Source organism: Humulus lupulus, chromosome 5, assembly GCF_963169125.1.
Source record: "Humulus lupulus chromosome 5, drHumLupu1.1, whole genome shotgun sequence".
NCBI classification, from domain to species: domain Eukaryota; kingdom Viridiplantae; phylum Streptophyta; class Magnoliopsida; order Rosales; family Cannabaceae; genus Humulus; species Humulus lupulus.
In genome coordinates this window covers 150,837,480-150,909,568 of record NC_084797.1, presented here as the reverse complement: position 1 = coordinate 150,909,568, position 72,089 = coordinate 150,837,480, and the positions used below count along the sequence as shown (strand labels likewise).

General features: G+C 35.3%; 2 protein-coding genes across 7 annotated transcripts; one reads left to right on the top strand and one right to left on the bottom strand.

The window, feature by feature from the left end:
• Positions 1-12,613: 12,613 nt before the first annotated feature.
• LOC133777748 (uncharacterized) lies at positions 12,614-62,583 on the bottom strand. Of its 6 annotated transcripts, none has more exons than XR_009868793.1 (5): positions 62,019-62,583; positions 61,876-61,924; positions 61,426-61,556; positions 49,972-55,543; positions 12,614-13,070 (listed from the first exon to the last, which is right to left on the bottom strand). XR_009868793.1 is itself a non-coding variant. In XM_062217488.1 (5 exons), the coding sequence occupies exons 4-5, from the start codon at positions 33,223-33,225 to the stop codon at positions 22,229-22,231; spliced, it is 873 nt and encodes a 290-aa protein (XP_062073472.1). In that variant the 5' UTR covers positions 33,226-34,408; positions 61,426-61,556; positions 61,876-61,924; positions 62,019-62,583; the 3' UTR covers positions 22,008-22,228. The 6 variants fall into 6 exon arrangements, 2 of the variants coding, with proteins under 2 accessions (XP_062073472.1, XP_062073473.1); XR_009868795.1 differs by lacking the exons at positions 12,614-13,070; positions 49,972-55,543 and adding exons at positions 22,008-22,260; positions 25,205-25,277 and having other exon boundaries at positions 62,019-62,570; XM_062217488.1 differs by lacking the exons at positions 12,614-13,070; positions 49,972-55,543 and adding exons at positions 22,008-22,260; positions 32,385-34,408.
• A 3,232-nt stretch (positions 62,584-65,815) lies between these two features.
• On the top strand, positions 65,816-68,655 carry LOC133779583 (uncharacterized). Its single transcript, XM_062219530.1, has 5 exons — positions 65,816-66,267; positions 66,478-67,224; positions 67,311-67,569; positions 67,672-67,797; positions 67,882-68,655. The coding sequence occupies exons 1-5, from the start codon at positions 65,816-65,818 to the stop codon at positions 68,653-68,655; spliced, it is 2,358 nt and encodes a 785-aa protein (XP_062075514.1).
• Positions 68,656-72,089: the final 3,434 nt, after the last annotated feature.

Here is a 72,089-nt window from a genome sequence, read left to right as displayed (position 1 = left end):
ACACTTAGAACACGTTTTTAACCAAAGGACTCAGGTAGCGGGTCAAATTTCCGGTTCACTGATCACCGTAACTATTCTGGGGTAACCAGGGCGTTACAAAACTCAAGTTGGCTTAATCCTCAACAGTCTTTCTCCAGCTTTCCTTCCATTCACCACCAAATATGTGTTGAATAAACTCAACTATGGTCTGACGCAGCTCATGAATGAGATTCAGACTTTTGAGTCTGTCATGGGTGGACCTAGTAAGGGAGGAGAAAAGAAGACAACTACTACTACTGCTGCTGATCCAGCTAAGGCTGAAGCTAAACAAGCTTTGTCTTCAAAAGCTGGAAACAAGAAGAAAGGTGGGCAAAACAACAACCCCAAGCCTGCAAAGGCTGCAAAGGCGAGTGCACAATTAAGTGCACAGACGCCTAAGGGGAAAAACAAGAAAAACAAGAAAGGTAAAGGTAAATGTTTTCACTACAAAGAGAAAGGGCATTGGAAATAAGATTGCCCCAAGTTTCTAGCAGATAAAAACAAAGGTAATGATTATAGTTCATTTATCTTGGAAACATGTGTTTTAGAGAATGATAACTCTGTTTGGATTATTGATTCTGGATCTACTAACCATGTTTGTAACTCTTTACAACTTCTTGAATTGTTGGAGGAAGTGAACGAAGGCGGCTTAAAGCTTAGAGTTGGGAACGGAGCGTTCGTTGCGATCCAAGCTAGAGGAAGAGCTCGTCTAAAGTTCGGAAACAAATTTTTAATTTTAAAAGATGTATTTTTTATTCCGGATTTTAGTAGAAATTTAATTTCAGTTTCCATGTTGCAATTAGAACGATTTGTTATGACTTTCACAAGTTTTAATATATCTATTTCTTTCAATGGATCACAATTGTGTATTGCATGTTTGGAAAATGGGCTTTATATTTTGCGACCTAACGAACCCCTCACTCTTAATAATGATTTATTCAAAGTAGCTAAACCTAGGACCAATAAACGTCAAAAGACTGATAACAATAATATGACGTATTTATGGCACTTGAGACTAGGTCACATTGGCTATGATAGGATTCAAAGACTTACAAAGGATGGACCTTTGAGGGAACTCACCTTAGGTGAATTACCTGTCTGTGAATCTTGTCTAGAAGGCAAACTGACCAAGCGTCCATTCTCTGCAAAGGGTGATAGGGCCAAAGAACCACTTGGTCTTGTGCATTCAGATGTTTGTGGACCTTTGAATGTACAAGCCAGGGGTGGTTTTGAGTATTTCGTCACTTTCATTGATGATTACTCTAGATACTCTTGTCTTTACCTAATGCATAGGAAATCAGAAACATTTTCAAAGTTTTAGGAATTCCTAGCAATGGCTCAGAACCAATTATGTAAAATGTTAAAGATCTTGCGATCTGATAGGGGTGGAGAATATTTGGATATGCAGTTCCAAGATCATTTAACTGAACTTGAGATTTTATCACAACTTACTGCCCCAGGTACTCCGCAACAAAATGGTGTAGCAGAACGCCGAAACAGAACTTTATTGGAAATGGTTAGATGCATGCTTAGTTACTCAACTCTACCAACTTCGTTCTGGGGACATGAAATTGAAACCGCGAATGACATTCTCAATGTCGTGCCGTCAAAATCAATCCCCAAAACACCTTTAGAACGCTGGAATGGTCATGAACCTAGTTTACGTCATTATAGAATCTGGGGGTGTCCCGCTCACGTCCTGAGGAAAAAGAAGGGAAAGCTAGAACCGTGAACTGAAGTTTGCATGTTTGTTGGCTATCCTAAAGGTACTCGGGGTGGACTTTTCTATAGTCATTAAGAAAAGAAAGTGTTTACTTCTACAAATGCTACTTTTTTGGAAAATGACTATGTCCAGAATTTGAAACCTCGCAGCAAAGTAGTTTTAGAGGAGATGGTTGAAAAATTGACTTCAACCAATGTTCCATCGTCATCAACGCGAGTTGATGATGAAATTCCCACTCTTCACGTCCAACCGACGCAAGTCGATTTAAATGAAGAAAGTACCATTGTTCCTGAGCAAACAGTCACGGAGCCTCATCGTAGTGGGAGGGTTTCTAGGAACCCAGTTCGCTATGGTTTGGATGGTGAAACCAATATGGTTGTTGGTTACACTAATGATGATGATTCGTTGTCTTTCAAACAGGCAATGGCTAGCCCTGAAAATGAACTATGGCTTGAAGCCATGAAACAGGAAATGAAGTCCATGTACTCAAATTCCGTCTGGGATCTTGTGGAAGCACCTAGTGACTTTAGGGCCATTGGGTGCAAGTGGATCTACAAGAAGAAATGAGGTGTTGGTGGAAATATCAAGATTTATAAAGCTCGATTAGTGGCAAAGGGTTATACCCAAAGAGAAGGCGTGGACTATGAGGAAACTTTTAGTCCGGTAGCCATGCTCAAATCCATTCGCATCCTCCTATCCATAGCAGCCGCTCTCGACTATGAGATCTGGAAAATGGACGTCAAGACAACTTTTCTTAATGGAAAGCTTGACGAAGTCATTTATATGGATCAGCCGGAAGGATTTAAAGTATCTGGACAAGAAGGAAAAGTTTGCAAGTTGAATAGGTCCATCTATGGACTTAAGCAAGCTTCTTGTTCCTGGAATCTTAGGTTTGATGAAATAATCAAAAACTATGGCTTTGAACAAAATATTGAGGAGCCCTGTGTTTACCAACTAAAGGCAAATCAAATAGCGGTATTCCTGGTTCTTTATGTAGATAATATCTTACTCATTGGAAATAATGCTAAGAAATTATCAGATGTGAAGAATTGGCTGAGCACTCAATTCCAGATGAAGGATTTGGGTGAAGCAAGTTATGTTCTAGGTATCCAGATTATCAGGGATAGAAAGAATAGACTCTTAGCTCTATCTCAAGCAGTTTACATAGATAAAGTGCTTGAACGTTTCTCAATGACAAATTCCAAGAAAGGGCGTCTACCGTCCCGCCATGGAATTCATCTTTCAAAGAAGCAGTCTCCCCAGACTCCTGAAGAGGAAGATGCAATGAGAAAAGATCCTTATGCATCTGCAGTTGGAAGTCTGACGTATGCCATGTTGTGTACTAGACCAGATATCTGCTATGCAGTGGGAGTAGTGAGCAGGTATCAGTCAAACCCAGGACTGGAACATTGGATAGCAGTTAAGCATATCCTGAAGTATATGAGACAGACTAGGGATTATATGTTAGTCTACAAGGGTGGTGTTCTGAACCCTGTAGGCTACACCGTTTCAGATTTTCAGACTGATGTCGATGACAGAAAGTCTACTTCTGGAATGGTGTTTACTCTTGGGGGTGGAGCTGTGATTTGGAGAAGTGTAAAGCAGTCTGCAATCTCAGATTCCACCATGGAGGCTGAGTACATAGCCGCGTCAGAAGCAGCTAAGGAAATAGTCTGGCTAAAGAAGTTATATTCAGATCTTGGTGTTATTCCAGAAATGGATAAATCGCTTGTGCTGCTTTGTGACAATACAGGAGCGATAGCCAACTCGAAAGAACCTCGAAGTCACAAGAGGAGTAAGCATATAGAAAGGAAGTATCACATTATTTGAGAATATGTGGCCAGGGGAGATGTGAAGGTTATGAAGATTGCAACTGAAGACAATCTTGCGGATCCGTTTATAAAGACACTACCAGAAGCTACATTTGATAAGCATATCAAGGAAATGAGATTAGTAGAATTAAGACATTAGTTTCAATTAGTGCAAGTGGGAGTTTTTTGGGGTTTTATGCCCTAATTAAAATTAGGGGTGCACATCGGGCGGGTTTGTCGGGTTTCAGGTGGAAGCATTTAATACCGAACCCACCCGAAAATAGGGTCGGGTTATGCGGGTTCGGATTCGGTCGAGTAGGGACTTTTCAGGTTCGGATGGGGTCGGGTTCGGGTGTGCAAAAAGTGAAACCGAACCCGTCCGAAAGGGGGGTCGGATTGGTCGGGTTCGGGTTACTCAAAAGACAACCCTACTAAAAACTCATATTATAGATTTGAATTTGATGATGTTCAACAAGTTTACTCAAAATTAGAATGAGCAACTACTTTTGCATTGCATTGTCTTACTTTAAAATTTAAATCCTTAAGCATGGACTAAAGGGGTTTTAAATTAATATCTAGAGAATTTCATTAATTTCTTCCCTTAGTTGTGTGGTTGGGATTAGTTGAAAAACACATATGTTTTGTTTTCTTCAATAGAAAAAAGAGTGAAAAAAGAAAAAGAGAATTTAAATTAATGAGTAGCTTATACGAAACATCCAAGTTTTAACCATAATTAGCCATAAATTCAAAAGTCCATAATTAAAATTTAAATGTCCATACCAAATTACCAATGCCATAGTCCAAATCCAAAAGTCAAAATTAAAATTTCAAAGTCCTTAACAAAAAGTTACTAAACTACTAAAACTTAAAAAGTCCACAAAATAACCAAAGTCTAAAGATGAGGTTCCCGTCTTCATTCAATCAGTTCCTTGTGCCGCTGATGAGGCTGTAGATGGAGTATTAATAGAACCAGAAGCTGAAATATTTTCACTACCACTAGCTCCAGCAGTTGTATCACTATCACCTGTGATCTCTACAATATTATACATTTCCATAAATATTATTTAATTTCAAACAATATTTAATTCCATAAATAAAATTCTAAATAAAAGTTTGTTTAACAACTTACTAGACTCCAGAATCTCTGATGTCTCTAGAACTTCATTTTCATCCATGTACTCTCGAACAATGATTGGTTGATGTGAACTGCTCCACCAATTTTTGAGACATATTAAACATTCAACCATTTTAGGACTTAGTCAGCTCCAAAAGGGATCTAAAATTCTACCACCAGTCGAAAAGGCAGCCTCAGAAGCAACTGTTGTAACTGGTATGACTAACACATCACGAGCAACGGATGACAAGATCTTGTACTTGGATGCATTTCCGGCCCACCATTTCAAAATGTCGAAGTTGACACCCTCAATCATAGGTTCAGCATCCTCAGTTAGATACCTATCAACCTCATTCTTTGTCTTACCACCATCTTCCTCTTTCCTTTGTTGTACAAACTCATCATGCAACGAAGCATACTTATTCAAACTAGAAGTAGTAGTGAATGAGGAAGAGGAAGATCCACTACACTGAGGCAGATAGTGAGACAGAGACTAGGTCATAGATGGTTGAAGTAATGTAGAGCCCCCACCATACAAATCAAACATTGATCGTAATGTTTGTTCTACCTCGTTAACCATCTGAGCGCATGTCAGCGGACCATAAAAAGCTTTGAAGCAATGGGTGAGATACTTGAGCTTGTATCTTGGGTCAAGAACCAAGGCAATTATAAGGGCCTCATTACATTCCTCAATCTTTCCCCAATATTTGTCATATTTCACCATCATGCTCTGTGCCATACTCGCTAACAACGGGTCATCCTCCTTAACTGCCATTCTATACAAAGTGCACTGCATATTACATATTTCAATAAAGTACTTGTCTACTGTAACATAGGTTGATCCACTAAACCTTAATGTAATCTCGTAGAAAGTCTCCAAAAACTTCACAAATACAGTTGCATTCTCCCAGTCCATTTTAGTAGGCGGCCCCTCCTTTTTCTTTCCATCTTTATCAACCTCCTCAAAATACTTCACAAAATTTGCATCTGACAGTAAACTTTCAAAAGCCTTTTGGAATCTTAATGCACAATTAAGCATAAGATATGTAGAGTTCCACCTCGTTTGGACATCTAAAGAGAGAAGTCCTTTGCATTCAATTTTTTCTTCTACAACAACTTCTTTAAACCTTTTGAGCCTAGCGGGAGAAGACCTAACATATCTGACAACATGTCTAATGCTAGCAATCGAATCATGCTTCTCTTTTAATCCTTCAGTGACAATCAAGTTTACAATATGAGCACAACATCTCATATGTAAAAACTTCCCATCTAAAATGAGACCATTTTCCTTTTCTCTAAACCGTCTCTTCAAAAACCGAATAGCAACATCATTTGAAGAAGCATTGTCCACCGTAACGGCAAACAATTTCATAATGCTCCAATTATCTAATCAAATCTCAATCTCTTTGCCAATAGTCTCCCCCTTGTGATCTACCACTTGACAAAAATTTATGATTCTTTTCTGATAGTTGAAATCAGAGTCAACCCAATGCGCTGTGATGACCATATAGTTCAAATTCTGAATAGAAGTCCATGTATCAGTGGTGATGGATACCCTCTCATGCTTTAAAATATTTTTTAATTTCTTTTTCTCTTCAGCATACAATTTCAACACATCCCGAGCAACAGTCATCCTGGAAGGGATATCAAACCTAGGCTGTATGGTTCTAACAAATTGTCGGAAACCCTCCCCCTCAACATGTCTAAAAGGTAACTCATCCAACACAATGTACTTTGATAATGCAAGCCTACATGCCTCTTTGTTATAAGCCATCGGAACTAAAGTTTTTCCCCCTCCTTCCCTCCTATCACTGACTCAAAACTTAAAATCTTTTGCTTTTTCTCATCAATCTTATATGGACTAAACTCACAAACATTCCTAAAGTGATTCCACAGATGACTAGTCCCATTCTTTCTACTATCACAGAAGAACTCACTCCCATAATAACAACGAATACATTTGGGTATCTCTTCTTTGTCGTTAGGATCAACTGGGGGAAATTTTTCAAAATGCTCCCAAATATTTGACCCTTTTGTTTTTTTTTGGACCCAAAGGAGGTTTCTCTCTTTTTTTACCCCTTCTTTTAGGTATACCCTGTGCTTGATCTGTAGGAGTTTCATCATTGGTAGGTGGAGATGGTGGTGGAGCTTCATCTACTTGATCTTGATCAAGATCCATAATCTATAGAGCACAAAGACATATATAATATAATGATTAACAACCGAGCATACTTAAAATCCACTAATCCCGTCCAATCCACTACAACTAAAATCCAACATTACAAACACCAAACCAAACCACATATACAAATTAACAAATACAATGAAGCAAAACAATCCAACATTCAAAATATCAAATATACATTAAACTAATAATTATAAAAATTTTAATTTTATATATACAATCAAGCAATTGAAAATTCTAAATATCCAATTCCAGATAACAATTTTAATTTTATCTTACTACAATTTTAAGTTTAGAACTTTATAATAAATCAAAACTCAAAATCCTATATCAAAATCAAAAATATAAATTCATCAAATGCAAACCAAACAAACATTACCATTATATTATATTCATCTAAATCAACTAATCATCACATATACATACTACATATATATAATTATATTATATAATCATATCATATCTCACAGACAATACAAAAATATAATATAAATTGTTATCCAAAAAACTGGCGTAGATGACGTGGCGAGTGATTCCTGGACACGTGGTTGACACTTGGAGGAACTCTGCTAGGATATCGACCAGAAGACAAATTATAAGCAGTAGGCGGCCTAGTCTTACCTGCGACCAGTCTGGTCGCGGGTTCCGCATACAACATGATGTTTCTATAAAGATCTTTGTAAATCCCGAAATTGACTCCCACAATCTCCTGAGTATTCGATTATTTAGGAGATTATATCTGTAACAAATTCATGTAACCCCCCCTTGAGCCTATAAATAGAAAAAGATAGCTCAAGGAAGGGACTTTTAGCTTTCGAATTATTTGAGACTAGAGTAATTCTATCTGAGATATTGTATTGTTCTTCAGAGGTTAGTGAAACTCATTGAACCCTAGTTCTTTGATCACTCCTTTGATTCTCACATCAATAACAATCTAAGTGGACGTAGGTTATTACCAGATCTTGGGGCCGAACCATTATAAAATCTTGTGTTCTTATTATTTTCGTCATCACATTCTTTTCAACGTATTCATCCACGTCAAGCGTATTTTGACTCCGTGTCAGTTGCCCAAAATCTGGGTCAACATAAATATATAATTAAATTTATATATATATTATATATATAACCTTACCTTGCCTTGGCTTTGCAGGGAAGAAGACTGAACCCAACCCAACCCACGGACGAAGAGTACAAACCGCGCCGCCGCCGAGCCTAGCTGCCGACCGAACCCACGGAGGAGACGAAAGGGGGAGGAGGGAGTGACGACTCTGGTCTGGCGTCAGCGTTTCACGTTTGAGGCTTGCTGCTGGTGGTGAGGCCCCGCCGAAGGGAAGGTTGCTTGCTTTGCTGCTGCTGGGTTGAGATGAGGGGGTCGGACTCAGGGGGGACTCAGGGGTCAAGGCTTGTTGCTGGTTTGGCTGGGGTTTGGCTTTTTTAGTTTAGGTTAGTTTTAGGTTATTTGATAAAACTAAAAAAAAAGGAAAATGAATATTACGGGCAGGTTCGGGTTTAACCCGAACCCGATATTTGCCTAAGTATCAAACCCGAAATCGACCCGATGAAGCTCGGGTTGAGCCCGAACCCGACCCGAAATGTGCGGGTTTTACGTTTCTCTCGGGTGCGGGTCGGGTCGGGTGGTTGGGTTTTCGGGTCAAAATGTGCACCCCTAATTAAAACCCAAATTCTTTGTAATCTCATTTTATTATCAATACAAATATAGAAATCATTTTTTGACTTGGTTAATCACTTTGCTCACATGTTTTATTTTCATGATTATTTGTTTAATATAAACTTCTATTAAATCCTGAGCATATATCTAATCTTATTTATAGTGACGTAATCACAGTGGAATATAAATATGATTATATGTTCAAAATAAGTTAGTCCTAAGATTAGTCAGTGCACAGGATTTACACTGACTTGCCAATCTACGATATGATCTACTTACACATTACAATGTTATGTTCTTTCCAGAAAATTAGCAAAGTATATAAGATTGGATGTATTTGTTACATCGGACAGGACCGATATTGATAGTTGATAAGATAAGTAAACATACCGTTATTATCTATTCTAGTCATATCATATAGTTGACCATAGGTCAATTCAATCTCAATTCTGAGTGGTTAGTATTCTAACTGATTGTATTATTTGAGTTATTTGACTTGTTCGTTACCAGCTTACCCTACGGACTAGCCCATACTTACATCTTGGGAACTCGATAGTATAATTGAGTGGGAGTGTTAATCATAGATATGAACATCTATAGCTTGTGATGAGCAAGTGAAAAGATGGTTTCCTTTTAGTTTGGTTCAAGGTGTTAAATGATAGAGATCTCATTTCAGTAATTAAATTAGTTTACTGAAATATCATTTACAAGGAACTAAGTGTTTTAAGGATAAAATACAAAGAGGGGTAAAACAATATTTTAGTCCTATCTCATTGTAGACCGTCTATAGAGGATTGAGTAACAATTATGGATGTAACAATTGATAATTAATAGCGTATCTATATTTGTTATAGAGCATTCTATGAATTCAAGAGTGCAATTCCAAGTCTATAGTGGAGTCACGAGGAATTAATAAGTTAGTAAATTTATTTGTTAGATTTATGATAACTTATTGGAGCTTGATTTCATAGGCCCATGGTCCCCATTGTACCTTGGATAAAATCATCTAGATAGTCTCAATTAATTGATTTAATTATCAATTAGAATTATCAAAGTTGACGAGGTCAATTTTGGATAGTTTCACAGAGTTGTGTAATTTTGAGAAGAAAAGAGAAATTATGGCAGATTTATTAATTAAGATAAATTGGTATCTAAATTAATAAATAAGTTTAAATCAAGGTTCAAATTATAAATAATTAATTTGATAAAGGATTTAAATAATTATTTAATTAATTAAATCAATAGAAAATAATACATGCCTTGATTTTAAGTCCAATGGGCTTATAATCAAATGAGAAATTTCACAGGCCTAAAGCCCATGATAATTTCAACCTAGGGCTTCAAAATGGCTATTATTTTATTAATTTTTCAATTAAATTAAATAGCCTAATTGAGTCTATAAAAGGAGTGCTTAGAGAGAAGTCAAAACATAAGTTTAATCACTGGTTTTCTCATAGTTTTAGATTCTCTCTAAACACAAGTCTTTCTAAGCCTCTTTGTTATTTTCTCTTCTTCTCTCTATATCTATCTCATGTGTTGAGAGTTTCCCACACTAGTCTAGGTGGTTCTAAGGATACATTGGAAGATTGTGAAGAAAATAGAAGACCGGTTTAGTTTCTTGATAATACTCTGCGACAGAGAGGATACAAGAGTTAGAGAAACTGAAGGAAGGAATCTTTAATTCCGTTGCGTATACTGTAAGTATTTTATTATTTGTTTCTCTTTGAATTCAATTTTAGAAACATGTTTTAGGCTATCTCGTATTAATTTGTTTAATATTAGATATACATGAAAATAAATAAAAATTATGTATAATTTTTCCTAACAGTTACAACTTTATAACAAAAGATACATATAAATATGGAAAATGGTAGAAGACGATAGTAATGAAAATACAACTCTATGACAAAATGATACAAATAAACTAAAAGTAGTAGGATGAAAGATATAGATGACATTACAACTCTAAAACAAAAGATACAAGTAGAAGAGTAAATAGAGAATATGAGAAGAAGATGAAAGCAATAGTAAAAGAAGAAAAGAACAAGAACAATGAACAAAGAACTCACTCTCACAACCAAAGTGAAGAGTGTTGGGGATCACCAAATTGAGGTTTGAAACCTTTGTCCAAAAGCTTATTTCCCCCTAACTCAAGCACTAAGGGAGCTCTCACAATTTTGGAAATAACTTTCTGGAATTATCAAGCCTCTAGGTATTTTCTAATCAAGTGCTATAATGGATAGAAAAAATTGTGTCTTACAAGTGAGCAATAGGCTCCTGTTTATAGAGTTTAGAGACACCCTTTGAATTTCAAATTCCATCAACCCCCATGGCTGTTATCAATGATTAATTACCAATGCTCCTGGCCACGACCACTAGCCAATTTCAGCACACAATTTTGTGTTTTTTTTTTTCCAAACGGTTCAAAATCATTCTCACTTGATTTTGTAACCACCAAACACATTATTGTGGTTAAAACCAAGTCTCCAACAACCATTTGACTTATGACTTTAAGAAATTCAACTCAAAATTGTGTAACAAATCTACACAATAATGGGCAATATTTGGGAGTTAGAAATTTGTAACACCAAATATGTTACATATTTGAATATTCACATATATCCAAATATTGTAACTCTCTTTTATATGTTACAATATATGACACTCTTTATCACATTTATTTAATCTAAAATATTATATTATAAAATAATATAACATATAAAGCTTTGAAGAGGTGATGTAGCATTCTATAATTTTTTAGAGCTATTTTATCTATTTTATTATAATTTAGGTGAATTTGAGTTTTATTTACATATGTTAAGTAATGATTTTCTTTGTCAAATTTCCACATGGTTTACAATGCTATAGTTGTAGGCTATAAATAAAATATTTTTTCATTCAATTTGATTTATTCAACAATTAGTTTTTTTATGGGTGATTGATTGATAAAATCTTGTCCAATTAATTAGAAAAAGTATTAGCATATTAAAAAATAATTGATTTATAGGACAATTTTAAGTGGTATTCTCATACATGTGAGTTTGTATATAAATATATATAAGGTGAATTATACAAAGATAGCATTAAAGAAAATCTATGTATATATATATATATAAGTCTAATCTATGAAGAGATGATGTTGTTAGAGGTCTTTTATCTATTTTTATATGATTTTTTTGGTAAATATGAGTTTTTTTTTTATGTATTTATTTGCATATGTTAATGTTATGAAAAATTGATAACACAAGTATATGTATTGCTACAAGTAATACAATGCATAAACACAAGTATCATCCCACGAAGATTGAATTAGTAAGTACCAATATTTAATTCCTAATCTCTATTTGGCTAACAAAAATTTGTTGAAAAGAGAAAACTAAAACATGAACATAAAAACTATGAAATTAAAACAATTAAAACTATAAACTCTAAAACAAATAACGATGAAAATAATTAATTAATGGATGAAAATGAGGGAATTTAATTTCATTATCTTTCCACTCTCTATTTCCTTAATGCAGTATTATCATAAGATTTTCTTCTAATTGAGATAGAAAGTTACAAAGTATTCTATATTCATGTTAAGATATATAAAACTCGACATATGTATGAATTTTCTATATTTCTATGATAAACTCAGCATATAGGAAACATTAGGCATAAGAATTTAGGGGGTGTTTGGTATGAGGTTTGGGTTTGGGGGAGTAGAGTTAGAGGGGGTTTAGATGAAGGGAATGTGAAACTCAAGTGTTTAAAGGAGTTAAGATTACCCTCAAATCAAGCTAAAAAATGGGACTCACTTGGAAGCACAAGCCCCCAAGCCATTAAAAATAAATTTACCAAATATGGGTTAGATTTGACATTTCCATTTCCATTCCCATTCCCACCAAACCAAACCCCCATACCAAACACCCCCTTATAAGCTACATAAACCATATTGATACTTTGGTTCGGTATTGAAATCTATGTCTAATCAATTATAGCATGTTTGAATCTCACCTTTCAGATTTTGAAATAAATTCATATATACCATGTAATAAATGGCCAATAAATCACAAGCATTAAGCATAAATTGAAAAGATCTCAAATAAGAAGAACAAAACATAAAATTTCATTAATTCATAGAAGAGTTTCAAGAGACTCAATTAAAAACCCTAAAACTAGATTTAGTTCATATTCATACTATTCAAATCCATAAAACTAACAATCAACATAAACTAAAGATGAAAAGAAAAATAAAGAAAAGAAAAACTTTAATTGGTCCAATGTTTCTCCAAAAGTCTCCAGCTATCTTCTCCTAGTTCCAATTAGGCATAATTAGGGTTTTACGTTGAAAATTGCATTAAAATACAAAACCCTACGATCTCCCCAGGTGAAATGACCAAATTGCCCTTCATTAAAAATATGCAGAAGTCCTCGCTTTCCAAACACCTAGCGCAGTCGGGGCACTGTGTAGCGCGATCGCGCTACTTGCTTCTAATCACCATTTTCGCCAGATTTTCGTCTTTTTATCGATTTTGACATCTTTTCGTTCCAAAGTGTCTCGAGTCCTTCAAAACATAAAAACAAACCATAACAAGCGTAAAATAGAACAAAATAAACCTAATTGACTAAAACACTACCTAAAAAGATACACTAAAATGAGTCTAAAACACATTTATCAGTTAAGTAATGATTTATTGTAAAAATCTCACATGGTTTACAAACATTGTAGGCATTATACTTGTAGTTTATAAATAAGGTATTCTTTTATTTACTTTTGATTTGTATAAAAATTAATATTTTTTTTTCTTATATAGGTGATTGATTAATCCAATATTGCTTAATTAGTTATAATTTTTGCCTTCATCAAATTTATATCAATATTTAATATATTATTTATATTTATAATATTTTTGTAATATATATTTTTAAAGTACTTAAATTAGCAAATTCTATATTGTATATTGAAAAAAAAAGTTATAATATATAATGTAACAAGAATGTATATATATATATTGTATCACCTAATTTTTAAAAAGTCATGTCACAATCTTTGAAGAAGCATATAAAAAATCATATAGATGCTTTATCATGTTAATAAATTTAAGATAATCAAGAAAATTAAGACACTATAATATAAATTTATTTTTGTTATGTTATCATTTATCTTTTCTACTAATCCTATAAGATAAAAGAGAAAAAAAGTGATATTATGTATAGTTCCTCATATGTTTTGTATAAGAATTAGAAAAAGTATTAGCAAATTGAAGGAAAGAAATGATTTTTGAGATAATTTTAAGTAATGAGTTAATATATATGTGTATGTATATATATAATTTTAGGTGAATTACACAAACATAGCATTAAAAATTTGAGAAATTACAAAATGTATATAAAAGTTATAACTTTTTATTATTAAAAAAATTATAATTTCTTCAATCATATTATATTCTTTTTCTAAAAAATTATAATTAACCAGATAAATATAAAAGTTCTTTAAATATATGTAGTTTTTTGTTATTATAAAATCGCAAGAAGCGCGACTGATGGATCCAACATGAGTATGTTTTAAATATTTATAACTCGCAACCGCACGAATCGTATATGAAATATAGTATTCGTATAAGCACGAGGTCGAACCCAAAAGAGTTGTCTAAAATAAAAAAGAAAACTATTTTAAAACAAAATTAATAAATTCTAACATAGCTCCAAAGATTGATGAGATTTAGTGTCATGAACATAAAATAAAAGATTTAAAGTAAAGCTATTTAAGAGGATAAAAATAAACCAATTATGATTTGAAAATACGTTGTAAAAGAAAGATTATTAAGATACTAGAATCCACAAAATGTAAGTTTAATAATACTTATTAGTATATTGATTCCCAAGTTTTAGTGATAGTTAAAATAAGTCAAACTATCATTTTTCAAATAGATTTATAATTTTAAGCACAAATTATTTCTAAAAAGATAGGATTTTTCTTCACTTTTCAAAAAAATATAATTTCAAAGTATTTAATGCGAATCAACCTAATGAAACAAAAAAAAAATCAAATAACATTATTTATAAGGCAAAACATAATATTTTTGTTCTAAGCATTGGATGTGTATAATTTAATGACACATCTTACATAAAGAATATTATGTTTTGCAAAATGAAGAACAAAGTGTAATATTATCTAACAATCCAAAATATGAGATATTAAAGATGAAAGACAAATATGAAGAAGAAAAATCCATAAACTTTGTTGCATTACAAGGGAAATCAACATACAACATAAATATTACCTAGTTACAAGTTGCTTCATCATGATCTTAATAATCTTATGAAAAAGATTAGAAGCACATAACTAGAATATAAATTACAAACAAAAAATTACAAACATAAATAGGAAAATTTGGAGGAGGAACCCCCAAAATTTTCCTCTAAAAACTCATAGAAAAAAATGATCAAAAAGAAGAAAAGATAAAGAGAATTGAGTTGTCTTGAAAGTGTAGAAATTTTGTAGTGTCAACCTCCTCTTAAAAAATGGTCTTCAAATTCCTTATTTATAGCAAAAAAAAGTGCTTAAAATAATCAATTTAAATTGATTAAATTAAATTTTAAATGAAGAATAATATGACATGTAAGGGTAAATTTTAGAGTGTAATGATGAATTTTGTAATAAAATGTGTAGAAAAGTTAGGTAAAAAAAGTGGCATTTTTGGACATAAGGGGACAATAAAACATTTGTTGAGCTCAAGAGAGCCAAAACAAGTGGTTGGTGGCTTTTGAGCCTGGTACTGTAGCATGAATAGTACCTGCGGTACTGTAGCTTGGGCTAGGCTGAAGCTTTTGTTTTTAGATTTGCCAGTTTTTCTTTCTTTTTCTTGAAAATGACACTTCTTTCTTCATTTTTCTTGCTTTTCAAGAGCAAAAATGCAACAAATTATCAACAAAATAAACATAAATTAAATTATAATTAAATATTTTCGATTATAAAATAAATCATATTAATTATTTGAAAATACTAATTAAAACTCAATTTAATTTCACATTTAAGATCAATAAAAATGCATTTTTTTACTTCTAACTTAACAACAATAAATGAAATAATTGAACTACAACAAAATAACTATAAAAACACACAAAAATATATAAAATCATGATAAGACTAAAAATTCAAAATTACTTAAAAATTTAATAAATTAATAAAAAACTTAAGAACTTAACACTAATTAGCTTATAAATAGTGGTAAAAGAACTCTATTTTGTAGAGTTATCACACCCCCATACTTAAAGTTTTGCTAGTCCTCAAGCAAAAGAAAATTAAAACATACAAATTTTCTTTTTGGACCCTCCATTTGGTCAACTGACATGGAGTCAAATGCTTGATGTGAATAAATATATTGAAATAGATCTAATGGAAAAAACAGTAAAGGACACAACAAATTATAGTGGTTCAGCCCCACGAAAGGGTAATGACCTACATCCACTTAAGCTATTATTGATATTAGCTCTCAAAGGAGTGATCAAAGAACTAGGGTTCTCTGAGTTTCACAGGCCTGAGAGAGATGAATAATACAATCATAAGATAATAGCTCTAATTATCTTGTAAGTATAAACTTAAATCAGCCAAAAGTCCATTCCTTGAGCTATTTCTCTCTATTTATAGGCTCAAGGAGGATTACACGAATTTGTTACAGATATTATTTCCTAAATAATCGGATACTCAGGAACTGTGGGAGATAATCTCAGATATCGTTATAATTGCATAAGATCTTCTCAAATCATACGGAGTATACGACCAAGCTGGTCGTATATAAGACCCAGATGCTACGTCAGGGGAACATCACTGGTCGACGGTCGAACAGAACTTCTGCCAGGTGTCAGGCACGTGTTAAAAATGTCTGCAATGTCATCCACGCCTATTCTTTGGATAACACTTTTATTGGTGACATCATAAGTATTTCCTCAAGAATTGCAAAAAGAAAATAGTTCTAAATTTTTTTGTGAATATAGATTAAGCTTATCAAATGATCAATCTTGATTTCTAAGAAGAATTGAGCAATATTATTTTTCATATAAACTTATAAGAAATAGAAGTGTTCTATTATGAAAAATATATATAAAAATAAAAAACTTAGAAAACTTGACCCAATAATTAAAAACAAACCTTAAAAACTATTCATATTCTTAAAGAACTACAATTAAACTTAGTTAAGGTTTTTAGTTGGACATGAAAACTATCACCAATTTTTTTTTTGACATTTTACAACAAACGAAAAACATGCATAAACACTAAGAAAAATACATAAACACAAAGAAAAAAAAACACATACACACTACCCCCAAACTTAAATGAAACATTGTCCTCAATGTTTAATAAATGGAAAAAATTAAGAATTACTCCCTTTGATGTATGCTTCCTTGATTTGACTATTTTGTCTTCTTCTCTTCTTTTCTTTTTGAGCAAGAAGTTTTCTTCAAACTTTTGAAAAAACATGAAACAAAACACACACAACAAAAGTGAAATATAAAATGAAACATTAAAGTATGGGTTGCCTCCCACAAATCGCTTTAGTTTATAGTCTTTAGCTCGACTATAAATATATTTCTTTTATCCTACACCCAATCGATGATGTAGAATTTCATTTGTAGGGTGAGTTATGACTTTGATGCAAATGCCATAAATAATAATTGATAACATCACACCTACAAGAAAATTATAAATATACAATTTTGATGGAATATCAATGAAATACGAAAATTGCATATCTAGATTAGACTCCTTTTTATTTTGAGTAAATATACACATTTGTTCAATTATGGGCTCTTGATATATAATTATATATTTTTCATTTTCCTCATGAGCCTCGAAAATTATTTCATCAAACTCTTTTGTTTCATTAGGAGGTTGAATGTATATTACAAGTTTTCAACAACTTCATTCTCTTTTTCACTTTCGATTTGACTATTTGGATTGTGAATGGGTTGGTTGGGTTAAACTTGTTTTTCCAACTCTATAACAATTGCAAGTTGTCCTACTATTGTCTCAATTTTTGAGATTGACTGAGACTGAGCTTGTAAGATTTGGTAGGTTGATTGCATGAAATGTTGTAGGGTATCCTCTAAAGATGGGCTCGTTTCTTGTTGAATGGGTTATGATAGGTCGGATTGGGCATGGCTTTGATTATGCATGTTGAATTCATGCCCTTGATTTATTGGAGACTGGGTATGGCTCTATGAAAAATTTGGATTATAGGTGTGGGCAAATGAGATATCAAAGGATTCATGTATATCATACATATCATTATGTTTCTCCATAATTTAAATTTGAGCGCTCATAATACTTGTACTCATAATTCTAACTATAATTAAAAAGATCCATTTCAAGAGATTTTTTTTTATGAAATTAAGAATAGTACTAAACACAATAATTAAGGAAAAAAAAAGTAAAATTAAGATAACATAAACAATGAAAATAAGAGTTAGGAGGCACAAGTGCCAACAGCTAATAACAATACGACAAAAAAAAAAAAAACTAGGACGCACAAATTCCATCAACTAGCTAGGATGCAAAATTGCCATCAACTAGAAATTTGCACAAAAATATAACAACAAGATAAATAAAGAAAATTACAACAAATGTTAGGAGGCACAAGTGCCGTCAACTAACAAAGATATAAAAGAAATAAAAATTACAACAAAGTTACAACAAAATTAGGAGGCACAAGTGCCATCAACTATAAAACTTAAAAAGATAGAAAGGAGGCACAAATGACGTCAATTAAAAAAAATAAACATAAATATATAAGTAAGTTATTATTATTATTATTATTATTATTATTATTATTTTTTAATGGGTGGTAGAACCGTTCCAAATTTTCTTCTTATATATTTTTTAAGTTTTATATAAATATATATATTTTTATAATTTTGTAAGTGCAAAAAAATTAAATAACTAGTAGAAGAGTTCACTAACCTTGAGAAAAAATTTTGTTTCTTTTCTTGCAACTCCCCGACAACGGTGCCAAAAACTTGATGGACCCAACATGGGTATGTTTTAAATATTTATAACTCGCAACCGCACGAATCGTATATGAAATATAGTGTTCGTATAAGCACGAGGTCGAACCCAAAAGAGTTGTCTAAAATAAAAAAGAAAACTATTTTAAAACAAAATTAATAAATTCTAACATAGCTCCAAAGATTGATGAGATTTAGTGTCATGAACATAAAATAAAAGATTTAAAGTAAAGCTATTTAAGAGGATAAAAATAAACCAATTATGATTTGAAAATATGTTGTAAAAGAAAGATTATTAAGATACTAGAATCCACAAAATGTAAGTTTAATAATACTTATTAGTATATTGATTCCCAAGTTTTAGTGATAGTTAAAATAAGTCAAACTATCATTTTTCAAATAGATTTATAATTTTAAGCACAAATTATTTCTAAAAAGATAGGATTTTTCTTCACTTTTCAAAAAAATATAATTTCAAAGTATTTAATGCGAATCAACCTAATGAAACAAAAAAAAAAATCAAATAACATTATTTATAAGGCAAAACATAATATTTTTGTTCTAAGCATTGAATGTGTATAATTTAATGACACATCTTACATAAAGAATATTATGTTTTGCAAAATGAAGAACAAAGTGCAATATTATCTAACAATCCAAAATATGAGATATTAAAGATGAAAAACAAATATGAAGAAGAAAAATCCATAAACTTTGTTGCATTACAAGGGAAATCAACATACAACATAAATATTACCTAGTTACAAGTTGCTTCATCATGATCTTAATAATCTTATGAAAAAGATTAGAAGCACATAACTAGAATAGAAATTACAAACATAAATAGGAAAATTTGGAGGAGGAACCCCCCAAAATTTTCTCTAAGAACTCATAGAAAAAAATGACAAAAAAAAAAAAAAAAAAATGAAGAGAATGGAGTGGTCTTGAAAGTGTAGAAATTTTGTAGTCTCAACCTCCTCTTAAAAAAATGGTCTTCAAATCCCTTATTTATAGCCAAAAAGTACTTAAAATAATCAATTTAAATGAATTAAATTGATTAAATTAAATTTTAAATGAAGAATAATATGACATGTAGGGGTAAATTTTTTAGTGTGTAATGATAAATTTTGTAGTAAAATGTGTAGAGAAGTTGGGTAAAAAAAGTGATATTTTTGGACATAAGGGGACAATGGGACAATAAAACATTTGTTGGGCTCAAGAGAGCCAAAACAAGTGGTTGGTGGCTTTTGGGCCTGGTACTGCATCGGGAATAGTACCCGCGGTATTGTAGCTTGGGCTGGGCTGAAGCTTTTGTTTTTAGATTTGCCATTTGTTCTTTCTTTTCCTTGAAAATGCCACTTCTTTCTTTATTTTTCTTGTTTTTCAAGAGAAAAAATGCAACAATTTCTCTACAAAATAAACATAAATTAAATCATAATTAAATATTTTTAATTATAAAATAAATCATATTAATTCTTTGAAAATACTAATTAAAACTTAATTTAATTTCATATTTAAGATCAATAAAAATGCATTTTTTTTACTTCTAACTTAACAACAATAATTCAAATAATTGAACTATAACAAAATAATTATAAAAACACACAAAATTATATAAAATCATAATAAGACTAATAAATTCAAAATTACTTAAATACTTGATAAATTAATCAAAAACTTAAGAACTTAACACTAATGACTTTATAAATTGTGGTAAAATAACTCTATTTTGTAGAATTATCAGTGACTATATTCCTTAGTATCTTTATATTTATTTATATTATAAATGTGAGTTTAACAGAAATTGTTAGTTTCCGTTAGATTTAACACCATTAGTTTTACAAATGTGAGGTGCACAAATATCTTTATATTTATTTTTATTGTTTTCTAACACCGTTAGTTTTACAATCATCTAAATAAGGCAAATAAATTCAAAAAAACAATAATAAAGTCATCTAAATAAGATAAATAAATTAGAAATAAAAATAAAAAGTAATAAATGAGCTATAATAATTTCTCATCACATATTTTAAAATTTTATATTAAAGTATTTAAATTACTCTATCAATTATCTTTTCAAAACTATAACCGAAAAATATTTATGTGTTTAAATTTATTCTTTTCTTTCTTTTATTAATTATTTATTTTGTCATTTATTGTATTTTATTTATCCAAACATACATGTAATAGTGACATAAGACATAAATATACATATTTATCATTTTGTCGTTTAGTTTTTGTAATGAGAAATTACTTATTTTAATTGTTCTAGTCATTAATTATAATATATATATTTATATATAACTTTTTTTTACTTTTAAAAAAATTAAATTAAATAATTAAAATTTGATCAAATATACTTTTTAGATTCATAGTTTTAATTTAGAATTTTTTCTAAAAGAAAATTAGAAAAAAAGTATTTAATTTGAAAACTATCACCATGTATTATGTATAAATCAAAACATAAAAAATACCAAAATTTAAATTATTATGAACTGTAAATTTTGAACTAATAAACAACATCAGATAATTTACTTTAAAATTAGAATTGTAGCGCACCAAGTTTTTTTTTAGTTTAATTAATTTTGTGCTTTTATTTTTTTTTTATTGTTAAGTGTTTGAATTTTTTTTTATTGTTTGAATTGTTTGGTAGAAATTGTGTGAAATTATTTTGTTAATTTTTTTATTTAAATATTTTAATTTGTAAGTTCATGAATTTTGGTTGTATGTACCAAGGTGTATAGTTAGTAAAGATGCACTTGAGCACTTGTGTGTGTGCATGTGCATTGTTGCATGGTGAGTATGCACTAGTTATCTATGCATATTATTATTTTTTCTTTTATTTATTTATTGTTAAAATAAAAAGAGAAAATAAGAAAAAATATAAAGGGGTAGATTATTAGTTGATTTGAACCCATTTTTTATAGGTTGAAAAATTGGGGAATGAGGTGTGCAAAGGCCAACTATGGCCGAGTATGGAGAGAGAGAGAGTAGTGGTCGGCTAGGAGAGTGACAAAAGGAGGGATTTTATTCCCATTTAGTTTTCAAATTCAATAAATTAAAATTAGATGATTTTAGCTAAATTGGCTAAATAAATGGTTGGCATCTTTTAATTTATTATAATAATTCTTTTTAATTTAAGAAAATAAAAAAAGAAATAACATAAAGGAAAGTGGGATTTGGGACTTACATTTTCCCATTGCATTAGAATTAGACCATTAGGGTAAATAAAAGGAGAAGGGTGATGAGTTTGAAGGTTCATTTCTGTGGCTGCCGATTTTTAGAGAGAGAAGGAAAGGAGAAGTCGTGTGAGCTAGAGAGAGAAGGAGAGAAAGGAAGAAAGAAAGAGAGAAAGAGAGAGAGAGAGGGTGTAATTCCCTGGTTACCCCAGGATAGTTACTGTGAACGTTGAACCGTGAATTTAACTCGCTACCCGAGTTCTTTGGTTAAAAACGTGCTTCTAGGTGTTATCAACAGGTTAAGGTGGAAAACCAATAAAAAAGGAAAGGATATATTTTATTTAAAATATAAAACTGTCCATGGGCCCATCAAAACATTTACAAGTTATTTACAACTCAAAATAGTCATTACAGTTTAAATTTACAACCCGCCGACCTAAGCGGCAAAAATAGGGTAAACCCCCTAGTTCCTCTGAGAACTCCTTGGCTGTGGTGGTCAAGCGGCCACATATGTACACATCACCACCTAAGCTCTCAACTCAAGGTTGGGTGAGCTTTTCTTGCCCTTTACCTGCACCACATAGCACCCATGAGCCAAAGCTCAGCAAGAAAACACAATATCGCATGAATATTGTAACGACCCAAAATCACTAATATGGCTTAAGGGCCTTGATTAGTGTGCCAGGAGGGCATAATTGGCTTATGCGTGAATTTATTGATTTAATGCATGATTACATGATAATCATGCTTGCATGATTATATGAATATACATGTGATTAAATGTTATACTTGTGAGAACCACATTATTATGTGGGTAAATCTGTAGCAGACGACTTGAGGCGATCCTAGGGAGCTAGATAGCGGGAAAGTCGCAACGGGGCTTAATGCTTGACTTTGGACAAGTCAAGGGGTATTTCAGGTATCGGGTGGTTATTTAGATTACCGGGTTATGAAAATTAATAATTGAAGATATGTTCGAGGTTAGGAAGTCTAGGTGGGAATATTGGGGAATTTTACCATTTTGCCCTCAGGGACGTTTCCGGTACCCTGAGCCTTGGGATTAACTTGATTGCTTAAGGATAGACTTAAGAAGATTTCAGAAAATAGTAGAACAAAATAAGACCGACTCTTTTCTCAGCGCTTCTCTCTCTCTCCACTCTCAAGGAAAAACACTGAGTATTTTGGAGAAATTGCTGGAATTTGTGCTGGGATTTAAGAGGAATTCAGAGGGGAAATTAAAGGCTAGCTCAAGGATTATCTAGGGAACATTTAATCAAAACTAAGGTAAGAATTAAACTGTGTTTTGAAGTTAGAAACTTTGAACTTTTGGCTGAGTAATGACGTGATTGTAATTTTGATGTTAAGGGTAGAATTAAGGTGGAAAAGCTTGGGAATTGACTTGGATTCTCCTTAGAGAAGTAGTTTTGTAGCTGAGGTAAGCTCTAATCTAAGGTTTAATGGCTGAGTTATAGTGTTTTCATGGTTGGGTTTTGTGTTTTTAATTTAGAAAGTTTTAGTAATTGAAATGGGTTTTTGATGGGTTTCTAGCCTAGGTTTCAGCTGGGTTGTGTTGTTGGAATCTTGTGGGAAGTTTTTGGATAATTGAGTTGTGGATTTGGGGTGGTTTTGAGTGAGTTTGCATGAGGTTTGAGAGTTAAAAATGGAGGTTTTTCTGGGTTCGAAGGGGTCGGGTCGCGGCATAGTTCTTGGTGAGCCGCGGCCCTTCGAAGCTGATGGGTGCTGAGGAAGGAGGGCGGGCTGCGACATGGTCTAAGTAGGGCCGCGGCCCTGACCTATTTTTGTGCTTTGGGAGGCCTCTGGTTGGGGCCATGCCGTGGCATGGATGGCTAATGCCGCGGCCCTTTAGGGATTTTGGGATTTTGAGATTCTAGGCATGGGAATTTAACCTAGGGTGCTCGGGATTGAATCTTTTACCATGTTTGGTGAAGTTCAATGTTCCGGAGATTAGAACTTTTTCTAGAAGCTCATTTAAGTTTTTTGATGGTATCCTTCACCTTGGTTGTGACTAGGTGATAAAAGCTAAGGCTCGGGAACGGATCGTGCTTGAGGAGCGTTGCTCATAATCAGTAACCGCAAAGATTAAAGGTAAGAAAACTGCACCTGGTTGAATATCTGTAATGGGACTAAGGGTTCCCTATTGTGTATGGTTGAAAAGATGGTATTATGCCATGCAAGCTAATTAGTGAACCAACGACCTAAGGGTGCCAAGGGTTACACTAGCGCACAGGACGCGACTTGGCCACTGGTAGCCGAGGACAGCTTAATATGCACTGAGCTTGGTTTAAGAGGGTCGAAGTCAGTGGGGTAAACAGAGTGTGCATCCTAAGTTGTCGACCCTGATTATTATGTGATATGAATGTTATAAGTGATTGATTGCATCCATGATTCTGAATATATGCTGAATGATTAATGTGGATTATTTGATGAGAGTTCATGATTAGTAAATTTACTATCTGTTATTATTGTTGGGTTGCACATCATGTTTTCTTGCCGGGCCTTTGCTCACGGGTGCTACGTGGTGCAGGTAAAGGCAAGGGCAAACTTGATCATCCTTAATTTGGAGAGCTCTGTGAGCAGAATGTACATGGCTAGCTGTTCAGCCGCCACGGTTGAAGTTTAGGCAGGGACGCGAGACCCAGAAATTGTTCATTTTGCCTTAGTATGGCTGACAGTTGTCTGTATTTTTGGGAGTCTGTAATCCAACTTTTAAACTCTATTTCTTTTGGGATCCCATGTATATAACCACTTAATTATATGAAATGAAACTTTTGAGACCAAAACCTTTTTAACCCTAGCTCATACATGTTTAGTGACACGTTTTTAAATTAATGACTTGATTAGCAAGTTTCTGCACCTTTATAAGTACACAGTGTAGTGGTCTTGGCTATCCAGGGCGTTACAAATATAATATCAACATTGATCATAATAATCATTTAGGACTTTTAGTCCAAAATAGAGGAGTGACAGTTGGAAAAGTCACTAAAGTGGGTTCTGTTCCCATTAGCCATGTGACGATAGGGTCACCTAGGCTTTACAAATAAGTGATCCTTTCACTAGCTTATCAAGATAGGTGTTCAATGAACTAGTCACCAATATAACCTATCGCATGACCATAGAGTCACAACCATGGGATTCCGCTCCCTAGCCACATGACAAGCAGTCACCTAGGCCTTTGGCCCTGACTCTGAGTAACTAGTCCTAGACTAGTCAAGCGCTTATAATTTTCATCGACCTTAGGGTCGGTCCAGCATTAATGCTCCTAGAGTCATTCAACACTGATGTCGATTAGATCTAATCTTTTATCGTCACGACGCTTATGCCATTTCTGACTCTCAGGTCAGTAATACGCGACCAAAGCCGATTCTGAATAGTCAGTACCATACACAGGATAATACATCTGATAGCATTTAATATGCAATCCATGTCCACATTTAAACACTCAACATGCCTCAATAATAACCATGCATGTCATACACAGGGTGCAGTTTTCTTACCTTTGGTTCGAGCAAGAATGAATAAAGGAACGACCCTTGAGAATGATCTGACTTTAAGTCCTTTAGCGCTCACCTAGTCATAACCAAATATAATCTCTATTAATGAAAATCAACAATGAAAGTATAATGCCTCGAAATCCCTAATGCAGTTTAATGGCTGGATTAGTAGGCCGAGAGGGCCATAACTGTTTAATTATGCCATTAACTGATTATATGCATGTTTATGTGAATTATATTATAATATGATGTTATATGCATGCATGTGGGTCCACATTCGAATATTAGGCTATTTTGGAAATTTGGCCCGTTGAGGGCATATTTGTGTATTTTGGTGCATATTGTGATTTGTGAATGAGATTCCATTATTATGGAGATATATTCGAGCTATTCGGCATGAGACGGTCTTATATTTCAAATTAGCAGTTTTGTCATAACGGGGGTCTTTTATTGGGATAGTGAGTGATGAGAATGTTATTTGATGATAAATTGGGAGTTATTGAGATCAGGAGGAAATTCTGGAAGTTTTGACTATAATGTCCCCGGGGGTGTTTTCGGGACCCCGAGCCTTAGGTTTTATTTGAGGTTACTTAAGCTTGAAGTAGCTTGTCAGATAGAACCGTACGTTAGTAAACCCTTGCTCTTTTCCTGTTGGTTCATTTTACCGTTCGAGGCATTTTCGAAGGAATCTCAAGTTCTAGGAGTCGGAATCAAGTGAGGATCGAGGCATAGCAATCCTAGGAAAGATTAGAAGCTTCTTGACCGAAGTATTTGACGAGAAACAACGTAATCAAACGTAATCTAAGTTTTAAGTTTTGAGTTTTTAGAGTTTCTAAGCTTTGAATTGGATTTTGTGAATCGTTGAGTTTTTGGTTCGTTTGATCCTCGAGATTTGATGGTTGTGGATCATTGGGAAGCTTGGGAACTTTGATTTTTGGATTTGGAAGTGTTTAGGTATGTTTTTGGAGGGTTTGGGATGAAGGAGATCGAGTTGTGGCTAGTTCTGGGTTGGGGGCTGCGGCCCTGTTCTTGGGCGCCGCGGCCCTAGCTCGAAGAAGCAGCTAGGGAGATTTTGGCCTTGCTGGGCACTGCGGCCCTGGGTATGGGGCGCCGCGACCCTTGCTCTTGGTGTGTCTGGGGGCCGCGATCCAAGGTGTTAGTGCCGCGGCTCTTGAGTGGTTTTAAGCCCGTTTGAGTGTTTTGGCCTTGGGAACTTGGTTTTAGGCCTCGGGATGGTTCCTACTACCCGGATTAGTGGGGATTGATGTCCCGGAGGCTAGATCTTGGTTTGGGAACCTTTGATGTTCATTTTATTGATGGTGTCCCATATTTGGTTATGACTAGGTGACTGCTAAAGGGCTCAAAGTCAGATCGTTCTCAAGGGTCGTTCTTTTATTCATTCTTGTTCGAATCAAAGGTAAGAAAATTGCACCCCATACGTGGCATGCATGGTTATTCATGAGGCATGTTGAATGTTTAAATGTGGATATGGATTGATTATTGAATGCTTAGCAAATCTTGCTCACTTGTGCATGGTACTGACTAATTAGTCAGATTTGGCAAAGGTGTTAGTATCAACTGTGAAGCTGGGACTTATTAGTCAAGTTCGGCAGTGGTACTGGGCACTGGTCACACAGTGCTGACTCATAAGTCAGGATGGCCTTAGCGTGTTCAACGCAAGCCAATAAAGATTAGATCTAATCGACATCTACATTAAATGACTCAGAAGAGCGTTAATGCCGGACCGACCTCAAGTTCGATGAATACTATAAGCGCTTGTCTTGCCAAAGGCTAGTCACTTAGAGCCATAGTGACTATTTAGTCACATGGCTGTGGGTGTTGATCTTGTGAGACTTACTCATCAGTCTCTCATCTGTTAAGTTAGAGACTTACTCATCAGTCTCTCATCTGTTTAAGCTAGTGACTTACCCATCAGTGACTCATCTGTTAAGGCTAGTGACTTACCCAGCAGTCACTCATATGTTTAAGTTAGTGACTTGCTTGTCAGTCACTCAGTATGGTTTACCAAAACCTCAAGTGTTGAATCACTCATCTGTTTAAGTTCCATAAGCTCTGTGTGATTATAATAATAATCAGTTGTTAATATCTATATGCATTATTGTGTTTTCTTGTTTGGCCTTGGCTCATGGGTGCTATGTGGTTCAGGTAAAGGGAAAGAAAAGCTCACCCAGCCTTGAGTGGAGAGCTTAGGTGGTGATGTGTACATATGCGGCCGCTTGACCACCACGGCCAAGGAATTCTCAGAGGAACTAAAGGGTTTAACCTATTTTGCTGCTTAGGTCGGCGGTTTTGTAAATTTGAAACAGTAATGACCATTTTGAGTTGTAAATAATTCGTAAAATGTTTTTGATGGGCCCATGAACAGTTTTATGTCTTAAATAAAATATATAATTTCTTTTTTATTGGTTTTCCACCTTAGCCTGTTAATAACACTTAGATGCACATTTTTAACCAAAGGACTCGGTCAGCGAGTCAAATTTCTGTATCACTATAAATGCTTAGAGGTAACCAGGGCGTTACAGAAAGGGTCTTGACCTATACCCCACTCTTGGGACCCCGAAACGTACCCACACGGTGAGTAGATTTGATCCTGGGCCTTAAGGATTGAAACCCTGAACCAAAACCCCTTAAAAACACTCAAATGGGATTCTGAAGGAACAGAGTAGTGCCCTAGCGCTGCTCACTAGCGCTCCAACGCTCATCTCAGAACCAAAACGCCCAAAACCAAACCCTGGGTAGCGCTCCCTTGTGGGCGCTGTAGCGCTGCACCCAGCCAGATTTTCCCCTGAATCTTCTCCCTTCGACTCCCCCATTTACAACTTGATTCCAATGCTTCCAAACCTCAAATTAAGTGCCAAATGAACCCAAGAACCACCCCCACAAGTCCCAAGCATCACAACCACAAGAACCCTAGCCAAAAACTCCCAGCAAAACCAATCAACCAACCTAGAAATCTCAACTGAATTCTATAACTAAAACAGAGCAAACCAGGAATTTAATGGCTAGAAACTTACCTCAAGTTCAGATTATGATGCTCTTCAATGGTGGAACACCCTCCCAAGCCCTCAAGACTTATTTCCCAAGCTTGGTTCCTCAACTTAAGCTCAAAAATCCAAGAAGAGAAAGAGAGAAAATAGGTATGGGAGAAGGTGCTTTCTATGCTCTGTTTTTCCCTTCCTTGTACAGCCTTCAATGGCTTAATTCTATCCTAGGGGTGAAAAGACTAAAATACCCCTAGGTCAAATAAAGGTTTCTAAAGACTCCCAAGGGAAAAATTGACCTTTTCCACTGATTTCGTTAATCATAATTAACACCCTCCGATTCCCGGTATTCTCGATATTCTCAAACACCAATAATTCATATCCCTTTACCATTTAATTCCCGGCAACGCTCTAATTATTAAAATTACCCTGAGACTCACCCCGAGCCCCAAACTTAAACCTGCTATGACCAAACTGACAGTTTATATTCAAAGATCGTCTCATGTTGAATAGCTCGAACAAATCCACATTTTAATGCGACCTCAACAATTAATCGTAACATGCACCAAATTATACAAATATGCCCTCAACTGGCCAAATTACCAAAATGCCCTAATAATCAAATGTGGACCCACATGCATGCATTTAACATCATATTATAATATAATTCACATAAACATGCATTTAATCATTTAATGGCATAATAAAACAATTATGGCCCTCCTGGCCTACTAATCCAGCCATTAAACCACATTAGGGATTTCGGGGCATTACAACCATCCCCTCCTTACAGAAATTTCATCCTCGAAATTTACTAGAACAACTCGGGATACTGACTCTACATATCTGACTCCAGCTCCCAGGTCGTTTCCTTGACTTTGTTGTTCCTCAACAACACCTTAACCAAAGGTATCGTCTTATTCCTGAGGACCTTGTCCTTTCTGTCAAGTATCTGGACTGGCTGTTCTTCAAAGGAGAGATCTGCCTCAAGCTCCAGATCTTCATAGCTCAAAATATGATTCACATCAGATACATACCTTCGAAGAGCTAAAACATGAAACACGTTATGCACGGCTGACAACACCGGAGGCAAGGCCAATTTGTAAGCCACTTGACCAATCCTCTCCAGGATCTCAAATGGACCTACAAATCTAGGGCTCAACTTACCCTTCTTCCCAAACCTTCTCACCCCTTTCCATGGCGAGAATCTGAGGAAGACATAGTATCCCACTTGGAACTCTACGTTCTTGCGCTTGGGATCAGCATAACTTTTCTACCTACTCTGAAAAGCGAGCATCCGAGCTCTAATCTTCTCAATGGCCTCACTGGTCTTCTAAACTGCCTCAGGACCTAAGTATCTCCTTTCACCTGTCTCATCCCAATGAATGGGAGATCTGCACTTCCTACCATACAACATCTCATAAGTTGCAACTCCAATGGTAGACTGATAACTGTTGTTGTAGGAAAACTCTATCAAAGGTAGATACTTACTCCAAGATCCACCAAAGTCCAGCATACATGCTCGCAGCATGTCTTCCAATATCTAGATTGTCCTCTTAGATTGCCCATATGTCTGAGGATGATAAGCAGTATTGAACTTCAATTGCGTCCCCATGGCCTTCTATAAACTCCCCCATAACTTGGGAGTAAAAGTGGGGTAACGATATGACATGATCGACCTCGGCGCTCCGTGGAGGCGCACGATCTCTCTCACATAGAGATCTGCATACTGGTCAACTGTATCTGTAGTCCTCACTGGCAAGAAGCTCGCTGACTTGGTATATCGATCCACTATCACCCAAATAGAAACATGCTGACCAACAGTCCTGGGTAACCCCACCACGAAATCCATCATGATGTCCTCCCATTTCCACTCCGGGATATCCAGAGGCTGCAATAACCCTGCCAGCCTCTGATGCTCAGCCTTGACCTGCTGACATGTCAAGCACTTAGTCACATATTCCACTACATCTCTCTTCATCCTAGGCCACCAATACAACGATCTCACATCCTGATACATCTTCGTGGTGCCTGGATGCAAAGAGTAAGGTGTAGTATGAGATTCATCCAGAATCTCTCGCCTCAAAGCAGTGTCTAATGGAACACATATCCGCCCCTTGTATCTCAACAAGCCCAAATCAAACACTGAATAATCTCTGGATTCTCCAACCAAAACATCCTCTCTGATCTTGATCACTTGTGGATCACCCAACAGACCCTCCTTAATTCTCTCCAATAGTGTAGACTGTAGCGTAATATTAGCCAACTGGCCCACCAGTAACTCTATACCAGCTCTGGTCATATCATCTGCTAACTCTCTGGCTATCAGCCTCGTACTATAAATCTGCCCCGGACCCTTCCGGCTTAAAGCATCAGCTACCACGTTGGCTTTTCCTGGATGGTAAAAAATCTCACACTCATAATCTTTCCCTAACTCCAGCCAACGCCTTTGTCTCATATTCAAGTCCTTTTGCGTGAAGAAGTATTTCAGGCTCTTGTGGTCTGTATAGATCTCACACTTCTCTCCATAAAGATAATGCCTCCATATCTTTAAATCAAAGACCACAGCTGCCAACTCTAAATCATGAGTGGGATATCTCTTTTCATACTCCTTCAACTGACGAGAGGCATAAGCAATTACCTTCTCTGACAGCATCAAAACACAGCCCAAACCCTGATGAGAAGCATCACAATAAATCACAAATTTCTCCTGATCTGTTGGAAGACTCAGAATCGGAGCTGTAATCAATCTCTACTTCAGTTCCTGGAAGCTGTTCTCACATTTATCTGACCACACAAATTTCTGATTCTTGCATGTCAGCTCAGTCAATGCAGTAGCAATCTTTAAGAACCCTTCCACGAAACGCCTACAATAACCTGCCAATCCAAGGAAACTTCTAACCTCAAAAGCATTCTTTGGCCTTGGCCAATCTCTGATCGCCTCAATCTTCGCTGGATCTACCTTTATCCCCTCCTTACTGACAATGTGCCCAAGAAAAGGTACCTAAGATAATCAGAACTCACATTTCTTGAATTTTGCAAACAATCTGTGTTCCCTCAGTCTCTATAGAACCAACCTCAGATGCTGCTCATGCTCTGACTCAGACTGAGAATATACCAGGATATAATCGATGAAGACGATCACAAACTGGTCCAGATAATCTTGAACACTCTATTCATCATATCCATAAAAGTAGCAGGGGAATTAGTCAATCCAAATGACATAACTAAGAACTCATAATGCCCATACCTGGTACGAAAAGCAGTCTTCGGTATGTCTCCCTCCTTGACCCTCAACTGATGATAACCAGAACGAAGGTCGATCTTTGAGAATACCTTCTTACCTTGCAACTGATCGAACAGATCATCTATCATTGGCAAAGGATACTTGTTCTTGATTGTTAGCTTATTCAGTTCTCTGTAATCAATGCACATCCTCAGAGAACCATCCTTTTTCTTTACAAACAGAACTGGTGCATCCCAAGGTGAGAAACTAGGTCTGATAAAACCCAAATCTAACAGTTCTTACAACTGTACATTTAATTCTTTCAACTTAGCTGGGGCCATTCTGTAAGTTGCTCTAGACACTGGCTCCGCCCCTGGTGCCAGTTCTATCACGAACTCTATCTCTCTGTGTGGTGGCAACCCTGGAAAATCTTCTGGAAACACATCCATAAATTCACAAACTAATCTGGTATCTTCTGGTCTCACTGGCACAACCTAAGTGGTGTCAACCTCACTGGTTAAGAATCCAACGCAACCTCCTTGCTATAGATCTTTAGCCCTTAAAAGAGAAATCATAGGTATGCGAGGTCCATGCACAGTACCAACAAACATAAAATGATCCTCAACTTTAGGCTCAAATGTGACCATCTTCCTTCTCCAATCAATGGTTGCCCAACACTTCACCAACTAGTCCATACCTAATATCACATCGAAGTCAGTCATAACCAACTCTATCAAATCCACTGACAACTCTCTGCCCTCCACTGTCGCTGGCAAAGATCTGACCCATCTGCTGGATACCACTAATTCCCCAGTGGGTAACAAAGTTCCAAACCCAACAACATAAAAATCACAAGGTCTACACAGTCTATCAATAATTCTACTAGCAACAAAAGAATGTGTAGCACCAGAATCAATCAATACATTATAAGGGGTTCCAGCACTAAGAAGCTAACCTGTAACTACTGAGGGAGAAGCCTCAGCTTCTGCTTGTGCCAATGCGAACACTTGAACTGGGGCCGAGCTGTCCGCTTTCCTGGGTTCTTCTTTTCTGGCCTTAGGGCAATCCTTCTTAAGATGACCCACTGCTCCACACGAAAAGCAGGCCCTTGCCCTATACTCTCCCAAATGACGCTTCTTGCATCTAGGGCATTCAGGATAAGACTTCAAGGCTTCATTACCACCTGGACGACCCATTGAAACACCACGGGGCCACTTATCAAGACTTGGAACTGAGAGGGTGTCAGGAACCTTCCTCTTCTGATCACTGGGGCCTCCACCCCTACCAGAACCCATAAATGGAGGACCTGTCCTCCCGAACTCCTTTATGACTGCACTATCTCGCCAGATCTTGTTCTCTGGACTCTCAGCTGTGAGTGCCTTCTCGACCACCTGTGCATAGGTAGTAACCCCTGCCACAGTGGTAATACGAACATCACGGGCTAATCTTGGCTGTAGTCCTTGGAGAAATCTCTCCCTCTGGGTCCCATCAGTGGGCACCAGCTCCATGGCAAACTTTGCCAAACGATCAAACTTCAAGGCACACTCAGTCACTGACAAACCTCCCTGAAGTAGCCTAATAAATTCCTCAACCTTTGCCGCCCTAATAGCATCATTATAATATTTCTCGTGAAATAGAGTCTGAAACTCTTCCCAACTCAAGGCATTAACGTTTCTGGTTTGGGTAATAACCTCCCACCAAATTCGGGCATCCTCCCAAAACATATAAGTGGCACAAGCCACCCTCTCATTACTAGTCACCCTCATGAAGTCCAGGATGGTGGTAATCATACTCATCCATTACTCTGCCTTGGCATGATCTGCACTGCCTTCAAAAACTGGAGGTTGCTGCTTCCTGAACCTTTCATAGAGAGGCTCCCATTTATTACCAACCTCAGGCAGCTGCTCAGATGCTGGCACCGACACAGGAGGTGCCTCTGATACACTAGCTACTACAGGTGCTTGCTGTTGTCTCAGGAGGCGAAGTTCTTCTCCCTGTCTCAACACTATAGCCTGCAGATCGTTAAATAACTGTTGCCAATTTGCAGGAGCTGGCTGTAGAATCTGTCTCTGGTCATTCTCTTGACCCTGATTATTATTATTATTTTGGCCTTGATCACTCTGGCCAGCTAATGTATCTGTCTGCCCTGAATTCATTCTTATCAACTTATACCTTGCTGAAACAATAGTCAATACGGCCAGTCAAGTAGTAATAACTAAACCTCTTGTCGCCTTATGATCCAAGAACAAGCAGATAATTATCATATTCCACAATCATATAGATATACAAATAGATACATGATTATATCATTTAGCACTTAGCATGTATCACATAATAGTTCACAATCAACAATACTAATAAGTATGTTCCAGAAATTTCAGTACTATTTAGCACACGGTTGCTAAGGATGTTTTATTCAGGGCACAGGTTTAACTTGGTGTCTCATGTATACAGGTAAAGAATTTATACTATATTTAAGCAGTTATACATATAACTACATAAATAGTTACCAAACCATGAGTCGAGCTTGTCTTCAGTGGTGAGTGTACATGCACAGCCAGTCTACAGGAACCCTAACCTTGGCACGCTCTGATACTTTGTAATGCCCTGGTTACCCCAGGACAGTTACTGTGAACGTTGAACCGTGAATTTAACTCGCTACCCGAGTTCTTTGGTTAAAAACGTGCTTCTAGGTGTTATTAACAGGTTAAGGTGGAAAAACAGTAAAAAAGGAAAGGATATATTTTATTTAAAACATAAAACTGTTCATGGGCCCATCAAAACATTTACTATTAATTTACAACTCAAAATGGTCATTACAGTATAAATTTACAACCCGCCGACCTAAGCGGCAAAAATAGGGTAAACCCCCTAGTTCCTCTGAGAACTCCTTGGCCGTGGTGGTCAAGTGACCACATATGTACACATCACCACCTAAGCTCTCCACTCAAGGCTAGGTGAGATTTTCTTTCCCTTTACCTGCACCACATAGCATCCATGAGCCAAAGCCCAGTAAGAAAACACAATATCGCATGAATATAATATCAACAATGATCATAATAATCATTCAGGACTTTCAGTCCAAAATAGAGGAGTGACAGTTGGAAAAGTCACTAAAGTATGTTCTGTTCCCATTAGCCATGTGATGATAGGGTCACATGGGCTTTATAAATAAGTGATCCTTTCACTAGCTTATCAAGATAGGTGTTCGATGAACTAGTCACCAATATAACCTATCGCATGACCATAGAGTCACAACCATGGGATTCTGCTCCCTAGCCACGTGACAAGCAGTCACTTAGGCCTTTGGCCCTGGCTCTGAGTAACTAGTCCTAGACTAGTCAAGCGCTTATAATTTTCATCGACCTTATGGTCGGTCCAGCATTAATGCTCCTAGAGTCATTCAACGCTGATGTTGACTAGATCTAATCTTTTATCGGCTCTGTGTTCACGACGCTTATGCCGTTTCTGACTCTTAGGTCAGTAATACGCAACCAATGCCAATTCTGAATAGTCAGTACCATACACAGGTAAGCTACATCTGCTAGCATTTAATATGCAATCCATGTACACATTTAAACACTCAACATGCCTCAATAATAACCATGCATGTCATACACAGGGTGCAGTTTTCTTACCTCTGGTTTGAGCGAGAATGAATAAAGGTACGACCCTTGAGAACGATCTGACTTTAAGTCCTTTAGCGGTCACCTAGTCATAACCAAATATAATCTCCATTAATGAAAATCAACAATGAAAGGGTCTTGACGTAAACCCTACTCTCTGGACCCTGAAACGTACCCACACGGTGAGTAGATTTGATCCGGGCCTTAAGGATTGAAACCTCGAGCCAAAACCCCTTAAAAACACTCAAAATGGGATTACGAAGGAATAGAGTAGTGCCCCAGTGCTGCTCACTAGAGCCCCAGCGCTCAGCTCAGAACCAAAACGCCCAAAACCAAACCTTGGGTAGCGCTGTAGCGCTCCCTTGTGGGCGCTGTAGCGCTGCACCTAGCCAAATTTTCCCCTGAATCTTCTCCCTTCGACTCCTCCATTTCCAACTTGATTCCAATGCTTCCAAACCTCAAATTAAGTGCCAAATGAACCAAAAAACCATCCCCACAAGTCCCAAGCATCACAACCACAAAAACCCTAGCCAAAAACTCCCAACAAAACCAATCAACCAACCTAGAAATCTCAACTGAATTCTATAACTAAAACAGAGCAAACCAGGAATTTAATGGCTAGAAACTTACCTCAAGTTCAGATTATGATGCTCTTCAATGGTGGAACACACTCCCAAGCCCTCAAGACTTATTTCCCAAGCTTGGTTCCTCAACTTAAGCTCAAAAATCCAAGAAGAAAAAGAGAGAAAATAGGTATGGGAGAAGGTGCTTTCTATGCTCTGTTTTTCCCTTCCTTGTACAACCTTCAATGGCTTAATTCTATCCTAGGGGTGAAAAGACTAAAATACCCCTAGGTCAAATAAAGGTTTCTAAAGACTCCTAAGGGAAAAATTGACCTTTTCCACCGATTTCGTTAATCATAATTAACACCCTCTGATTCCCGGTATTCTCGATATTCTCAAACACCAATAATTCATATCCCGTTACCCTTTAATTCCCGGCAACACTCTAATCATTAAAATTACCCTGAGACTCACCTCGAGCTCCGAACTTAAACCTGTTATGACCAAATTGACAGTTTATATTCAAAGATCATCTCATGCCGAATAGCTCGAACAAATCCACATTATAATGCGGTCTCAACAATTAATCGCAACATGCACCAAAATATAAAAATATGCCCCCAATGGGCCAAATTACCAAAATGCCCTAATAATCAAATGTGGACTCACATGCATGCATTTAACATCATATTATAATATAATTCACATAAACATGCATTTAATCATTTAATGGCATAATAAAACAATTATGGCCCTCCTGGCCTACTAATCCAGCCATTAAACCGCATTAGGGATTTCGGGGCATTACAGAGGGATCATGAAGAAAGGAACAAGGAAGAAGAAGAAGAAGAGGGAATTCAAAAATTCCTAGGGGGTAAGCCATAGTCATAATGATTCTTGTATTGTTCTTCTTCTTCTTCATAAATCTAAGAACATATTTGTTGATTTTCTTCTCTTTCTTGATGTGGGTTTCGAAACCCTAGGGTAATCAAAAGTGGTGGCTAATTTTTTTTGAGTCCTTGATTTCTACCAATGAAGGTAATGCATTTCTCTCTATCTATGTTGTTGGATGAATTTATTTTTGGTTGTGGCTTTGTAATATTTGATGGATTGGTCAGTATAAGTTGATGATGAAAAGTTGTTTTGGTTAGAAGATGGTCATTGATGATGTTGTTGTATCTTAGTTGATCTTGTTCTTGGAAAGCATGTTAGGATTATTTGATGTTGAATTTTATTTGATGTGTGTTCAGCCTAGGGGTCCTTTGTATGTTGAATTATTTTTTATATTTTATGTTGGCTATTAAAATTTCATGTTGTCATTGGTGATCATAGGGGAATGCTAGGGTTTTGGTTTAGGTCTACCAATATATGTTGATGATTGTCTTTTATATTTTAAAATGAAAAAATTAGTTGATTTTGGGCTATGTAGGTTTCAGCCTAGGGTCATTTTTGTAAGCATGTTTGGTTTTTTTTTTTTTTTTTTTTTTTGTCCCTTATAATCTTAGAAACTTGTTAGACTATTTTTTTAAAAAAAAAAAAAAAGACTTAAAATTGATATTAAGTTCCTTACAAATGTTGATTTGGTTTTGTGTATTTAGTTTTGGTTCTAACTTTTGTCTTTGGAATGCATGAGATGGTAGAAACATGCTAGGGAATGGTGCAAACATGATTAAGATGAATTGTTAAATGAGTATTACTTGCTATTTTTTTTATTATTTCATGATTGTGTAATCAATTTAGGAATTTAAAATATACAAGCACTGTCCAAATTAATATTTTAAAAACAAGTGTGTTCAAAAGATAATTTCTCTATAGTTTTAATGGGACTTTTAAACTAATTAAAACATGCAGTTTTTTTTTTTTTGTATTTTATGAAAGAAAATTATGGTGGATAATTCAATTTTGTGATTTTAAACAAATAATATGTATGTTGGAAATTTTGGTTTATTAAGAGAAAATGTCTTTTAAATTGAGATAAGTAAGTCATACACTCCAATAAATTAAGTCTTAGATTTTATATATGATAATTGTGATTTTTCTACACTTTAAATTTGTATTTTCTCATTTATAATTATGTAGTTTTTTTATGATAAGTAAAATTATTTTATAAAGGTGATTGAAATTCATTTAGTAATTATAAGTAACTACAAATTTTGTCACATTCTTTTAATTATTATTTAATAAAAAATGAGATTATTATTTTATGAGAAATTAAAAGCTAATGAATTATTTTGGTAAATTAAATTTTTGTAATAAAGTTTATGAATGACAAATATGTGATCAAAAGGAATGATGAAATAATAATTAAGTGGTAAATTATTTATGTTTGCTGAATTTTAAGAAAAATGCAAAGAAATGAGCATGTAGAAATTGATCAACTTTAAACGTTAATTTTAAGAACACTCTCACGTATGCATGTTACATGCAAATGTATTTTTACATTTAAAAATACGCCTATTATTCAAACATGTGATTTTTATGTTATAACCATGAATGATTGATGGGTAGAAATAACATTATTCTTTTATGATTTTATATGGAATTCTTGTATGTTTGTAATTGTAGTGCAACTTGTGTCATGTGTGCATGACCCATGCACACGTGGGGTATGTATGTTGGGCATGAGTATTCTTACGTGATTTTAAAGACAAACGCTTGATTATGATTATAGGCTCGTTGTGACATTTTCACACTTTACTTTGCTTGGACCTGAGGTAAGGAAGTTAGATAGAATTCTTCTATGTTTTATTCCACGAAAAGTATGATTGGTTATATACAAGAAATAAAGTGCTATGGAAATGGAAGTTTTATGTTTTGATATGTCATGTTTAGCCAAGTGTTATGAAAAGTGAAATTCCATGTTGATATGTTATGTTAATTCACATATGAAACATGTAATTTCTATGCTTTGATGTGGACGATGTTACATGTTCTTGTATGATGAATGAAAAAAAAAGATTGCTAGCGTGCTGAGCGCAATGCAACAAAGGGGTTACTAAGGATATGACGTAACTCAAAGGGTAGACGCGACGAAGTTATTCAAGGACCTGAGATCTTGTTTACCTCATAGAGGAGGTCTTAGCAGCCTATGTTTTTACTGGTTACCTTAAGATGTGACATGGACAATAGAGGTGCCATGATCACAAAGAGTATGTTTATGATGTGTGATTGTGATGTATGACTATGATTACGTTTATGATTATAAACTATGAGTATGAAGATGATATGTTTTGCTCTGATTTACGATACATGTTCTTCTTGTGTTTTCTTTGACATTGTTGTATTGTTGTACTTACTTACTGGGATTTTAGCTCAACCCCTTACTTTCCCCCCTTTCAGGTAAACAATAGGGTTTCTCCTTGGCACGCACAGTGATGTGAGGAGTTCCAACGTCTGAGTATGTAGGGCGTGGGGTGTTCTATGAACGTACAACGATCAATGTGAGCACCAAGAATAAAAGAACCTATCTTATGATTTTTTTTTCAATTATGTCAGTGGGACTTTAAATTTTTATTTTATTTATGAATATTGCATAAAGACACATTATTTTACTCTTTCAACTATCAGGCCCAATATGCATGTAGCGTCCCAAATTTGCTAATAAGACTTATTGCCTTGATTAGCGTGCCAGGAGGCAATAATTGATTTAATTATGTTAATATGTGAATTAAATGATTATGTGATTAGAAATGCATGTTTAGGTGAATTAAATATGTATGTGGGCCCATTTTGGTTAGTAAGGACATAATTGTAATTTTGGCCCATTGAGGGTATAAATGTGAATTATATGTGTGTTGTGCTTTATACCATAAGACTCTGGTGATATATTTGGGATGTGTGATCCGAGATGGTCCTAGGGAGCAAAATAGCTAAATAGTCACAATGGGGTCGAGTACTCGGCTCGGGGGGAGCTTAGGGTTATTTTGGGGATATGATATGTGTTTGGGATTACTGGGTAACGAGTAGTGATTTAATAATTTTTTTAAGTATGTCGAGATTAAATGGGAGTTTATAGGACTATTCAAGGAATTAACGGGAATATGGCAAAAGACAATTTTGCCCTTGTTGGTGTTAGAAAGGGTAAGGATAAGTTGGGGGTATTTTTGTCTTTTGTACTATGGGATAGACTTAGCTTAGGCCTTGGGGATTCTATAGAATGAACCATAAATTAGAAAGAAACAATCCTCTTAGCCCATCTCTTCTCTCTCTCTCTTGGCTCCCTCACCCTCTCTTGGTGCTTGAGAAGCTTGGTGAAATTTTGAGAAAAACTCTTTGGAAAGTTGGCTGAAGCTTGGAGAAATTTTAAGCGTGTGGAGATTGGAGTTAGCCAAGGTAGAAATTATCACAAAGGTAAGGGTTTATACTGATTATGATCTAGTTTCAGGCTGTAGTTAGGAGTTTGTTCTTAAGGTTTGAGTTTGGTTTGGTTGTTTGAGTTTTGATGGGTTAAGAGCTAATAATTTGGGGTGATTTTATTAGTTATGCTGCTGTGAAATGAACTGTAGGTTGAATTTTGAGTATAAGGGTTGAATTGGGTGAGAATTTATAGGTTTGGCTGGGGAAAAACGCTGAGAAATGCATGGATTTATGGGTTTTTGGGGCTCGCATCATGACCTTGTTCTTCAGGCGCCGCGACCCGTGTGTGCGAAGAGGCCTGGGAAGCCCTTGAGTTTGCAGAGGCGTTGCGGCGCGCCATGGCCAGTGTCCTCCAGCAGAGAGAGCTATCCTCTCTGACTTGTAGCGGGTTGCGGCTAAAATTAGGGGAAAAGGCCAAATGAAGGTTTTAAGGCCGGGAACCCAAATGTTAAGGCTTGGGAAGGATTCTACTACCCAGTTTAGTAGGATTCGAGGTCCCGAAGATTAGTTTTTTAATCTAAAGTTCTTAATTGGTTAAGAATTGATGGATACCTATTTATTATGGCGTTGTGACTAGGTTTTACGTCAAAGCTCGAGTTTAGGGGATCGTGCTCAGGATCGCGTTAATCTGTCAGCTTGAGACGCAGGTAAGAAAACGTTTTGTGCCTGTAGAGCAGGGCATGACCCTATTATTTGTGTTTCAGGGCATGACTCTATTATTTGTGTTTAATATATGTGTGAATATATGTGAATGCTATGTTGTGTTGTGCATGCTTATGAACGAACGGCGAAGGCCGATAACGGCAAAGGTCGGGAATGGCAAAGGCCGGGAACTACGAAGGTCGGGTACGGCAAGGGTCGGAATCAACGTTATGCATGCTGAGTGCAGGCCGCTAAGGCGAGACCCTCCAAGGGTGCTGTATCCACCTGCTCAGTGAAGACCTCGAACCTAGGGCCTGGTAAAGCACTTGGGTCGGCGTAGGCTGCTATGTGTTTAGTCTGTTGACTGTTTTGTTGTATATTGTTGGATTGATATGTGATTTGTTATGCGTTGAGCTTTTTTGTTGGGCTTCGGCCCACGGGTGCTCTATGGTGCAGGTAAGGGCAAGGGAAAAGTCGACCAATCATGAGTTGGAGAGTGTGGAGCGACGTGTACATGTTTGACCTACCTGGCTGCCACGACTAGGGTTATTTTGGGGATTATGTTGTAATAATTTGCTTTGTTGCTTAGATCAACTGTATCTACATTTTGAGTTGTAATACAATTTTGGAAACAGTATTTTGGGATCCCAAATGGATAACTTTTATGATTTTAATGAATGTCCAAATGTTTTATAATTAATGTTGTCAAATGAGTTTTTATTTCAATTTAATCACACTTTTCAACATAAAACCTCAATTAGCGAGCTAATGACACATTTATAAATCACATGGTAACAACTCTAAGGTAGTAGGGCGTTACAATGCACGTTTTACCAAGGCCCCCCCTGAGTTTTTCCTTAAAGTGGTATTTTCTATTAACTATGAGTTGAGCGATATTTTTATAAGAGAATAGAATTAGGGCGTGCTTGACAAGAATGCACTATATTTTTACATGTAAAAAGTACGTCTCTAATGAATTCTTGATTTAACGATTTTAAAAAAGAAAACCATATTATTTATTTTTTAAATCTATAATATTATCATATTATTTATACCATTCTTTTATAATATATGATATTGTTTATTTATTAAAATTTTAAATAAAAATTAAAAAATATAATAAAAATAATTTAAAACATCTATATCTATCTATCTACTTATATAAATGAGAGTTATATGGAGGTGATGTAACTTCCTATAATCAATAATATATGCTTTATCTATTTTCTTATAATTTGTGGTTTTTCTAATTTTTTATTTAATAAATGAATTGATTAACAATTTTAAAAATCCCTATAGTCCCACATGGTTTACAAACCATTGTGGGATTATACTTTTAGACTATAAATAAACCATTCATTGACTTTGATTTGTAATTTGTCCAAATATTAATATTTTTTTTCTTATGATGATTGATTTCACTCAATCTTGTCTAATAGATATTTTTTTTTGAGTTTATTAAATTTATATTAATATTTAACATACTATTTACATTTCTATATTTAATTTTATAGTATATATTTTTATATATTATATATTGAAAAAATGATAAATATATTGTAACAAAAATGTATATATAGATTTTATCACCTATTTTTTTTTTAAAAAGTCACGTTCACAATCTTTGAAGTGGTATATAAAAGATTATATGTTGTGGTGATATTGAATTCATTTGGAAAAAAAATAGACACTCTGTTATGTTAATATTTTCAAGATACTTAAGGAAATTAAGATCCTATATAATATTGATTTTTTTGTGCTATGATTTATCTTTTGTGCTAATCATATAAGATAAAAGAGAAAAAAAAAAGAAGAAATTATGATATAGTTCTTCATTTTTTTTATACAAGATTAGAAAAAATATTAGCAAATTGAAAAAAAAAAATCGATTTATGAGACAGTTTTAAGTGATGATCTAATATATGTGTATGTATATATATAATTTCGGGTGAATTACACAAACATATGTAACATTAAAGAAAAGTAGAAGAATTACTAAATGTATACAAAAATTATAATTTTCTATCATTGTAAAAAAATTATAATTTCCTTACTTATATTATATTCTTTTTTTTAAAATATTATAAATCTATATATTTATATAAATGAGAGCCCCAAAGAGATAATGTGACACTATAAAATTACTCTAGATCACTCTATCTATTTTCTTAGATTTTCTCATTTTTTTATTCAAATTTTTCTAAAAACAATATATTTTTATTCTACTTTTTTCTAAAAAAAATATAATAATAGTAATTAACTATATTTTATTTTATTTTAGTTTCTAAATATCTATCTATATATAATGTTGACGCGATTTTTTCGCTAATAGTGGATTAAGGAATCCGAAAATATAGATATTAGGCTTTTTCTAAACCGTAATTGGACAAATAAGAAATATCAAGAACACTCTCACAGTTTTTACGTGGTTCAGTAGTTAAAAATCCACATAGTCCATGAGTCACTCTTATTAATCTGTTTTGTTCTCACTATGACATTGTTTGTGACAATTTCACCAGAGTTTCAGTACACAAAAAAGTCGATCCTCTTTTCTGTCCATTCTCCCCTATATTTATAGGGAATTCTGGCAGGACAATTTTGGGTAACCATGCATAAATATGGTGGCATACATTTTTGGATAACATCCCATTTACTTAAATACATTAATGCATTGATTCTATGCCCACAATATCGGGTAATAAATACAAAATAATATCTGAGCATTAATGAGGGTATAAAGAATCTCCGAGTCTTTTGGGATCCTTCACTATGCGTCATGATCAGGCTTCCGCGAGCTGAACACTTCCTTCGAGTTGGGTGTCGAATAACTAATTTGAACTAACACGGATCATGTTCAGAGTTTCACGAACGCGATCTAGCTCACACGCATCTCGAACTAAGTTGATGGCGTAAGAGGCGATCTGGAGACTATCTGGTTGTCGTAAGTTGTCAAGTTTGACTCGAGCTGCTCACTCAAGAGCTAGCTAGATGCTTTATCTGTACGCTTTCTTCATACGCTTGTCTGATAGCTGTACCCCATGCCGAGTAATTTAGCTCGTATTTTTGGGGTGCAACATTTGCCCCCAAGCTCCTGCTCGTCGCTTCTGACACACACAGTAGGGGCTTTTTGGCTTCTGTCATGTTAAATTGTGCCTACCCACTCACTCGAGTACGGGCACATGTCAGTCTGTAATAGACACCTATTTGGGTTTCGAGTAATGCGACAACTAGCTTGTTAACTTTTTTCCGCTGTTTGATTTATTTAATCCAGGCCCTTGGATCTCGAATTGATTCAATCGTGCGGCCTAAATCAGTTCCCGAAGTTTACATATAAATAGGAGAACCAGACCGTAATCTTACCACATTTGCATTAAAAAAATTTCCTCTTTTTTCTTCTCAAAATACTTTCAGAGCTTTCTGCGTTCCCTCATTTTCCAGAAGCTTTTAGGTTATTACCTTTGGTGCTGCTATAATTTCCTCGACCAAAAAATCAAACTGTAAGTATCTTTATATCCGATTTAAATTTCATCTTCTTATTTTTCAATAAGTTTTATGAAATTTTCCAATATGTTTTCTTACTTTGGTCATGTTTGAGTTTAGTGTGGGTTTTTGTTAGGCCAAAAACAATAGCACTAGACTCAATTAGAAATAATGCACAAAAATGGGTAATTTTATGGGTTTTCTAGGTTTGAAAGAGGAACATCTGAATACATGAACTTGAATATTTTAGGGATTCTTTTTTAGGTTTAGTTCTAGGTAGCTTAAGGGTTACTGTTTCTCCAATGGTTTTGCTTTAAACCGCTTTCCAAAAAGGTATTGGGTATGACACGCGAATCTCGAAGTATCATGGGTTTCCCAAGGTTATGGCGTGTGGTTTTTGACTGCATGTGAACCCACGTATTAGCATTAGGTGAGAATCTAGCTCGTAAGTACCTTAGGTTGAGTAAACTGAACTTAAAACTCTAGCTTTCCCTCACTTCTAGTGTCACAGTGAAGTTACATCTTAGGTCGCCTCTAATATGCCGTTCTGTTGCCAAGCGAACTTAATTATGGCCAACCAGAAGAAAAAAACAGTGGAGAACTCCTTCTCTTAAAGCCAAAATAAAGATAAGGAGGTCGTCTTCGAGACCCCTATTCCTCACTGCGGCCCAATGATGGATAGGCAGATTGTGGTTGACGCCAACGCCTTCTTTGAGGCCGAGCATATCGAATCTTGGATAAAGACTCAGGGTAAGGTTAACAAAATCTTATTGAGTCACGGGATCAAGATAGGCTCCAAAGTACTTATTGCCCGCTTTCTGTTGGACGGAGAGCAGAGCTGTACTGCGATCCAAGACAAATTTGGGGCATGGAGTGATGAGCACTTGAAGGCAGGTACCTTTCTTCCCTTGGACCAGTACTTCGTAGATTTTTTAAACTACGTGGAACTGGCACCGTTCCAGCTCCCCATAACTCGTATCGACTTCTGGTGGGGTTGAAGTATTTATTTTTGAAGGATGAGTGGGACATCCCCGCCGATATTATGTATTTATTTTTCCTCAAGGCCAATTCAGAGTAAAAGGGGCAAGGTGATGGCTTCTACTACCTCACCAGGTTTCCTAGCACAACCTCTATCATCGACCTCCCCACCCAAATGATTATAAGGATCAATTCTTCATGTCAAACTGGTTTAAGAACTGCAATCATCAATACTTCAACCATCCTCGTAAGTTTCTCATCTTCTCGAACTTTGCATTTGAATTCTTTCTTAACCAAGTTAAAACTTATTCTGAACGAGTTGTTACTTTGTGAAGCTATATATAAGAGAACGAAGTGGTCAAAGACCCTCGGAGGTCAATACGAGACTCTATCCCATGCTCCTACGAAGGAGAAAGAGTTTCAGATGGTGGTAAATGATGCCACCATGGTTGCTTGCAAGCTGGTCCGCGAGGATCAGACACTGGCCATTAGGGTTTTAGGCCCTCTCCCCGAGCTCCCTCCTCCCCAACAACTCTTCCTAGCCGATGAAGAGGTTGATGAAGAAGAGGAGGTCGCACAGTTGGTGAGCAAAAGAAAGGTTCCTAAGGATGGACAAGATCCTAACCAAGGCCCAGCTAAATTGGGGGCAGCAGCCGGCACCTTCGGCCAAGGTAACCCATATAGAGAAATGAATCGAGCAGCTGCCATTTTTAGGCTAGTCCGATTCAACCCAAGGCAGCTCGTGAGTTGACCCGGTTGATCTGGACTTGAATGTGATCCTCCTTTAGTGTGTGGACCAATTAGTTGTACGCCACGATCATAGCTACCCCAAATGTACCGTAGTGGTAGATAACACCTTACACTTTAGGTCCACTATATTTGAAAAATACGGTACAAACCTTTTATCATGGCCTTCCTTGTGTCATGGTGTTTTTACCCCGGATATTAGGCAGGCCGAGCCCGAGTCTAGTCCAGACGAGGAGCTTGAACCCCGTAGGTCTCACAATGTAATAATACTAGAGTCTCCCCCTCCTTCGATAATCCAAGAGGTAAAGGTTTTACCTAGCCCAGTTCATAATCCAGAGTTGATCATAGTAATTTCCTCCTCTAGTTCAGAGGGTAGGGTTCTTATACTGTTACTCTTTGCTTTATGTTATCTTGACTAATTGTTTCTTGGACCTGATTCTTCTGCTTGCCCTTTTTTAGATGAATAAATGAATCTAAAGGAGGCCCTCAAGACCAAACCACATGTAAAGAGGCTGAGGGTTTCAAAGAAAATAGCTCCAGGAGTTGGAACCGCCACCGGGTCTCCTACAAAAGACAAGGGTGCCAGCTTCACCCAGAAGAAGCAGCAGCCTTAGCCCACCGTATTCACGACTCTGCTTGTTCCTCCACCAGCTCTTCGCGACCCCACTTTTATCCCGCAAGTCATCCAAACCGAAGCCTCAACAGTCACCATCCCAGCTCCCCTGCGCAGCTCATATTAGGAGATTGTGAGCCACATGATGAAGCACGCGAGCGTGGTCAACGTTAAAGAGTTGTTGGCTATTGAGTCACGACAATCAACGACCATCCTTGACTCTACGTTAGGGATGACTTTGACGGTAAATACTATACTGATCTTCTTCTTCTAGCCCCACACCTTCAAAAACTAACCCTTCTTTATCCTTTGTTTGCAATCCTGCTTGGCTTAGATCCGTGGCATCGCCTGGGTCTGAGCCAAGGTTAATGAGGCCAAGACCGCCTTGGGGGAGGTGTAGGTCACCTTGGAGGAAGCCAACGCCACGAAGGCAGCCCTGGATGAGGCCAACAATGCCCTGAAGATATCGCAAGAGAATGAGCGAGTTGCCAAAGCTCAAGCCTTGGAGGTGATTCAACAGCGGGACCAGCTTCAGCTTGAGGTTAATGATCTTAAGCAGAAGCTTGCGGAGGTCGACAATCTAAAGCAAAGGCTTGTGGAGGTCAAGGCCAAAGCAAAGGAGGACGTTGCTGAAGCGGAGAGCTCTTTAGAAGAAATGTTCTATCAGGTCTGGGTGTATAACCAGGAATGGGACTTCTCATTCCTGGATGCGGAAGTTTGGGGGAGCTACCTTGCCAAGTTCTAGGACAAATTATAAAAGGAGCTTGCGGATACAGCCGAGGCTTTCGGAGCTGCGGCAGAGGTCGAGAAGGAAGAGGTGTCATCCCAGAGGCAAGTCACCGGAGCTCAGGGATGAAGGGGGACCTCTCTTATAGATGTATATATATATATTTTAGGCTTGGAGATTTTTGTATATAGGCCTTTTAGGCCGAGACAATTTCTCCTTGAGTTATTCATATAATTATGTTAGTACATGTTCATTAATTTCTAATTTATTTTTGTTCCCCTTCACCTATTATCCTATCATGTTTATGAACTTTAAGTCTTTGTATATTTGCATAGTCATAGGGGTTAACTTTAGATCGAGATGAGTGTCTGATGACTCGACCAGTTAATTCTGGTCAATGACCTAGTTATAACCAGGAGTTTGCTCGCCTAATAGTATTATACCTGTTAGGAATCAGGCCTCAGACCTGGTTATATCCAGGAGTTTGTTCGCCCAATAGCATTGTACCTGTTAGGAATCAGGCCATGGACCTGGTTATATCTAGGCGTTTGCTCGCCCAATAGCATTGCAACTATTAGGAATTAGGCATTGCCCCTGGTTATATCTAGGATTTCCTAGTTGAATTCTAGGTTTTGTTTCTTTTAATTTTCTTAACTAAGTTCGTATTCAGAATTTCTTTGAAAATTTGAGCTTTAAAAAGCCGTAGAATAATCAATTTTCTACATTCTAAGTTTTGTAAATTTCATCCAAAATTTTTAAATACTTTAAAGACTCTTTTAGGGTTATATGCCCCCCAAGTAATCAGAACTTATGAATATTCTAGGTCGCTTTTACAAAATGAGCACATACATTACAAGAATAAGATAAAATATTGATTCTACATTTAAATTACGTAGTAGTCCAGTGTTATTAAAATAGAATGACTTTTATAAATAAGCCTTACACGAAAAAATACTAAAAGCATTAAAAACTAACAAAGTCATCCTATTACTGATAGTATTTTTTGAGATGTAGAGCATTCCAGGTTTATGGGACCAACTCTCCACTTAACTGAGCTAATTTGAAGGTTCCTTCACGAAAGATTTCCACGATCTGGTATGGTCCTTCCCGGTTCGGTCCCAATACACCATCTTTAGGATCTTTATTTGCCAAAAACACCCTTTGGAGCACTAAGTCACCCAGTTCGAGTCTACGCCCTTTTACCTTTGAGTTAAAGTAATGAGTAATCCTCTGTTGATAATGGGTTAGCTGTAATTATGACTCCTCCCATTTTTCCTCGATCAGGTCCAAAGATGCGTTGAACAAGTCTTGGTTTCGATCTTGGTCAAAGGTTTTCTGCCTATGTGATGTCACTAGTGTCTCAATTGGGAGCATAGCCTTACTTCCAAATATTAAAGAGAAATGAGTGTGCCATGTGGAGGTGCGATGTGAGGTCCTATAGGCCCAAAGTACTTGCGGGAGCTACTCGGGCCATAATCCCTTAGCTTCATGTAGTCATTTCTTTAAGCTCACCTTTAGGGTTTTATTTATAGACTCGACCTGCCCATTAGCTTGCGGATACTCCACTGAAGAAAAACTCTTGGTTATGTTGTACTTCTCACAAAAGTTCGTGAAAAGATCACTATCGATCTGAGTTCCATTGTCAGACATGGTCTTCTTTGGGATCCCAAAATGGCATATGATGTTATTTATGATGAAATCCAAGACTCTCTTCGAGGTTATGGTTGCCAAAGGCTCGGTCTCGACCCACTTTGTAAAGTAGTCGATGGCGACAAATACATAGCAAACTCCTCCTTTTCCAACTGGTAGTGAACCAATCAGGTCGATCCCCCATACTACGAATGGCCAGGGTGATGAAATCATGGTTAACTCCATGGGTACTGCTCGAGCGATTGTGGAAAAGCGTTGGCACTTATCACACTTTTGGACGTATGAGGCCGAGTCCTTTTTGAGCGTAGGCCAAAAATGAACCCTGCCTCAATATCTTTAGAGCCAGGTTTTGCCCCCAAGTGTGGTCTCCGCATAATCCTTCATGTATCTCATGTAGGATAGTCTGTGCTTCCTCGGGGAGAACACATCGTAGGAGGGGGAGCAAATGCCCTCTTCGATAGAGAATTCCCTCAACCAGAACATACGTGAAACTTGATATAACAATTTTCTTGTCTCCTTTCGGTCATTTGGTAGCTTACCAGTTGTGAGGTATTCTACTATGGGGGTTATCCAGGTTGCTTTTGTGTCAATCACTCTGACCTCAATCTGTTCTTTCGTTATGCTTGGTTGTTCTAAGAAATCCACTGGGACTACATTTAACGTATCCGCCTTTTTGGTGGTGGAAAGTCGGGCTAACACATCATCAGTCGAATTTTGCTCACGGGGTACTTGCTCAATGGAGCAGAACTCAAACTCAGACAACTCATCTTTAACCTTAGCTAGATAAGCTTCCATTTTGATACCTCGAGCTTGATACTCCCCCAATATCTGATTAACCATGAGATGAGAATCACTGTAACATTGAATCACCTTTGCTTTAAGTTTTTTTTGCCACTCGCATTCCCGCTAATAGAGCCTCGTACTCTGCTTCATTGTTGGATGCTTCAAAACCGAACCTCAGGGTTGTATGGAATCGATGTCCCTCAGGCAAGATTAGAACTATCCCATCTCTGGATCCGTTCTTGTTAGTGTTGGTATTAAATGATCAAATCAAAGATATGCAACGAAATATATAAACCCATTTTAATAAATATTAATACCAGCCAGGATCATACACATATATAAAAATTAAATCACATACAAAATAGATCAAGGATTACCTCTTGTAGCCTATCAAGTGTCCTCGAATCTTTTTGTATAAAATTAACAATCATCTTATCCAACAATCTAAAAGCTCACACCCTGATCTTCCAGACCAATCCTTAAACATACAAGGACGTGTGTGGGCACGTAGGATTAAAAATGTTGATTCATGTGACTCTCTAGATGTACTCAACACATGACATCTAGAGAGGTTTGACAAAGAGAAGGTTTAGAATAGTTTTCAGGTTTTGAGAAAACTATCGCTTTAGAGAGAGAGAGAGAGTGAGTCTATATTTTTATTCTAAAATATAATAATAAAGTTTATTCTTAAAGTCACATACTATCATACTTATATAAAGATATTTGATCTAATTAAATAATCTTTATTTTATTAAAAATATAATTCAAATTAAAACTAATAAGATATTTATATTGAATTATTTATTTAAATCATATTTAAAAAGAATAATTAAATAACTAATTAAAAAAAATTATTTGAAATTCAAAATTCAAACCTCAGGGATAAAAATCCCTGAGTTAGGCGCCACACACTATGTTGCAGAGTGTCTGTCTCCCAACCTAATTAAGATTTCTTTGATTTTCTCATTTGTTTGTTTAATCAATCTTTACGACAATATATTTATTCCAACATAAATATCAGTTAATTTAAAATTAACTTTATCTTAAACTATCAGTTTTAAATTAAATAAATAAATATTATATTGTAAATAAGATATTTATTATTCTCTCTTCATATTAATCCAAACAAGATTAATTATAATTTTAACCTATAGTTTTTCAAAATAAAAACTATATAGTTAATTAATTAATTAATTCACAATTAATCAATTACCCATAATTATCACATAATTATTTCCTTGCCTTGGAAAATTAATTCCTTTGCAATTTAGTCATTTCTCTTTACAAATATTTCTTTTGACATCCTTACTCTTGACAGTGTAGGACAGAGGTGATCTGGGGACCATGGACCTATAATACGAAGCTCCAATAAACAAGATTATTAATGAAACTCTTTAATCTAATAGTCTTATTTATTAATTCTATGATTACTCCACTATAAATATGGAGTTTTACTCTAAGTATTTATAGAATTACATTTACAAAGTTTTCTCTTGTAGTCCATTGATATAATCAATATATGTAGTTCTGTCCTCCATTATTGGTTCGTTAATTAGAGCTGGTCAAAATTACCATTTTACCCTTCTAATTACCTATTGATCCTTAATTACCGTTAATTCATTAGCGAATAATTAATCTATAATCTAATTATAGATTTGAGCTCAATAGCTATTCAGTTCCAGAGTGAACCCTTAATGGAACAAATATTCAATCCGTTAGGAAAGCATGAATTCCATTATTGTAATTCATGTTCCCAGCCATTCATGATACTGAATCTCCAAAACAAAAGTCATTAGTCTCATTATTCTAAGAGACCTTAATGAGTGAATCAAAAGATCCAATAAATATAAACAGGAGTTCATGAATACTCAGGATTTAGACTGATCTACAAATGATCATCTATTATGATAAGAATGAAATCTTTACGTCAAACGACAACTCTATAAAGATAATTAATTCTCATCGGTCCTGTCATATATAATCTTTATTATATACAACACCTTTACTAAGATGTCTATCAACACCAGTAATTCGAATCTAGATTACTCGCATCTCGTATGCTTAGCAAACGTACTAGTAAACATTCATTAAAGATTCCATAATTTAATATGTTACTGGCTATTTTATTCATTATATATGATCTTAATTCTCTTGTACTAATACAAGATCATATTCTCGTAAATGAATAGGGAATTTTCTTGATATTATTATATAATTAATTCAAACAATAATTATAACATTCAAATATAATAAAATTGTACTTTTATTTAAAACCAATAAAATGTCTTTACATGCTTTTAGGGCATCAATCCTAACAATCTCCCACTTGCCCTCAAAGCAAGTGAGGCATCTCCCTTAATCCCATATTGCGTACGTGACCCATGAACGACTTTGCAGGAAGTGTCTTGGTAAACGGGCCAGCCAGGTTTTATTCCGACACTATCTTCATAACAATCACATCACCTCGGTGTATAATCACTTTTACCAGATGGTATTTCCTTTTTATATGCTTTCCTTTCTTGTGGCTTCTCGGTTCTTTGGAATTAGCTACTGCTCCACTGTTGTCAGAGTACAAGATTAGTGGCTTATGTCTTGAACACTTGTCAGTGGATTTTGAAATGAAGCAGTTTAGGGCCGTCACTTTTCCAATTAAGCTTTGTACTTCTTTAGGTGGCCTAGGCGAAGACATTTCTAGTAACGACCTGATCTTCTTTGGGTTTGCATCTATCCTCCTTGTGTTGACTATGAAGCCCAAAAAAATTTATGAGGAAACCCCAAAGGTGTACTTCTAGGATTTAGCTTCATGTCATATTTCCTTAGCATGCCCAAACATTCTTCTAGGTAAGATACATGGTTGCTGGCAGTCTTTGATTTAACGAGCATATCATCAATGTACACTTCCATGTTTTTCCCAATCTGGTTAACAAACATTTTGTTGACCAGTCGTTGGTACATTGCACCAGCATTTTTCAGCTCGAATGACATAACCTTGTAGCAGTATACGTTATGCTCAGTCATGAAGCTAGTGTGCTCTTGGTCTGCAGGGTTTATTGCGATCTAGTTATATCCAGAATATGCGTCCATGAAAGACATGAGCTCGTGACCGACTGTTGTGTCTACCAACTGATCGATTCGAGGTAGTGGAAAACAATCCTTAGGACAAGCCTTATTGAGGTCAAAGAAATCAATGCAAGCTCTCCACTTTCCATTGGGCTTTGGGACCAAAACAGAGTTAGTAATCCAGGTTGGATATTTTGCTTCCCTTATGAATCCACACTTAAGTAAGTGAGATAATTCTTCTTCTAAAACTTATGATCATTCCTTCCAAAAAAAAAAATCATTTTTGCACCTTTGCAGGTACATTCCTATCCAGATTCAGAGTATGCATCATAACATTTGGATTGATTCCCACCATATCTTCATGTGACCAAGCGAAAACGTCCAGGTTATTTCTCAAAAACTCGACCAACTCCTTCTTCCTTTCAGTTCCAAGATTCTTTCCCACCATTACGACCCTGAAGGTATCTCTGGGTCAATATTGATTTCCTCGAGCTCCTCCATTGCTTGGAGCTTAGACTTGTCTTCACCTAATATCGGATCAATGCCATCCTGTTGGGCGACCTTGTTATCTCTTTCTTGAGGTTCTTTCGCCCCATGAGCAATTTCCATTACCAGAGGCTCCTCATTCCCTTCAATGATGACAATCGCTTGCTGCCTGAGTTGTGATTTTCCTTTCATAGCAATGCTATAGCATTATCTAGCTGTGAGCTTATCCCCTTTTACAGTAATATACCTGAGGTCGAAGGGAACTTCATTGTTAAATGTCGGATTGAGGTGATAGCTTCAGAAGTCATCAGCGCGGGTCATCCCAAAATTGCGTTGTATGCAGCTGGACAATCGATTACGACGAACTTGAGCATTTTAGCAATAGTTTGCATATCATCTCCCCGTGTCACTACAAGCCCGATCGTCCCTATAGCTGCTGTTTCTTCTCTCGAGAGTCCGTATAGGGTCATCGAGGTTGCCTTAAGATCAGCTACAGATAACCCCATCTTTTTCTAGGGTGGACCTGAATAGCATGTTTACAGAGCTCTCATTATCAGTTAGTATTCTCTGTACTCTTCGATTGGTGAGCTGAATGGTTATCACCAGTGAATCATTATGCGAGAACTGGACATGGCTAGTGTCCTCTTCCGTGAAAATGATTGGTTGTTTTTCCAACCGCTGTTGTTTTGATAACCTTTTCTCCAGAATGAACTCAGTGCCATTGTGGGTTTTTAGCTCCTGTATGTACCTCTTCTGGGCCCTATTACTCGTGCTCGGCAGATGAGGTCCTCCAGAAATAGTGGCTATGTCCCTCCCTTCTATTGGAGGAGGGACGATCTGATTCCCCTGGCCTGGTTGAGCCTGGGGTTGATTGACAAGATTTTCCTGAGCTGGTTGAATATTTTACCATGCTGACTGATTGGGAACTACTCTGTTTCAGGCATATTGGGCTAACGTTCCAGCTCGGATGAGAGTCTCGATCTCTTCTTTTAGCTGACTGCAATCATCAGGGTTATGGCTGATGTCGTTGTTATATCGACAGAATTTGGCTGGGTCTCTCTTCATCCTCTGGTGCCTCAGAGGCTCCAGTTCTTCCATGGAAGGCGATTAGAGTTTGCCAAGAAGATATGCTCTCGTGTATCTGTCAGGTCGGTATAGGCGATGTAGATGGACTTGTAATTTTCACTGAGTTTATTCTTTTTAGTGCCATTGTGGTCGCCCTCACCAATCCCCTTCTGATTATTACTCCCTGCCTAGTTATTCTGGGTAGCAGGCTGAGTTGTAGCTGCAACATCTGTTACTGCTCCAACGGGATGAATAGGGGTCTGGCTGGTTCCCGCGATAGCAGATTGTGCTTCTTCTAGATTTATCCATTTCTGAGCGCGAGCTAAGAATTCATCTATACTCCTAACTCCTTTCCGCTGGAGTTCTTTCCATAAATCACCTCCTACTGTGATCCCTGTCCTCATAGCCATGACCTTGGAGTTGTCATCAGCATATCTAGCTCGTGTTGCCGCATTGGTAAACCAATTCAGATATGCCTTCAGGGATTCACCGGGCTGCTGTTTGATGTTCGCCAATGAATCGACTTCAACGCGAAGTTCCTTCGCAGTTCTGAACTGCCTCTTAAATTCAGAAGATAGTTTCTTCCATGAAGTGATTAAATGTTTCTAGTACTTATTGAACCATAACTTGGCTAACCCAGTCAATGTTGCTAGGAATAGGATACATCTTAGGTCAAATCATTGTGGGCCATCATTAAGGTATTGAAGGTCCCAATGTGATTGAACGGGTCGGAGTTTCCATCATATGTGGTCATGGTCGGCATCCTCAAGCTAATAGGATACGGAGCTGTCACATTGTTAGGAGCAAAAGGCTCAAGATCCTCATTGGCATCACAATCGTCGACTCATTTCCCAAATAGGAGTTTCTTCATCTATTCTTCCATTAGGGTTAGCTGCTTGAGGGTTGAATCCTTGGCATCTAGGTTATTCAGGAGTTAATTATCAGCCCCCATCCTGTTGTATGCTTTAGATGGATTATAGCAACGCCCTACTACTCAGGGACCGTTACACTGTGTATTTTAAATAACGCTAAACTTGCTAAACAAGTCATTTTGCCATAATTGTGTAACTAAACGAGATTAACAGTTTTGGGTTAAATTTTTTGGAGAAAGGTACCATTATTTCATCAAAGCGTTTACCTCATACATGGGATCCCAAAATACATTTAAAAGGTTAATTACAATGGAAAAGTTACAACCAGCCGATCAAAGCGGCAAAATAGGGTTTGACCCTAGTTCCTTTTTAAACCCTCGGCTGTGGCGGTCGAGCAGCCGCATATGTACACATCGTCACCTAAGCTCTCCAACTCAAGGATGGTCCAACTTTCTTTTCCCTTTACCTGCACCATATAGCATCCGTGAGTCAAGGCTCAACAATAAAACTTAAATATGCTCATAAGCAATTAATAACATATATCTAAATCATAATAAGCATGTCTAGCAGTAATAACCCTACTCGTGCATGCATACCATCATATAAATGACTACATGGTCATATGGGCCAATAGCCCAAGATCACCATCAATGAATCATATCGGGGTCCAATGCCAAAAATACATGATTATGGAATCATACTAGGGCTCAGCACCCAAACACATGATTAATAAATCATATCGGCTCAACGCTTTAGAATATGGGACTAATGAGTCAACCCGGGGCCCTTTGCCCTGTCCTTTGTATAACCATCCTTAGAGTTGGCCCAGCGTACCTGGCACTGAGTTTTCCCCGAACAATAGGTCGGTCAAGCTATGATTCGCTTCTGGTTATACATAACCATATCGACCATCGCTCAATGCGCTGTTGCCGTTCTTGACTCATAAGTCAATGCTTTTCGACCAACACTCAACGTGCTAAGACCGCCCTTGACTAATAAGTCAAAGCTTTACGACCAGCACTCAATGTGCTAAGGCCGTCCTTGACTAATAAGTCAATGCTTTATGACCATTACTCAACGTGTTAAGGCCGTTCTTGACTAATAAGTCAATGCTTTACGACCAATACTCAACGTGCTAATGCCGTCCTTGACTAATAAGTCAATGCTTTACGACCATCACTCAACGTGCTAAGGCCGTCCTTGACTAATAAGTCAATGATTTACGACCAACACTCAACGTGATAAGGTCGTCCTTGACTAATAAGTCAATGCTGGGCCAAACCCTAGGATATGGGACTAATAAGTCACCCCACAACCCATCGCCCTATCTCATGTATAACCAGCCTTGGAGCTAGCCCAGCGTACCTGGCATTGAGTTTTCCACGACCATTGGGTCAAACAAGCGTATGATGCGCTCCTGGTTAACTTAACCAAACCGAATAGTGCTCAATGTGCTATTTCCACCCTTGACTAATAAGTCAATTCTTTTCGACCAGTGCTCGACGCTATTTTCGTCCTTGACTAATAAGTCAAGCCTTTCTCAATTAGATAATGCAAACCGGCATATATCATATATCAAATATCCAAGTATAAAGCATTCAACAAGCTTAATCAACAATCACAAGCATAACCATAATCATGCACATTCTCAGGCATTCATGCCCTATTCATATCCCTGTTCAGTAATTCGGGCCAAGCCATAATCACATGTATCACAAACTGGGTGCAATTTTCTTACCTTTAGTCCAAGCACAAGTTACCAATGAACGACCCTCGAGCACGATCCCGGTTCTGAGCCCCTAGAGATTACCTTGTCACAACCATAATATAGAATCCCATCAATAATGAGTAAACACAGGATTTTGACTGAGTCCTAGCCTCCGGGACATCGAATCCTACTAAATCGGGTAGTAGGATCGATCCCGAGGCCTTAGGTTTGAGTTCCCGCACTCAAACCTCCCCAAGGCAAAAAATCCCTTAAGCGCCGCGACCCATTCAAGTCAGAGGCCCGAGCCTCTTCTTTATCAGCACCAACGCCGCGGTGCCAATAGACCTTTGGCACCTGCTTCTCCTTCGACCGATTTGAGCCGCGACGCCCCAAGAACAGGGCCGCGACTAGACATGAAATCCCAAATTTTCATCCATTTTCCCTTGCCAAATCCCTCCATAAAATTATCCAAGCATAGCCAAATCTCATGAACAAAATTCCCAAAGAACTCAGCAGCCCAAAACCATCGAAACCTAAGTTACAATTCAATCAAAAACTCATCAAAACACAAAAATCCAATCAAACTTAAGAAACTCAAAACTCAGAACTTAAAGCTTGGATTACCCCTGATTACATAGTTTCCCAGCTAAATCCTCCGACTATCAAGCTTCTAATCTCCCTTGGAGTAACTATGACTCTAACCTTGCTTGAATCTGAGCCCTAAAACTAGAGTTTCCTTCAAAAACACTAACGGGCGTCAAATGAGCAAACATGAGAGAGAGAATACTGAACGTATTTTTTTGTTCCTGTCAGGTTACTTCAAGCTTAAGTAACCTTAAGCAAATCCCAAAACTCATGGTACCCAAAAACGTCCCTGGGCCAAATAGTCAAAATTCTTAGAATTCCCTCATGATCTCACTAACTCCCAATATATCATCAAATAATCATTCCCATTACCCAATATCCTGGTAATGTACTAAATACCCAATATACCCCTTGACTCACTCCGAGTCAAGTATGGGTCCCGTTGTAACTTTCCCACTAGCTTGCTCCCTAGGATCGCCTCGTGCCAAGTAACCCAAATATATCCACATAATGATGTGTCTCACACATATATCACATATATGCCAAATATACCCATAACGGGCAAAATTACAAAAATTTCCCTTTTAATCAGAAATGGACCCACATGCATATTTAATACACCTAAACATGCATATAAAGTCATATGATAATATAACTCACATAATCATATAATGATACACATATATATCACATAATTTCCATAGTTTGCCATTCTGGCCCCTAATCAAGGCCCTAAGCCTTATTAGGTGATTTGGGACGTTACAACTATCCCCTCCTTACAGGAATTTCGTCCTCAAAATTTTACTTGAACAACTTGAGATATAGATCCCGCATATTTGATTCCAGTACCCAGGTCGTTACCTCGACCTTACTGTTTCTATATAATAACTTATCCAAATGTATAGTTTTGTTCCTCAGAACCTTATCCTTTATGTCTCATATCTGGATTGACTATTCCTCATAGGATAACTCAGCCTCCAGTTCCAGACCTCATAACACATGAGTGTCATCTAATACATGTTCCCTCAACATGGGAATATGAAATACATTGTGTAAGACCGACAATGCCGAAGATAAGGCCAATTCATAGGCCACCTGACCGATCCTCTCTAGGATATCAAACGAACTTACAAATCTAGGGCTCAACTTGCCCTTATCTCCTCACCCCTTTCCATGGTGATACTCTAAGGAAGACATAGTCTTCCACTTGGAACTCCACGTTCCTGCATTTTAAATTAACATAACTTTTCTATCTACTCTGAGAAGCAAGTATCCGAGATCTAATCTTTTCAATAGCCTCAATGGTTCTCTGAACTACCTCAGGACCTATATATTTCATCTCACCCATCTCATCCCAGTGAATGGGTGATCTAGACTTCCTACCATACATCATCTCATAAGATGCCACTCCAATAATCAACTGATAGATATCATTATAGGAAGACTCTATTAGAGGCAAATATTTATTCCAAGACATTTCAAAGTCCAATACACATGCTCTCAGCATGTCCTCTAATATCTGGATAATCCTCTCCGATTTACCATCAGTCTGAGGATGATAAACTGTACTGCACTCCAGTTGTATACTCATCGCCTCCTGTAACCATCCCCAAAACTTGGAAGTAAAGATAGGATCCTTATCCATCAGGATAGATCTCAAAGGCCCAAGAACACTACAAGAAAAAAGTTTTTTAGCTATAAAGAAATTGGTAGCAAATGATATATATTTAGAAGCTAATACATTTTTAGCTACCAAATTTTTTTGGTAGCAACTTTGTAGCTAAAACCCCGTCGCTAAAAGTATTTTGCTACCAAATTTTTTTGTAGCTAATAGTTTTTGTTTGCTACTAAATTTTTAGTAGCAAAATAATTAGTTTTTGAGACTATTAAAATTGTTTTGCTACTACAATTTGGTAGCAAATTTCTCTTAAACTGGTAGCCAATGCAATTGTCATTAAAATTTTAAAATGAGAAACGTGTGAAACAAAACTAATTAATATGTATTGGACAATAATACAAATGTCCTTTGACAAAAATTTAAAAAACAAACCTGCTATATATATGCATATTCTATTTTTTTAATAACAAAAAACTACTAAACTTAACTATAACCACACATTTAGGAAATAACAATCATTAATTATAAAATAATAAATTTAGTTTTAATTTATCATAAGAGTGTAAAGAAGCAAATCATAAAAATTAATTATAAAAATACAATTTAATATTTTAAAATTTGTATTTCATAAAAGATACATATCTATATACATATAATTAAGCACAAATGTAGGAAATACAAGTATTAATTAAAAAAAATAGAAATAACTAATTTGAATTTTAAATTTGAATTTCTGAAAATTAATATATATATACACATCTCTTCTATATATATACAATATTTTTGTTTCAAATTGTTTTAAAATAATAAATAATATTCAATTGCGGTAATTGAGGAATTGAAAATCTAAAGGTTAATTTTTTTATTAAAACTTTCAAACTTACTTTAACCTTGATTTTTTTATTTAAACTTTCAAACTTGCTTCAACATTTTTAAATGAATTCAATAAAAAAATTGATCAATGCCTTTACATGGTTTTTTGTTAATGTGAATGATAAAAATATCAAACTTGATATTTATGTTTCAAATTTCTATGCATTAATAAATAATATTCAATTACACTGATTGTCAAATTTGAAATCTAGGCCTTTATTTTGGTATTTAAAATTTGTTTTATTTGAATAAACTGTGACTAAATAAATAATCAAATCATTCAGAATAAATAATCTCAAAATTTATTCCATTCTGTTGAGATCTTTTCAAACAATATTAAGTTTAAATTAATTTTAAAATAATATCTAAAATTTAACATCGCAATCACATTCTTATATAAGAGTTATCATATCAATTATTTTTATCAGCATAGAATTTTTCTCTCCAACCAATATCAAGTATGAGAGTACATCATAATTACATCTAACTCAATTTCTTTATAATCATAAATCATTGATGGCTGTATTATTTAAATTGATTTACAACTCTTTTTTTTTTCTCTTAAATCAGGTGTTCAATCTATGCAAAGTTCCAAGGTAAATCTTTATTGTCACATAAAAATATTGCAAATTCAATTTTTTTTAAAGAAATTATACTATTCATCTTATACAGAATCAGTTTTTATCTCAAATCAAGTAGTGTCACAAAAATCACAAGGTACAATTTATACAAATTCAGTTATAAATAAACATATTCATCTTTTACCAATTCAATTATAAATTAATATATTCATCTTATAGAAATTCGATTTTTATCTCTAAACAGGTAGTGAATCACAAATAAGTGAAGTCGGTTCATATAATATAAAGTTCAACGAAACACGAATCATAAGGTACATCTTATACAAATTTAGTTATGATTTTCTCTATTCATCTTATACGAATTCTTGAAAAAACCATGAGTAGAGTTTATCAAAATTAAGTTTTACTCAATTTCTTTATAATCATACATCATTGATTGTTGTATTATTTAAATTGATTTAGCACATTTTTCTTCTTCTCAAATGAGGTGGTCAATCTACGCAAAGTTCCAAGGTTAATCATTATTGCCACACAAAAATATTGCAAAATTATCTTATACAAAATCAAATAGTGAGTGAATCAGCACGAATCACAAGGTACCATCTCATTTCCCATACAAATTCAATTATAAATTACCATAGTTATCTTATAGAAATTCATTTTTATCTCAAATTATATAGTGTTTAGGTACCATCATATACAAATTCATTTATAACCTATAAACCTACACTTGCCTCTGAAAATTATATTTAATAAATCCTAAATAATATATTTAATATAGTAACATATAAAAAAATATTAGCATATAAATATAGCAAAAACCACATAAATAAATAGTTAATAAATATAGTAACCAAATAACATATTAAAAAACATGCAATATTCAAACAAATTTCAGAATATAGTAATGAAATAAGATATTCAAAACACATGCAATATTCAAATAAATTTAAGAAAGAATAGCTTTATAGTAAGAAAATTACCTAAAATTTAAAAGATTGGTGCCTCAGAATGCTATCAATAAAGGTCAGTCTTTGACCCAAACCAAGCTACTACCATTTTGGAATATGATTAGAAGACTTGTCCTGTTTTTCAGCCTCCCTAGGTCTTGTCTCTACCACAACAAAACAATAAGTTTACAACCAGAGAACAAAAACAACAAAGTATAAAAAAAATTATAAACGAACAGAACAAAAACTACTAGAAAATTTGAAATTCAACGCCAAAGATTACACAAACCTGCAACCCCAAAAAAGCTAATATTAGAAACTATTTATTGCCTAATAATATGTTTGGATGAAACTTTGTTAAAGACAAACCATAATAGAAGTACTAACATCAACAAAAGGGACTATTACCTTCCACAAAATTCCCAAGAAGACAAAATATGTATCCTAATTTCTTGGTCTCTAATAATTGAAATACATTATTACCTCTTGTTTGAGCTCTTTGTTGTCCTTTCCCAGTCGTTCCAAGACCAACCTATATATATACATAAACATGAAAATTGATTTTCCAGTAATTGAAAAATACACACATATATATATATATATATAAAGAGAGAGAGGAAACTAACCATAGCTCGTGGAAGACATGGCCGCAAATGGATACAGCTTGAAGATCTTCAATAATGCCCTTGAGATCTTTGTAGCAGATTGAGCAAATGGTTTTCTCAAAGGCGTTGTTGCCATTGACCATCTCTGTTAGGGTAAAATATATATACATGTGAAAAGAAGAGAAGAGAGGCAGAAATCACTCCTGGTCTGGTCGTGGTTTGGTGTGAAAACAGGCGAGGTGAGGTGGCGCAAGGGTGGTCAAATGGTGGTGAGGGCTAAGTTGGGGTCGCATCTGGGTTTGGGTCACCTGGCTTCGGGGTCACGCACGAGGGAGGCTGAGATGGGCCTGGGTGATTCAGACACTTGCACTTGGGTCCTCACGACCCGAGTAGGACCGTTGAGGTCGGAGATGGTGAGGGAGGGACGACGGGGTCTGGCTATTTTTGGGTGAGGGGAGATGGAGCTAACGAAGATGATGGTGGTGGTATGAGGGAAAGAAACATAGGGTATGAGGAGAGGAAAGAAAGAAAGAGGGGCGGCTGATGAGTTTGGCTAGCTAAGAATAATGTGGAGAGAGAATAGGGTTTCAACTTTTAAAATAATAATAATAATAATAATATATTATAATTATATTTAGGGGAAAGAAACATAGGTCTAAATTCTGGTTTCTTTTTATTATTACATTTAACGTCTCTGTTTTTTTTTATTACTATAAATTACATATAGGTCCAAAATGCCACCTAGTCTACTTGCAAATACTCCATTAATTTTTAATCACTTACAATTCTAATCATTAAATTTTTTTTTAATGTACTTAGTGTAAGACATCCTAAGGAGTCAATAAATATAAAAATTATTGTATTGAATTAAACACATTAGAATTAACACACCAACAATTTAGAGCCAAAGAAAATACACAAAGTAAGTAATTTAAAAATAATATTATTTATATCTATTTTTTACTTCTTTTGGTTGAAAATAAAAATTATATATTTAAAAATAATATTGAACTCCATCATTATCTTTGTCAAAATGTAAGGTGTTTGGATTTACATTTCAATTTTATTCATAATCATTTAATTGCTTTCGGTCAACTCTCTCAAATATTTATTTTCTCTATTTTTGAGGTAAGTCTTTAATTATAGCTTTCATTTTTTATTTTGGCTTGTCGATTGTTGTAATTTATTAATATATTTTTAAAGAGAAATTTGTAGAAAAAACATCATTTTTTGTAGTACTTAAATACCCCAATTTTTATTTTCTTGATAGTCGTAGGTTCAACTTATTTTTTTTTGGGTTTAACCCAATAATATATAATTTTTACCCCAATAATCTTAAAATCTATCCAAAGTTTATACTACAAAATATTAATAACTAAAAATTTATGCCTAAAATTTATAACTTAGTTAAAAAAATATTTATATATATTAAAATTAATAAAAATTAAATAAGCTAGGTAGACAAAATTTGGAAGATATTATTATCATCATATAATATTAATAATTAAGTTATTTTGGATAACAAATTGGATATATATTAATAAATATATAAATATTATTGTTATTAATTTCCATATATATATAACATAGTTTGGTGGATTAACATATTTTTATATAAAAAAATATAACTACATTAAAAATTTAACTTTATTATTATTATTATAACTTTATTTTCAGGATTACACCCATCACTATTCACCTTCATTACTTTGAGTGCTACCAGGTTAGTAGTAAAATATTAATTATTTATTATTACATAAATAATTGGAAGTTGCTTGGAATATGAAAATTTAGTTAATTAGTATATTTAAAACATATTTTATCATTTAATTATTTAAATACAAAATCAACATGCAAATAGGTTGATTTAGTATATATGTCATATTTTATGCATTGCAATTTTATTTTTAATAAGTAACGTGCAATTTTATTAATAATAGTAGTGTTTAAATGTTTATAATAATAGTAGGGTTTTGGGTTTTGAGTTTAATATTAATGTGATCTTATAATTTATCCAAAATTTATACTACAAAATATTAATAACTAAAAATTTATACCCAAAATTTTTAACTTAGATAAACAAAATTTTTATTTATATATATTTAAATTAATTAAAATTAAATAAGTTAGGTGGACAAAATTTGAAAGATATTATTATCATCATATAATATTAATAATTAAGTTATTTTGGATAACAAATTGGATATATATTAATAATAATTTTTATTTTCTTTATAGTTGTAAGTTCCTGGTTGTTAAGTGTGAAATAGACACATATGTGGTCGTCTTTGATTGGTCCATGTCATTATTTTTATTTTTTATTTAAAAATTCATTTTAATATTAAAAAATTATTTTAGAAATAGAAAATGAAGATTTGATTTAAATGTATGTTCAGTTTATTATTTAGGTTTTATTTTCATTTAACTTTAGAGTTTTATATATTAAATTATTTTAAATTAGAACTTAAGCTAAGATTTTCTAAAGTTTTTTCATTTTACTATTTTAATTAAATTTATAAATGAATAATAATATTAGTATGTAAAATAATTTCTCCTTCAAAAAGAATATTTAAAGTATTTTTTTTAAATGTTTTTGAATTTTTTATTAGATTTTAAATAATTTTTTAATATTTGAATGAAATTTTTAAATAAAACATTAATAATAATGGCATGTACCAATCAAAGACTTCCACATGTGTCTATCTGACACTTAAATTAAATGTATTTATAAATATATATGTAAAATAATTATAAAAAAATATGCATGTAATCGAGTAGGATAGGAAACACTTATACTCGTATCCTACCCTATACTCGCATCGGATACATATTTTTTTTGTACCATAACCATATCATACCCATAACTATAATTCAATAGCTAATTAAGTGTTTTATTTTTGTCAATGTAGTATAATTCATCATCTACTTGTTCGAAAGATAATAGAGAAATGATGGATAAAAATTGGATTTTCCAAAAGAATAGATTATCCGTAGAATATTTTGATGGACTTAAGAGTTTTATTAAATTATCAATGCTTCACTTAAATGGTGAAAATAAAATTTGATGTCCATGTGTTTCATGTATGAACTTATATTACCATGACTTTGAGACAATTGAGAGTCATATATTCGTAAAGAGATTTTATAGTATATATGTTACGTGGGAGTATCATGGGGAAGATATCATAGAAGTAAATGAAGACCGAGAGGAACTAGAAACAAATAGTGAAGAAGACAAAATATCATGTGATAGTGATAATGAAGACGATGATGATATGATACCAGCATTAGAAGATTTAGCTAATCAATATCATCAGAATAGTGATTTTGTGAACCTTGGAGATTCAAATGACCACAACAATGAAATGAATACATTGGCTGAATTATTTGCTAAAGTAGAAAAAGAGTTGTATTTTGGATGCACAACATTCTCACTCTTAACATTTATTGTTAATTTAATGCACATTAAAGTTATGTGTGGTTGGACCAACAAATCATTTGACTTGTTGCTTGACTTACTTTGGAAAGCATTTCCCAAAGACAATAAGATTTCACGGTCTTATTATGAGGCTAAGAAAATGTTGTGTGATCTTGGTTTAGGGTATGAAACTATTCTTGTATGTGAGTTTGATTGTGCTTTATACTGGAAAGAAAATAAAAATGTTGAAAGATGTCCTATATGTGGTCATGAATGATACAAATTCCAAGGAACTAAAGGTAAGAAGATCCCGAACAAAAAGATGTAATATTTTCCTATAACTCCACGTTTGCAATGACTTTTTATGTCTCGCCATACATCATCTGATATGAGGTGGCATATGGAAGAACGTGTTGATACCGAAGGTGTACTTAGACACCCAATAGATGCAGAGATTTGGAAGAATTTTGATACACAATATCCTGATTTTGCAAAAGAATCTAGAAATGTTAGGTTAGGAATTGCAACAAATGGGTTCAATCCATTTGGTGATTTATCAAACTCGTATAGCATGTGGCCAGTGTTGCTAATGCCATATAACATGCCACCATGGAGATGTATGAAACGAGAATTCTTAATGATGGCATTACTAATTCCAGGACGTCGTGCTCCAGGTAAAGACATATATGTCTATTTAGAACCTTTGATCGATGAGCTTAAGGAACTATGGGAAAATGGTGTACGTACTTTATATATTATCAATAAAGAATATTTTACCATGCGTGCTGCGGTATTGTGGACGATAAATGATTTTCCAGCATATGGTACTGTATCTGGGTATAGCACTCAAGGGTATAAGGCTTGTCCTGTTTGTTAGGATGACACATCTTCATTTCGAATAATAAGAAAAATATGTTTTATGGATCATCGTCGATATTTGTGTCCGAATCATGAATGACGCAATGATAGAGAGTATGATGGTACAACTGAAAGACATCTGCCTCCAATAATTTTAACAGAAGATGAAATCTTAGTTAAATTAAAAGGTGTGTGGAAATGTAGGCTAAGTAAAAATGATAAGATCATTAAGGACGATAAGCAACAAATGAATGATGCATGTTATGAAAACAAAACGAACTGGAAGCGAAAAAGTATATTTTGGGAGTTAGAATATTGGCCTAAATTAAAACTAAGACATAACTTGGATGTGATGCATATTGAGAAAAATATATGTGATAGTGTGGTTGGTACAATATTTAGTATTGATGGGAAGTCTAAAGATACTGAAAATGCAAGACTTGATTTACAAGACTTAAATATTCGTAAGCATCTACACATGAAAAAGAAGGGGAATAATTGGTTGAAACCAGTAGCATGTTATACGTTATCAGCGAAGGAACGACAAGAATTTTGTATGTTTATAAAGTCTGTAAAATTTCCTGATGGATATGTAGGAAATATTTCTCGAAATGTTAACATGAAGGATTGGAAATTATTTGGGTTGAAAAGTCATGATTGCCATATCTTATTACAGAGGTTGTTACCTATTGGACTAAGGCCATATTTGAAAAAGAAAGTGATGGATGTAATTGTTGAGTTGTCATTGTTCTTCAAAAAGCTATGTGTGAGGACATTTTATGTGAAAGACTTAGATGAATTGGAAGAGGGAATTGTGTTCACGCTATGTAAATTAGAAAGTATTTTTCCTCCTGCTTTCTTCGATGTGATGATACATCTTGCGGTGCACCTGCCATTAGAAGCTAAGTTAGGCAGTCCAGTACAAATGAGATGGATGTATTCGATCGAAAGGTAATATAAATTACAACTTAAATTATTTTATAATCATTGAAGACAATATTTTTATTACTATTTATTAAGAACATAATAATTTTCAGGGAATTAGGTCATTTGAAAAAATATGTAAAGAACAAAGCCCGACTTGAAGGTTCCATTGCTGAAGGATACGTTATTACTGAGGCATTAAATTTTTGTTCAATGTATCTTCGTGGAATAGAAACACGCTTTAATCTTCCGGATCGTAATCCTGAACACCTTGGAATTAGAAAACAATCTACCCAATCTATATTCAACGTGCCTACAAGACCATTTGGAAGACAATCATCTATCACATTGATTCAAGATCAACGAAACCAAGTACAATGGTACATTTTAAATAATTGTCCTGAGTTAGAACCATACTTAACGTAAGTTTATATTGCTTTTTATTTTCCTAATTCTAACACATTTATGTTTTAGCATAAAATTAATCTTTCAAGTGCTTATTATGAAAACAGTGAACATAGATTATTCTTACAATCAAAAGGAATTTTGGATATTGATCAAGTGAAAAAAAATGAATTTTCAACTTGGTTTGAAAATAAAGTAAGTTTAAAATATCTCTGTTTGATATTTTAAATTTATTATGCGCCTTCATTTTACATTTACAATATGTTATTGTGATCACAGATAAAAAAAATGAATGAAACATCATCCGGTGAAGCACAAGAAGATTTGTATGCAATTGCAATGCAACTAGATTATTTGATTTGTACATATACTGGTTGTATTGTTAATGGAGTTCGATACCATACAAAAATTCGAGATGAAAAACATTTAACTCAAAACTATGGTATTAAGGTTGAAGCTGAATATGATGGAAAAATATGTGATTTTTACGGTGTCATCGATGAAATTTGGGGAGTGCATTACATATATTGGAACAAAGTTATATTGTTCAAATGTTTTTGGTACAATACCAACGAAAGTGAAAATAGAATGTACACCGAATATCATTTTACTAGTATAAACACCAGCTCAAAATGGTTTGAAGATGAACCATTTGTTATTGCCAATCAAGTAAGTTCAGTTTTTTATTTGGACGACCTTAAAAAAAATAAAGATTGGAAAGTGGTGCAGAAAGTAAATCATCGGCACACCTGGGACATACCATCAAAGCCAGAGGATGGTGAGGTTGATGATGAAGATCCCACTATCATCAATTCCGAAGCATATCAAGAAGAATCGTCGAATGACATTGACGTAAATTTTGATTCAATGACAAGTGATACTAATCTTATTCGAGGTGATATTGCAGATATAGAATGTGATGGTGGATTGTTCAATGATCTTCTAATAGATCATAATGATCAAGTTCAAAACAAAATAAACAATGATGACACTAGTGAAGAAGCTTTACTTAATGATTCCGAAGAAATAATTTTGAGTGATGAAAGTGATTAATCATAAAGTGTGTTATTATTATTATTTTTTTGTAAATTTTTTATTATGCAAAATTATTATGTGCTAATACTAATTACATATTCTCAGTTCTTTAATCATGTCAGATAAGAAGTCTCTCGATCCACCATTAACAAGTAGAAGGTTGTTTGGTCGTAAGAGGACACATATTAACTCTTCATCATCTACACAATCTCCTTCTCCTTTGTCATGTTCTCTAAATGATGAATCAACAATACTACTAAATGATGAAACACATGAATTGTAACGACCCAAATTTGCTATTAAGGCTTAAGGGCCTTGATTGGTGTGCCGGGAGGGCATAACTGGGATTAGAATGAATGTTATTGATTTAAATGCGTAAATGTATGATTAATAGTGTGTTTACGATAATTAGTGATATTATATGATGATATGATATATATGTTTGAGATATGTGTGAGAACCACATTATGATGTGGATAATTCTGCAGCCGGCGACTCGAGGCGATCCTAGGGCTAGATAGCAGGAAAAGTCACAACGGGGCATTATAATTGACTTTGGACAAGTCAGGGGTATTTTAGGTATCGGGTAGTGATTTAGACTATCAGGTGATAAAAATAAATAATTGGAGATATATCTGAGGTTAGGATGTCTAGGCGGGATTACTGGGGGATTTTACCGTTTTGGCCTCGGGGATGTTTCCGGCACCCCGAGCTTTGGGATTAGTCTAGTAATCTAAGGGTATACTTGGAAGACTTAGGAAAATACTAGATAGAAAAGTGTAAACCGACCCTATCTCTATTTCTCTTCCTTCTCTCTCTTAGCAAAGGAAAACTACTGAAACTTGAGAGGGAATTGCTGGATTTAAGCTGTGTCTTAGGGAATTGAAGGGAATAATCTGGAGGGTTAGCTCAGGAACTGATCAAGGTCTGAGATAGAGCTAAGGTAAGTTCTGATTTTTCGTTTCTAAGGTTAGGAATTTAAAGAAAATGGCTGAGTTTTAAATATCTGTGGTTTTGGAATTTAAGGTGGGATTGAGGCTTGAAACTTTGAAGATAGGTCAGGGGACTCTTGGAGAATCGATTCTACAGCCGAGGTAAGGTTTAATTTATAGTTTGATGGTCGAATTTGAGAGTTTTCATGGCTGGTTTTGAGTTCTATGGGTTGAAATTTCAGAAGTTGGAATTGGGGTTTTGGTGAGTCTTAGGTTGGATTTTTTGTTGGATTGTGTTGTCTAAGTCATTCTAATGTTGTTATTATTAATTGGTTTTGAGTTGGGGGCTTTGGGATGGTTTAAGGTGAGGTTTAGAGTTTGAAAATGGTGGTTTCTTCTGGGTTCGAAGGGTCGGGCCGCGGCCCTTCGAAGATGTTGCATGCTGAAGAAGAAGGGCGGGCCGCGGCATGGCCCAAGCAATGCCGCGGCCCTTACCTGTTTTTGAGCCTTTGGGGGTTCTGTTTGGGGGCCATGCCGCGACATGGGTGGCCTATGCTGCGGCGCTTAAGGGATTTTGGGATTTTGAGATTTTAGGCTTGAGAATTTAACTTAAGGTGCTCGGGGTTGAGTCTTTTACCATACTTGGTGAAGTTCAATGTTACGGGTACTAGAACTTGGCTTGGGAACTCATTTGAGATTGTTAATGGTATTCTTTATCATGGTTGTGACTAGGTGTTAAGCTAGGGCTTGAGGATCGGATCGCGCTCAAGGGGTATCGTCCGTAACTAATTCATCTGAAAGCTAAAGGTAAGAAAACTGCACCCGGTTATATGTTTGTGATGGGACTAAGTGCTCCCGAGAATTGCATCGTGTCAATGTTGGTATTACGCCATGGGACATGTAAAAGCGGCCTAAGGGTGTCGTACATACTATTAGCGCACAGAGCGCGATTTGGCCACTGGGAGCCATGAACACTGGGATAACGGAGGGAGCAGCCTGTGAGCGCTAGCCCTGGTTATCGTTTATAAACTGTACATGTTATGAGTTGATATGCCTAGTGTGTGGAATACTTGACTATATTGAATGGTTATTTGAATGAGGCTATGTGATGCAACGTGAGATATTGACTTGTCTGATAATTGCTTATGCTCTGTTGATATTGTGTTTTCTTGCTGGGCCTTGGCTCACGGGTGCTACGTGGTGCAGGTAAGGGCAAGGGCAAGCTGGACCAAGCCTGAGGTGGAGAGCTCCAAGGTGGAATGTACATAGCCAGCCATTCGATCACCACGATCGAGGAGTGGACCAGGACAGGGACTACCTAACTGCTTGTTTTGCCTCAGTATGGCTGGTTACTGTATCTGAGTCTTACAACTTCTATAAACGGTCTTAAAACTTGTATTTTTGGGATCCCGTGTAATCAGATAATGTTTCTTAATGAAAAATGTGGCTTTTGAGACCAAAACGCTTTTAACCCTAGCTCCTTTGTAGCTTCTGCAACACGATTTTAATTAAATGACTTGATTAGCAAGTCTGGCACTTTATAAACACATAGTGTAACGGTCTTGGCTATCCAGGGCGTTACATGAATCCTTAGAAGGCACAAAGTGTTCATGTATGACTTATGATAATATATACATTAAAAATTTATGAAAATAGTTTTGATTATAAATAATATTATAATTATAGTACAGAATCAAAGAAGAGAACTCGTGGCCCTACTCGTGGGGATGGTGTCAGACGTTTATTAAAGGATGATACAAGTAAGTAAGTTAAAGATTTACTATAAAAAAGGTGAACTTCGAGTTCATGGGACACATGCCAGTACATTTGCGAACACTGTTGGTGTAAAAGTACGCCATCATGCTCCACTTCAGTATAGTGGCTGGGCCGAAATTCCCCCGGAAGATAAGAAAGCTGTATATGCTCGTATCATGGTATGTTTATGTTTGTACATGTATTTTATAATATTATTTTTACATAAAAACAATTTATTTTATAATTTTTAATAATTTATTTATTTTCTTAAATTATTTTTGTAGGACGTATTCGAAATAGATTTTAAAAAAGATCCATATCTAGAAACTATATGCAATTACTATTGTTGAGAGCGCTATAAAGACTATCATAACAAATGTCATACACAATACAACAATATCATCAAAGAAGGTAAAAATCCTTCAGAAAATCGTCCTGTGAAGTTGGTGCTAAGAGACGACGATTGAGAATGGATGTGCAATGAATAGTTCTCTAATGAAAAATGGAAGGTATTATATCTTTCTTGAATTTGTACACATTTCATAATTTTTAATTCTTAAAACTCACATGAAAAGTACTTTGTAGAAAAATTCAATTGCAGGGTCAAAAAATAGATCAAGTGTTTCTTTTATGCATTCTGGTGGAACTAAGTTATTTATTCAGTATTTACATGAGGAGGTAAACATATTTTTGACACAATATCATTGTAATTTTATTATATTTAATGTTATTAATTATTTAAATGCATTACAGAAATTAAAACAA

Excerpts from the sequence above, each read along its gene's own strand:
- LOC133777748 (XM_062217488.1), bottom strand. The coding sequence starts at position 33,225 with ATGAGTATGATTACCACCATCCTGGACTTCATGAGGGTGACTAGTAAT. Across the intron at positions 22,261-32,384 it reads TTCTCCCTCAGTAGTTACAG|GTAAAGGGCAAGAAAAGCTC; the intron begins GTTAGCTTCTTA and ends TATGTGGTGCAG.
- LOC133779583 (XM_062219530.1), top strand. The coding sequence starts at position 65,816 with ATGGAAGAACGTGTTGATACCGAAGGTGTACTTAGACACCCAATAGAT. Across the intron at positions 67,225-67,310 it reads TGGATGTATTCGATCGAAAG|GGAATTAGGTCATTTGAAAA; the intron begins GTAATATAAATT and ends AATAATTTTCAG. Across the intron at positions 67,798-67,881 it reads CAACTTGGTTTGAAAATAAA|ATAAAAAAAATGAATGAAAC; the intron begins GTAAGTTTAAAA and ends TTGTGATCACAG.